Raw genomic sequence first — 72,089 nt, 5'->3', positions numbered from 1 at the left:
CAACCATCACTCCTGTGTTCCAATGGCACGTTGTGTTAGCTAAGCAAAGTTTATCATTTTAAATGGCTAATTAATCATAAGAAAACCCTTTTGCAATTATGTTAGCACAGCTGAAAACTGTTGTCCTGATTAAAGGAGCAATAAAACAGGCCTTCTTTAGACTAGTTGTGTATCTGGAGCATCAGCATTTGTGGGTTCAATTACAGGCTCAAAATGTCCCGAAACAAAGACTATTCTTGTTCTGAGAAATTAAGGCTATTCCATGCAAGACATTACCAAGTAACGGAAGATCTCTTACAACGTGGTGTACTACTCCCGTCACAGAACAGCGCAAACTGGTTCTAACATGAATAGAAAGAGTGGGAGGCCCTGGTGCACAACTGAACAAGAGGACAAGTACATTAGTGTGTCTAGTTTGAGAAACAGATGCCACACTAGTCCTCAACTGGCTGCTTCATTAAATCGTACCCGTAAAACACTGTTCGCAATGTCAACAGTGAAGACTCCGGGCTGCTGGCCTTCTAGGCATAACTTCTCTGTCCAGTGTCTGTTCTTTTGACCATCTTAATATTTTTATTGGCCAGTCTGAGCTAAGGCTTTTTCTTTGCAACTCTGCCTAGAAGGCCAGCATCCCGGAGTCTTCACTGTTGAGACTGGTGTTTTACGGGTACCATCTACTTTTGCTGATTTTCTATTAATTTATTGGAGTGAGATCATTTATTTATTTCGGGATATGTATACTGAGTATATCTCCATAACCATAAGAACATTGGTAAACTACATGGTAATGCAAAAGTAAACTTTTGTGATCCAATACGTAATATCACTTTTCATAATTTGTATAACCTCTGGATTACAACCAAATTATCTAGATCCTCTATGAGGGTCTGTAGGGATCCAAGTTGTGGATTTTAAAGAACATTAATCAGCGTACAATGACACCTTTGTTTTTAAGCCCTGCATTTCTAATCCCTTGATATTGTTGGAGCTGATTTTAATAGCCATAATAAATATGCCAATCGCAACCTTGTTTTACTCCTCTTGACAGTTTAAAACTTTGAGAAGTAGCCATTATTTACTATTTTACACATAGGGTTACTATACATAACTGTAACCCATTTGATAAGAGATTCTCCAAAATTGAAGTGATCCATGCATTTCTATATAAACTCCAGTCGTACTTATCAAAAGCCTTTTCAAAGTCAGCTATGAAAAGCATGCCTGGTGTCCCAGATTTTACATTAGTGTTCTATTGTTTCCAGTACATGCCTTATATTATCTCCAATGTATCGTCCATGTAAAAAACCTGTCTGATTATAATTAATAATTCACGACAATACCTTTTAATTCTATGCGCTATACATTTTGCATCACAACACTGTAAGAGGCCTCCAATTTTTTTAAACGGACTGGATCGTAATATTTCCCACTGGTATCCCGTTTCATTAATAATGAAATCAGACTTACTTGTTGAGTGTCTGATAATCTACCATTTAGATAGGAGTGGTTAAAACATGCTAATAACGGTCCTCTGAGTATATCTAAAAAGGTTTGGTATGCCATCCAGCCCTGGAGTTGTCCCAGACTTACAGGCTTCAATTGCATCAAGAAGTTCCTCCTCTGTAATTACTTTTTCCTCTGTAATTACTTTCACTTTCACTTTCACGAGTCTTTGTATTGCTGTTAATTGTACATTATTAATAGAAAAGAAATGCATACAATTAGCTTCAGTTAGAGGATATGGAGGAGACAAATGAAAACATATGCTTAAATTATTTTTGGTACCATTTCAATGTTGAAGATTAAAACAGATTTTGGTGGATTTTTCCCCATATTTCATCCAGTTTGCTTTAGTCATCCAGGTTTAGCTTTCGTGCTATGGTTAGGCTAAGCAGTAGGCTTGTATTTGGGGTGAAGAGCTGTGAGCTGATAACATTTTATTTGCTTCGTGATTTGTCAAAAATGGTAAACGACTCGTCAAGTCATGTGCCCCGGTTCTTGTATACACTGTAATAAGTACATACAAGATTTGTACTGTGCTGAAGTGTCCAAACTAAGTTAATATTTCAGGCAATGGGCGCAGCCATCTGACTTTGTTTATGTGCGTCTTATATTGAATGGCATTCTGGGATTAGGGAGTTCACGCTTGTCAAACAAACATGGCTGAATTTAGAGTAATGAATTTAGGTACTGTTAGCTTAGCTGACACACATCTCTTTTCTAAACAATATTACATATACTCCCTTGTGCTCACCAGAGATGTGGTACATTGTAAACAAGTCTAGCTGTTTGGCCACTAACTTGTATTTTGTTTTTTTGACAGTGCAACCTGTTATTTAGACTGGTTTATGGAATGAGTTTGGCTGTGGATGTGTTCAGTGATGATGAAATTGAGGAATAAATAAAAGTGAAGACCTTTATTTCCCAGCAGTACAAAATATTGTTTAGATGCTTTTCAGACAATGCTGTTTAGATGCGTTTGTTGCATCATATGTTCTGTTGCTACGGTTCCAATCACATACAGTATGTGAATTGATTGCCCCCCAGCTATCGTCAGAGCTCATACTGTTAGGGGACCTAAAGTGGGACATTGCCCTCAATCTCACACAAGTGATCAATGAACCTACCAGGTACAACCCCAAATCTGTAAACACGGGCACCCTCATTGATACTATCCTAACCAACCTGTCCTCCAAATACACCTCTGCTGTCTTCAACCAGGATCTCAGTGATCACTGCCTCATTGCCTGCATCCGTAATGGGTCTGCGGCCAAACGATCACTGTCACACGCTCCCGAAAACACTTCAGCGAGCAGGCCTTTCTAATCGACTTGGCCCGGGTATCCTGGAAGGATATTGACCTCATTCCGTCAGTAGATGATGCCTGGTTATTCTTTAAAAGTGCTTTCCTCACCATCTTAAATAAGCATGTCCCATTCAAAAAAATTTAGAACCAGGAACAGATATAGCCCTTGGTTCACTCCAGACCTGACTACCCTTGATCAGCACAAATATCCTGTGGCGTACTGCATTAGCATCGAATAGCTCCCGTGATATGCAACTTTTCAGGGAAGTTAGGAACCAATATACACAGACAGTTAGGAAAGAAAAGGCTAGCTTTTTCAAACAGAAATTTGCACCCTGTAGCAAACTCCAACAAGTTCTGGGACATTGTAAAGTCCATGGAGAATAAGAGCACCTCCTCCCAGCTGCCCACTGCACTGAGGCTAGGAAACTGTCACCACCGATAAATCCATGATAATTGAGAATTTCAACAAGCATTTTTCTACAGCTGGCCATTCTTTACACCTGTCTACCCCGGTCAATAGCCCTGTAGCCCCCACAGCAACTTGCCCAAGCCTCCCCCCATTTCTCCTTCACCCAAATCCAGATAGCCAATGTTCTGAAAGAGCTGCAAAATCTGGACCCCTGCAAATCAGCCAGGCAAGGCAATCTGGACCCTTTCAAATGATCCGCCACAATTGTTGCAACACCTATTACTAGCCTGTTCAACCTCTTTCATATCGTCTGAGATCCCCAAAGATTGGAAAGCTGCCGCGGTCATCCCCCTCTTCAAAGGGAGAGACACTCTAGACCCAAACTGTTACAGACCTATAGCTACCCTACCCTGCCTTTCTAAGGTCTTCGAAAACCAAGTTAACAGATCACCGACCATATCGAATCCCATCGTACCTTCTCCGATATGCAATCTGGTTTCTGAGCTGGTCATTGGTGCACCTCAGTCATGCTCAAGGTCCTAAACGATATCCTAACCGCCATCGATAAGAGACAATACTGTATTCAACCTGGCCAAGGTTTTCAACTCGGTCAATCGCCACATTCTTATCGGCAGACTCAACAGCCTTGGTTTCTCAAATGACTGCCTCACCTGGTTCACAAACTACTTCAGACAGAGTTCAGTGTGTAAAATCAGAGGGCCTGTTGTCCGGACCTCTGGCAGTCTATGGGGGTGCCACAGGGTTCAATTCTCGGGCCGACTCTTCTCTGTATACATCAATGTTGTCGCTCTTGCTGCTGGTGATTCTCTGATCCACCTCTACGCAGACGACACGATTCTGTATACTTCTGTCCCTTCTTTGGACACTGTTAGCTAACCTCCAGACGAGCTTCAATGCCATACAACTCTCCTTCCGTGGCCTCCATTTAACTGCTCTTAAATGCATGCTCAACTGATTGCTGCCCGCACCTGTCCGCCCGTCCAGCATCACCACTCTGGACGGTTCTGACTACAAATACCTGGGTGTCTGGTTAGACTGAAATCTCCTTCCAGACTCACATTAAGCATCTCCAATCCAAAATGAAATCTAGAATTGGCTTCCTATTTCGCAACAAAGCATCCTTCACTCATGCTGCCAAACGTACCCTCATAAAACTGACTATCCTACCGATCCTTGACTTCGGCAATGTCATTTACAAAATAGCCTCCAACACTCTACTCAGCAAATTGTCACCAAAGCCCCATATACTACCCACCACTGCGACCTGTATGCTCTCGTTGGCTGGCCCTCGCTTCATATTCGTCGCCAAACTCACTGGCACCAGGTCATCTATAAGTCTTCGCTAGGTAAAGCCCCACCTTAGCTCACTGGTCACAAGAGCAGCACCCACCCGTAGCAAGCGCTCCAGCAGGTATATTTCACTGGTCACCCCCAAAACCAATTCCTGCTTTGGCCACCTTTCCTTCCAGTTCTCTGCTGCTAATGATTGTAACGAATTGGGGGGGGGGGAGAAAAGAAGAAGCTGAAGTCTCATGTCTCCCTCTCTAACGTTAAGCACCAGCTGTCAGAGCAGCTCACGGATCACTGCACCTGTACATAGCCCATCTGTAAATAGCCCATCCAACTACTTCACTATTATACTTTTTTTTACTCCTTTACACCCCAGTTTCTCTACTTGCACATTCATCTTCTGTACATCACTCCAGTGTTGAATTGCTAAATTGTAATTATTTTGCCACTCTGGCCTATTTATTGCCTTACCTCCCTTACCTCATTTGCACACACTATATAGAATTTTATATTGTGATTGTTACGCACGCCTCTATGAAGAGGGAACGCAACACCCTGCTACAACTAAACTCTCTGTGAAGCGAAAAAGGTATGGACTGTAGGTGCGAGTAAAAATGACAAGCAGAATGTGGTACCGTTTACAAGGACTTTATTCCTTTACTCTGTAATATGGGGAAAAGGGGCTGGACGGAACCAAAGCAAAGAAAGTAAATCTCAAAGCCCCCCCCCCCTCTCCTATCTTACCTGCCTACCCACTACTTACCTAATTTAGCACCACCTGGTGCCCTAACCAAAATACAAGGGGTGGTCCGCCCAGGTCTTACCTAGTGTGCCTAGACAGCGAATATGCTACGGGTATATGTATGCCCGCGGGCCTCTTGCCTAAGCACTCCCTAGGTGCCTTCCCCTTCCCCCCTGGGAACAAATGAAACAGAATATTAAACAATTTCACAAACAAACTAAGAAACAAAGGACATCAAATAAGTTCTATCTGAGCAACAAACTCACAAAACATACCAACTCTCAGCAATGAACTCCCAGCAAAATCAACCTCTAGCAAAATCTCTCTAGCAAAATCTCTACAATGACCTCCCAGCAAATCTCTCTAGCAAATCTACCTCCAGCAAAATCCTCTACAAAAAAGATCTTCTGAACAGAACACTGGCTTCTATATAGCTTCTGAAGGAATGGGTAATTGGAGACAGCTGTGTCTTGACGAGGGGGCGGGGTCAGCTCTCCAATTAGCCCTGGAGTCGACCAATCAGCTGCTTGAGGGATTTCAGGAAGCCATTTCCTGAAATAAACACATGCAAATACACAAACTACACATAATAAACACATAATCTGGGGAACGTAACACGCCCACCACAAAAATTGCAAACCTAGTTTTGCAATAATAAATGCCAACGTATCCCCAGTTAGTAAACCCGTGATAGAGCGTCAGCAACCACATTCGCCGAGCCCTTCACATAAGCTATCAGAGCCCACCGCATAAGGCGGCGGTTCTGGTTGTACATTTGTTTCAAGAACACCAACGGATTATGGTCTGTGAAGACCACTACAGGCAAGGCACTGGAGCCCACATATACCTCAAAGAACTGTAAGGCAAGCAATAAAGCCAGCGTCTCTTGTTCGATTGTAGAGTACCTTGACTGACACGAGTTGAACTTACGGGAGAAGAAACTGACGGGCCGATCCACTCCGTCTTCATCTTCCTGTAAGAGAACCGCACCCACCCCCATAATACTAGCATCTACCTCCAACTTAAAAGGTTTGTCAAAGTTGGGGGCGGCAAGCACTGGGGCACTACAAAGTAGCGCTTTAGGGGACTCAAAAGCGTAGTTACAGTCCTTGGACCACTTGAATGGTACCTTGGGACTAAGCAGAGATGAAAGGGGAGCAACTACCGTCGAGAAATTCTTACAGAATGTACGATAGTACCCTACCATCCCTAGGAATCTGCGCAACTGGCGGCGAGTAGTGGGAGCAGGAAAGTCAACAATTGCTTCCACTTTGCCAGTTACTGGGCGCACTTGACCTCGTCCCACTTGTTTCCCTAAGTAAGTCACTATAGCCAAACTCACACTTGTCCAAATTGAGGGTTAAAGAAGCCTTCTCCAACCGCTGAAACACACTTTTCAAAGTGGAGAGATGATCAGACCAAGTAGACGAATGAATCACCACATCGTCAAGGTACGCAGTACAATTTGGCACATCTTCAAACACAATGTTAACTAGCCGCTGAAAAGTAGCAGGTGCATTACACATGCCAAAGGGCATCACAGTGTATTGTACAAAGTTATCTGGCGTAACAAAAGCCGATATGTCAGAAGCTCGAGAGGTCAGAGGCACCTGCCAATAACCTTTTAACAAATCTAACTTACTAACGTAAGCAGCAGAGCCTATTCTATCAATACAGTCATCTAAGCGTGGTAGAGGAAAAGAATCAGACTTTGTAACTGCATTTACGCGACGATAGTCCGTACATAAGCGGGACGTACCGTCAGGCTTAGGAACAAGAATACATGGAGAACTCCAGGAGCTGTTACTGGGTTTTGCCATGTCATTCTGTAATAAATAAGCTACCTCACTTTTCATTACCTCTCTTTTCTTAGCATTAACCCAGTACGGATGCTGACGTATAGGAACAGCGTTCCCCACATCCACGTCATGTGCCAAGATGGATGTGCGACTTGGAATGTCCTGAAACACACTGAGAAAACTGTTTATCAATAGGATAAGATCCTTAGTTTGATCATTATCCAAATGTTCCATTTGAGAGGGTAACTTCTTCAGCATCTCTGAATCACATAGGCGTTCACCTTGCTGTAATGTATGGCGTAACTCCAACCCGTCCTCCTTATCCTCATCTAGGTCCCAGCCAGGCTTCAGCACCACCGCAGCCCCACTGGAGACGGCGGGCTGGACCGGCTTACCTGAGGAGCTGTCGGGAGAATCACGCACATAATATGTTTTCAGCATGTTAACATGACACACACGGGAAGAACGCCTTCGATCTGGTGTCTTTATCACATAATTGGTGTCATTGAGTTTCTTTTCCACCAGATATGGTCCAGAAAAACGTGCTGACAGATGAGCCAGGGATTGGCAACAAAACTAAAACTTGATCCCCTGGTGCAAATGAACGGCCAACAGCCTTTTTGTCATAATGCAACTTCATGCGTTTTTGAGACGAGGAGAGAGACTTTTGGGCTAACGCACATGCGGCGTGCAGTCTCTCCCGCATCTTACTGACATAATCCAACACATTTTTAGGGGCGCTACTGGGTGTAGGAGATAAGATATGCTCCTTCAAAACTTTCAGCGGACCCCGTGGGGTGTGTCCAAACACAAGGTCAGCAGGGCTGAACCCTAAGGACTCTTGTATCGTTTCCCTTATAGCAAATAGGACAAAGGGCACCCCCTCATCCCAATCAGTACTGGTATCCATACAACACTTGCGTAGCATTGCCTTCAGTGTCTGGTGCCAGCGTTCTAGAGCCCCTTGACTCTCTGGATGATACGGACTGGAGACCTGATGGGAAATACACAATGTCTTTAACACATTTGAAAACAGTTTAGACATGAAGTTGGATCCCTGATCAGTTTGGATTACTTTAGGGAGTCCAAACGTAGAGAAGAACTTCACCAGTGCCTTCACCACAGTCTTAGCCGTTATAGTACGGAGAGGAATAGCCTCTGGGTATCGAGTAGCACTGCACATTATTGTTAGTAGGAACTGGTTACCTGACCTGGTTTTCGGCAATGGACCTACACAATCAATTATCACTCTTTCAAACGGTTCCCCCACCACAGGAATCGGGCAGAGCGGCGCTCGAGGAACTGTTTGATTCACTTTCCCAGTGAGTTGACATATGTGACATGTTTTACAAAATTGGACCACGTCAGACTTCAAACCTGGCCAGAAGAAATGACGAAGGACCCGGTTATAAGTCTTTGTGATCCCCAAGTGTCCAGACCACGCCTGGTCATGGGCGAGTGACAGCACCTGCTGTCGGAACGGTGTAGGAACAACCACTTGACACACTTCACTCCAGTCATTAATGGTGTCATGAGATGCCCATTTACGCATCAAAACTCCTGCTTCCATAAAGTAGGCAGTCTCTCTAGTTTTAGCTTCCTCAATGGAAATTACCGAAGCAAAACACTTGCGAAGACTGGTGTCTTCTTTTGACATTCAATCACCTTCTCAGGGGTGACAGACAAAAGAATGTCATGTAATTGGGGCGCGATTTCGTTTTCCCCTGCCTTAGTTTTTACGGGGTAAAAACTGTCGGCAATGCAGAAGGAATACTCAGTGCATTGTCTTCTACCTCAACATTCTCAAAAATAGAACTAGCCAAATCCACCACATCTCCTAGCTTGCGAGATTGTGCCCTCGTTAACACACAAGCAGGAAAAACATGTGGAAATGCTTGAACCAATTTCTCATCTGTAGGTCTGATTTCTGGGTTGTCTACTACCTCTAACACAGGAGTGACATTACCACCAGCAATATCATTCCCTAGTAGCAATTTTACTCCTGATACTGGCAGTGTAGACACTACACCAACACGGAAACATCCTGATACCAAGTCTGACACTAAGTGGACCCAGTGTAATGGTACAGGTACGGTTTTTGTCTCTATCCCCTGTAATATGACATGTGAGCCACAATACGTTTCAGGAGACCAGGGTAAAGCATCAGTAATGATGACTGACTGCGCCGCCCCGGTGTCTCGTAGGATTTGGATAGGCTTTTGATCAGCTTGTTCTCCTGTTAAGGAAACACAACCGGCAGAGATAAACGGAGCATAGACAGGATCCGGTTTCTCAAATGCTGAATCAACAACTCGATCCAATGGAAGAGCCAAAGACTTGACTAAACCCACACCTTTCATTTTTGGGGACGGTGACAGGGACTGTTTCGGTTTATTTTTCAAAACTGGGTAGTCCGCAATCACGTGACCCTTTTGGTGACAGTAATAACATTCACGGATTTCTTGAAAAGGCTTAGGGTTGTTAGAGGAAAAGCGACCTGAACGAGGAACTGATGACGTAATCGTCCGGCCTTCAAAACGTGGTGCACCAAAGACAGTCTTGTGTGTCAAAGCGTACTCATCTGCCAACACTGCTGCTTGGGCCAATGTCACCACTTTCTGTTCATTTAAATGAACTACAAGTCTATCTGGGAGGTTGCTTTTAAAGTCCTCCAACAGCATCAACTCCCGAATATCAGCAAAGGTGTTAGCTTTGCTGGCTGAACACCAACGACTAAAGAGACTCTTTGTCCCTAGCAAATTCAACAAATGTACGGTGAGACGTTTTTTTGTGGTTCCTGAAGCGCTGCCTATAAGCTTCAGGCACCAACTCATAAGCCCGCAACACGGTAGTTTTAACTGTATCGTAATGTAAACTGTCTTCCAGGGAGAGAGCAGCTACTACTTCCTGGGCTTTCCCAGACAATTTACATTGTAACAGAAGCGGCCAAACCTCGAGTGGCCAATGCAGCGCAGCGGCCACACGCTCAAACGCAGAGAAATAATAATCAACTTCCGACTCTCGGAATGGAGGGACTAAAGCTATGTTTTTACTCACATCGAAGTGGGTTGGATGATGAGCAGCTTGTGGAGTCGCACTGGAGCCAGCCTCTAGCTCCAGTTGTCGGATCCTCACCTCCTTGTCAGCTTCTATTTTCCTAATTTCAAGTTCAAAATTCATCTGTCTCTCTTTATCTTTTTGCTCCATTTCTAACCGAGCCAGCCTCACCTTCAGCCTAGCAGTCCCATCTGAACGACCCGAAGCAGAAGATAAAGGATCGAATCGGGGCAATGTAAAAGGGGTACGAGGAACCCCTTCCTCCGCCCTGTCCTCCGACTTGGCATCAGAAGGTCTACCCGTCTCCTCTCCTTGCAATGAGAGAATCTGTTCTCTCACTAAACCCTCCCTGACTAGCACCAACAGCTCAGCCTTTATGGATTTGTATTCCCTGAGAAAGCCCTAATGGTCAGCTATAGCTACAAGGTCTACTTTACGAAACCTCAACAAACAATCAATAGAGGGCGCTTCAAAAAACTTGGAGATGGCTGAGGCAGCCATCTTTTACAATGCAGTCTCCTGAACACACTAACTAAACAAGTCATCCAAACTCACAACCTACCATCACACCTCGATCACTAACCACAGAGAGAGCTCAGAGCAGCAGGGTCTGGTGGGTTTAATGGAAAGATCCCGGATGAGCCCCCATTATGTTACGCATGCCTCTATGAAGAGGGAACGCAACACCCTGCTACAACTAAACTCTCTGTGAAGCGAAAAAGGTATGGACTGTAGGTGCGAGTAAAAATGACAAGCAGAATGTGGTACCGTTTACAAGGACTTTATTCCTTTACTCAGTAATATGGGGAAAAGGGGCTGGACGGAACCAAAGCAAAGAAAGTAAATCTCAAAGCCCCCCCCCTCTCCTATCTTACCTGCCTACCCACTACTTACCTAATTTAGCACCACCTGGTGCCCTAACCAAAATACAAGGGGTGGTCCGCCCAGGTCTTACCTAGTGTGCCTAGACAGCGAATATGCTACGGGTATATGTATGCCCGCGGGCCTCTTGCCTAAGCACTCCCTAGGTGCCTTCCCCTTCCCCCCTGGGAACAAATGAAACAGAATATTAAACAATTTCACAAACAAACTAAGAAACAAAGGACATCAAATAAGTTCTATCTGAGCAACAAACTCACAAAACATACCAACTCTCAGCAATGAACTCCCAGCAAAATCAACCTCTAGCAAGATCTCTAGCAAAATCTCTACAATGACCTCCCAGCAAATCTCTCTAGCAAATCTACCTACAGCAAAATCCTCTACAAAAAAGATCTTCTGAACAGAACATTGGCTTTTATATAGCTTCTGAAGGAATGGGTAATTTATTTTACCTTTATTTTACTAGGCAAGTCAGTTAAGAACAAATTCTTATTTTCAATGACGGCCTAGGAACAGTGGGTTAACTGCCTGTTCAGGGGCAGAACGACAGATTTGTACCTTGTCAGCTCTGGGATTCGAACTTGCAACCTTTCAGTTACTAGTCCAACGCTCTAACCACTAGGCTACCCTGCCACCCCAAATTGGAGACAGCTGTGTCTTGACGAGGGGGCGGGGTCAGCTCTCCAATTAGCCCTGGAGTCGACCAATCAGCTGCTTGAGGGATTTCAGGAAGCCATTTCCTGAAATAAACACATGCAAATACACAAACTACAACACATAATCTGGGGAACGTAACAGTGATATTGACTGTGTTGTTTGTGTCGCACTGCTTTGCTTTATTTTTGCCAGGTCGCCAAGATAAAATGTGAAATAAAAGAAAATGTAAAAAATAAAAAATAAACATAAGCAAGCGTCAGTCAGTGTTCCATGCTTCAAGTCTTCCTCATTAGCTCAAACTCACATTTAGCTAGATTTTCAGAGCTGGTTGGTTTTCTTAATACAGTAAATATACACTGCTATCTTTCTTTTCACTCTGCCATTCTCTCTCTCTCTCCAACTCTCTAATCCACTCTCACTTTATTCCTCTTTCAACTTCTACCTTTCACTTTCTCCCTCTCTCCCTGTCTAGCTAAGACACCTAGCTAAGGGAAGCTGGACATAATTGCTTACACCTATCCATTTGATTATTGAGGGTCAACTTATACACTGAGTATACCAAACATTAGCAACACATTCCTAATATTAAGTTGCCCTCAGAACAGCCTCAATTCGTCAGGGCTTGGACTCTACAAGGTGTCGAAAGCGTTCGACAGGGATGCTAGCACATGTTGACTCCAATGCTTCAAACCGTTGAGTCAAGTTGGCTAGATGTCCTGTGGGTGGTGGACTATTCTTGAGACACACGGCTGTTGAGCATGAAAATCCCAGCAGCGTTGCAGTTCTTGACACCAACAAGTGCGCCTGGCACCTACTACCATACCCTGTTCAAACTGTTCTAATTTTCGTAGTAAATAACTCACGGACACTAGAGAAGCTTAACCAAGTTTAATTCTTCCCAAAGGGTTGATACATCTGTAATTCAGAGGAACGACATGTCACAAACACTGATATTTATCCCTTTCTCCTAGGCTGAGTCTTCTCCTCCACATCTGAACAGCCAATGCATCGCTGTTATTCGACAGAACCTGTGATATCGGTTCTTCCTCACATCATCTAACCTGGACCTCTACCCCAAAGTGCTCACTCCTTCCCAACTCAAGGCTGTCATGGTGATTGGTACCAGACTGTCTCTTCTCTCAGAGGATCCCTGATGGCTAACAATAACATATCCTGACATAATGTAAACGTTATACATTCCCCCCCCTCTCCCTCAGTGACATTGTTAGGGTCTAAGATCTCCACCCGTCTCCCCTTATCAATGTCTGCCACATGTAAATCGCTTTCCTACACTCAACACATTCCAAGCTTAGTTGCACAGACTACATACCGTCCTCCTATAACCCTTAATTAACTTCTGGTGTAGACCCTCTAAACATTAGCACTCCATTGACATGAATAAGTACATTTCACATTGAATGGCACACATACACAATCCATGTCTCAATTGTCTGAAAGCTTACTAATATTTTTTTAACCTGTCTCCTCCCCTTCATCTACTCTGATTGAAGTAGATTTAACGAGTGACCTCAGTAAGGGATCATATACTTCACCTGGATTCACATGGTCAGACTGTCATGTAAAGTGCAGATGTTCTTAATGTTTGTATTCTCAGTGTACAGTAAAAACAGCATTATTTGTATTTATTAGGGATCCCCACTCTTCCTGGGGCACAATATATTGAAGCACTTACATTATGTGTCACGGCTTTCGTCGGAAGAAGAAGAGTTATTGGACCAAAATGCAGCGGGGTACGTGTTCATCTTTATTAGCTTAACTGACTGAACACTGAATACAAAAAAAGAATATCCGAAACAGTTCTGCAAGGTTTAACCAACACTAAACAGAAAATAACCACCCACAACTAACAGTGGGAAAACAGCCTACTTAAGTGTGGTTCTCAATCAGAGACAACGAAAGACAGCTGTCCCTGATTGAGAACCATACCTGGCCAAAACATAGAAATACACAACCTAGACATAAAAACATAGAATGCCCACCCACATCACACCCTGACCAAACAAAAAATAGAAACACACAAAGCAATCGACGGTCAGGGCGTGACAATATGACATTAAATCAAAAGATTAAACAGCACATCATACAACATTATTACACTACTACATACGTATATACAATACAAAATGTTTGATACCACTATTCAACAATATCACAATGCATGCGTATGTCTGTACCTTTGTGTGTGTCTCTTCACAGTCCCCGTTGTTCCATAAGGTGTATTTTTACCTGTTTTTTTTATCTGATTCTACTGCTGCATCAGTTACTTGATGTGGAATAGAGTTCCATGTAGTCATGGCTCTATGTGTCACGACTTCCGCCGAAGTCGGTTCCTCTCCATGTTCGGGCGGCGTTCGGCGGTCAACGTCACCGGTTTTCTAGCCATTGCAGATCAACCTTTAATTTTTCCATTTGTCTTGTCTTGTTTTCCATCACACCTGGTTTCAATTCCCTCAGTATTAGACGTGTATATAACCCTCTGTCCCCCCCCATGTCTGTGTGTGGAATTGTTTGTTGTTTCATGTATGTGCAGGCTAGACTGGTTTGCGCTGGGTTATGTCAACCCATATTGTGTTTAGTGTTCTTAGTGCCTTGCGTTTTGTTAGCCGAAAATAAAAGGCTCCTTTGGCTACCCAACTTCTGCTCTCCTGCGCCTGACTCCCTTGTAGCCAGTTACGCATACCTAACAGAATTCCACACCTAACCATGGAGTCAGCAGGAGCAGGTACCCCGGTTATAGGAGTCGAGGAGTGCGTCAGAGAACACGCGGCGATGCTACAACATCTCGGCGTCGCAATGGACCACGTCGTTCAGACGCCTCCACCAGCACAACAGGGGTTACCACAACTCGTCCCTCCTGGATCCAGTCCCAGTGGGACGCGTCTCGCCCTTCCCAGGGAGTATGATGGGACGGCGGCACGGTGCCAGGGTTTCCTGCTACAGCTGGACTTATACCTGGGCACCGTTTACCCGGCTCCATCGGGAAGTGAGAGGGTGTCCGCCCTCGGCTCGTGCCTCTCGGGGAGAGCTCTGGAGTGGGTTAACGCCATGTGGGGAGAAGAAGATGTGGCGTTGGGCCACTTCGAGGAGTGAACGTCTCTTCCACCTGAGGCAGGGGACGAGGAGCATCCAGGAGTTCGCCCTGGAATGTCTGGTCGCAGGAGCGGGATGGAATGACAGGGCCCAAATCGACCACTACCGCTGCAGCCTGCGCGAGGATGTCCATCGGGAGTTGGCCTGCAGGGATACCACCCTCACCTTCGACCAGCTGGTGGACCTGTCCATTCGGTTGGCTAACCTGCTGGCCACCCGCGGACGTCCAGAGAGGGCTCTGTCGATTCCCCCTCCCAGCACCACTGCCCTGTAGAGCTGGGAGGTGCTGGGCTCAGGGAGGCCGGAGGAGGGGCTTTCACGTGTACCATCTGTGACCGCAGAGGTCACACTGCTGGTCGGTGCCAGGTTGGTTCCTTTAGGAGTCGAGGCAGCAGACAGGGCACTCTGGCGTCGCCCCAGGTGAGCCTGCACCACTCTCATCCAGAGCCCTCTGTTGTACACCTGTTTGTGCATGTTTACTTTCCTGAGTTTTCCCCGCATTCCCAGCATAAGGCGCTTGTCGATTCAGGTGCAGCTGGGAATTTTATCGACAGAGCATTCGCCCATAGGTTAGGGATCCCTATTGTTCCAGTGGTTAGGCCTTTCCCAGTTCACGCTCTGGACAGTCGACCACTAGGGTCCGGGTTGATTAGTGAGGCTACCATTCCCCTGGGCATGGTGACGCAGGGGGGTCATGAGGAGAGAATCAGTCTCTTCCTCATTGTCTCTCCTGCATTTCCCGTGGTACTAGGCCTTCCCTGGTTAGCTCGTCATGACCCCACCATTTCATGGCAACAGAGGGCTCTCAACGGGGTGGTCGCGAGATTGCTCAGGGAGGTGTTTAGGGGTTTCCGTTGGTGCTACTACGGTGGAAAGTCCAGACCAGGTCTCCACAATGCGCATTCCCCCCAAATATGCCGATTTGGCTCTCACCTTCTCCAAGAAGAAGGTGAGAGCCACCCCATCGACGGGGGGATTGTGCGATAAATCTCCTGGTAGACGCCGCACTTCCCAGGAGTCACATGTATCCCCTGTATCCCCTGTCACAGGCGGAGACGGCGGCTATGGAAACATATGTCTCCGAATCCCTGCATCAGGGGTACATTCGGTCCTCCACTCGGTCCTCCACTTAACTCCTCAAGTTTCTTTTTTGTGAAGAAGAAGGAGAGAGGTCTGCGCCCGTGTATTGAATACCGAGGCCTACTAGAAAGTGTGTGCCCTCAGGCCTGGAGGGAAGCTAAAGTCATTCCGCTACCCAAGAAAAGTAAAGCCCCCTTTACTGTCTCAAATAGGCGACCAATCAGCCTGGTACTGACCCTTAATGAACTTCTGAAAAAAAGGATGTTTGATACAATGCTATTTCATAGTTAACAAATTGACAAGACTTTCAGCACGCATAGAAAGGACACTCAACAAGCACAGCACTTACACAAATGACTGATGATCGGCTGAGAGAAATTGATGATAATTGTGGGGGCTGTCTTGTTAGACTTGCTCTGCATTCTTAATAACACTATCAACAAGGCAGTTCCTACAGGCCCTGGTTTTGTCGCACCTGGAATACCTGTCAGTAGTGTGGTCAGGTGCCACAAAGGGGGACTTGGGAAAATTGCAGTTGGCTCAGTACAGGGCAGCACAGCTGGCCCTTGAAAGTACACAGAGAACTAACATTAATGACATGGATGTCAATCTCTCATGGCTCAAAGTGGAAGAGAGATTGACATCATCACTATTTGTTTTCGTAAGAGGTGTTGAAAAGCTGAAGGTACCGAGCTGTCTGTTTAAAATACTTGCACACAGCTCAGACACCCATCCATACCCCACAAGACATGCCACCAGAGGTCTATTTACAGTCCCCAAGTCCAGTACAGACTATGAGAGGTGCACAGTACTACATAGATCCATGACTACATCAGGTAACTGATGCATGCAGTAGAATCAGATTTAAAAAGCAGGTAAAAAATACACCTTATGGAACAGCGGGGAGTGTGAAGTAACACAAACATAGGCACAGACACATGCATACACACACATTATAACATATGCACTATACACACACATACACATGGATTTTGTGTTGTAGATATGTGGTAGTTTAGTGTGGGCCTGAGGGCAATTACTTAGTGTGATGCGAATTATGTAATGAATGTATTGTAATGTTTTAAAAAATGTATAACTGCCTTAATTCTACTTGACCCCAGGAAGAGGTTAATCAGTTGTAAATTCGGCAGAAAAAGAAAAGTCCCTTTTTCATGACCCTGTCTTTCAAAGATAATTCGTAAAATCGAAATAACTTCACAGATCTTCATTGTAAAGGGTTTAACCTATTTAATCCCATCAGTCACAATAGTGACCGTAAAAAGACGTTTCAAGTTATGAGGCTCTAAAATTTTTACTGAATGATGTATCAATGCAAATTCCAGCAAATATTGAAATAATAAAGGCTCTAAATGAAATATGTGCAGTGTCACGTGTTTATTGTAAATTGTCACATGACCAGAGCTGTTTACTTCCTGGTTGCACCATGAGAAGACGCTGGCTGCATCAAAGCTCCCAAACAAAAGGTTAGTAAAGTATGTTAACATTCAGATAGGACAAAGATCTTTGGTACACATCATCTCTAAGGTGTCTAGTATTGATTTATGCATTTGCAATTACTCAACTGTGTTCAGTGTGGTCATAGAATGAGTAAACATGTTGACGGCAACAATAGTGACCGGTGGGATAACACAGTGCATCTAGGTATACACATACTTCTTGTTTTACCAAACTTTCTACTCTGTTCTTTCTTTTAGTTTCACTTTGTGTCAAGTTCTGGATATGTTGGATCTAGGTGACTGCTCAGACAAGGCTAGCAACATTGCAGTTATCCCTCAGAGATTGTGATAGCGATGGGTCAGATATGGACTATGAGGGGGAGACAGGCCATTTGCCAGCAAGGCTGTTGAATGTATATGCTGAACCTATGCAAACTGATCATGACAGGAAAAACGTTATCAGTGATGATGACGAACCCCTCACCACCCCACACTCTCCTCCCTGAGACTGGGTTGGGTCATGGGCCCAGTGTCGTTCTTGGTGTTGCAGAGCAATCTCAGGTGCCTCAAAGTTGCAAGTTCCTTCATGACAACTGTTGGAGGAAATTATAGTTGAAATGATTAATTATGTATACATTTATTTAAGAACCATTTTTCTTAATACTATTATGTTATGGTATGAAATGTATGGGTTCTTGGTTAAGCTGTTACTGAAAATGTAAGTAGAACGAATTAATTGTCTGTACCTTGTGGGTTTAAGGGAGAAAGGAGGGCATATATATTTTCTGACAGATAAGAATGGTCTTTGATGTTCCATTAGTGGAGGAGGAAATGTCTTTTAGACAGATTGGAATGTTTGTTTTATGAGGGGAGTAGAAGAAGATCTCCAGACCTGAAGACACTGCACTATTGTGGGGATCGGAGAGAGTGTGTGAAACTGATGACGTCATTTTATGTTCTCTCTTTAAAATCAAATGCTCTTTGTATTTTGGGTCAGTACTCACTTGAATTAAACGCTATTACCTGACTTTTAAGACTGGTCTCGATCTATTTCATGCATAATTAATAAATGTACAACTTATTAATGAAATAGAGAGAGTGCAAATTTGGTTTTGGCTACAAAACATATAGGAATTTAGAATTCCTCTAACAACAACCTCTTCACTTCGCTTGCACTCCTCAATGAAAAGACAAAAAGAGGATGCGGGAGCTCTGGAACGATGAGGCAAAATCGTCTGTTTGATGTCCCATTCAAGCCACAGAAGGACTTCATGAAGTTAACCCGGGAACCTCTGAGTTTCTGACCCAAGGAGACAAGTTGCTGGTCCGTTAGAAAGACAATAATATTGTCACAGTGGCAACAAACATAGTGAGACCTCTGTCAAGAGATGGAACAAGGAGCGACGTGCCTTTTGACAAAGTCCCACAACCAAAATGCATCAACCGATACAATGAGCACATGGGTGGTGTTGAACTTAACAACCTACAGGTTTCAAGATACCATATCTCCATCAGGTCTAAGAAGTGGTCGTGGCCCATCTTTGCAAGGTCTCTCAACAGTGCACTCGTAAACAGCCATTTATTTTACAGAGATGTTATGGGAGGGACCATCAACCTGCTCACCTTCTCATGGATAGTGCCACAGTCTCTTCTGCAAAAGTTTGGCACGAATCCACTGAGCCACAGAACGAGATCTCTACTGGCTGCTACTGTTGAAGATCAGGCAAGATATGACAAAGCTTCTCACTGGCCAATCAAAACGATGCACCGGTTCCATAGATGTCGTCATTGTGACAAATGCATATGAGAAATGCGAAGCGCCACTGCACATTGAGTGCTTCAAGATATATCACGGACAGTAGAAAAAGAGATAAGAGTGAATGAAAAAGGGCTGAAAAAGCCAATAAAAGAAAAATCGAAAAGTCAATAAAGGGTGAGGAGAAGCAGTACAACGGACTCTAGGAAGAAAATAAAAGTCGACGAAAAAGGGAAAAAGACTATCAAAATGACTGAAATGTTTCTGGAAAAGAGGATCAATTGATTCAAGACATACTGTATCTGACTGATTGTAGTTCAAAATAGTGATTCACAAACTAATCGTGCACTTGGTTCTGAGGCCTACCTCTATAATATGTGTATAATATATATATATATATATATATATATATATATATATATATATATATATATATATATATATATATATATATATATATATATATATATATATATATATATATATATATATATATATAGCCCTCTACTTGAATGCATGTTCTACAGGCTACCTCTATCCTAAATGTTACCTTTATGTTCAATGTGAATGAATGACACGGCTGCTATACAGTTGTTAGTGAATGTTGCACTAAAATGTCACAATGACAATGTTACAATGAATATTGCACTAAAGTACAAGATCAAATGTTACAATAAAGTTACAATATTAGTGTTTCAATACATGTTGCACTAAAGTTACAGTGTTACAATGTATGTTACAATAAAGTAACAACATTGAAATATGTTGATGGTAGTTGTTTTTTTGTTTTTTATCTCGGTATTCATATCGATGTTGTATAAGGGTTTTTGATATGTAAAATAGTCACACTAGAATGTGATGGGGCATTCTAGTAGCAATGCTGCGGACTGCCAGCGACAGAATGTGTTAATAACTGGGCTGGGATATATAAGAATGTTCATGACTGCATAGGAGAAATATGTTAATTCCACAATTGTGACCGACCATAAAAACACACTTTTTCACCTACGTTTTCCATGAAAATGTAAAAAAATAAAATATGATTGGCTATTTCAAAGGCTTAGTAATGACACAAGATTTGGATATTTTCATGTCTGGGAAAAATGTGGGATTAAATGGGTTAAACACTGTTTCCCATGCTTGTTCAATGAACCATAAACAATTAATGAACATGCACCTGTGGAACGGTCATTAAGACACTAACAGCTTACCGACGGTAGGCAATTAAGGTCAGTTATGGACACTTAGGAAACTAAGTCTGAAAAGCACCAAAAGAAAGATGCCCATGGTCCCTGCTCATCTGTGTGAACGTACCTTAGGCATGCTGCAAGGAGGCATGAGGACTGCAGATGTGGCCAGGGCAATAAATTGCAGTGTCCGTACTGTGAGACGCCTAAGATAGCGCTACAGGGAATGAAGAGCAGATCGTCCTCGCAGTGGCAGACCACATGTAACAAAACATCACTGCTCTAGAGGAGATCTGCATGGAGGAATGGGCCAAAATACCAGCAACAGTGTGTGAAAACCTTGTGAAGACTTACAGAAAACGTTTGACCTCTGTCATTGCCAACAAAGGGTATATAACAAAGTATTGAGATAAACTTTTGTTATTGACCAAATACTTATTTTCCACCATAATTTGCAAATAAATTCATAAAAAATCCTACAATGTGATTTTCTGGATTTTTCTTCTTCTCATTTTGTCTGTCATAGTTGAAGTGTACCTATGATGAAAATTACAGGCCTCTCTCATCTTTTTAAGTGGAAGAACTTGCACAATTGGTGGCTGACCAAATACTTTTTTGCCCCACTGTATCTTCGAGTGGTTTTAGATGTATATGTCATTTTGACTGGAATCTATGAGCATTACATCTGTATGTGAATTAATAGCCAAAGCTGTAATAGGATAAATATTTGCAGAAAATCAAATGGGATGAATTTTGAAATATAAATTTGCTTTAATAAAAGAGGTCAGGGAACTCACCACACTTGTCTTTAGATCTCTAGCATATATGGATTGGAAGCCATTCATAATGATAATGATTTATAATCAGATACATTTTAATTGGGAATTCTAATGGGGATATCATGGATTAGGGACATCAGTCACTTTGCTACAAGTTATTTTAGCTCTCTAGGTCATGCAGGTAGGTGTCAGTAGGTTGCGTACTAATGAGAAAGATCATAGACCTATTTATATTTTTTGAGCTCAAATTTTTACATCAAATCCATTCAAAATAAACAATTTTTTTATGTAATTGTTGAAAAAAAATAAAGAGAAATAAAGTTTATCTGTAAACAGCAGGTTTGGCTGATTGCCGCAAGTGTATAATATCACCCCATTGAAACAATGTAAAGTTACTTTTTGAAAACAGAACATAACGGAGGGAGAACAATGAGTAGGGCACTGATAAAAGGTGTCATATCAGGCGTCTCGATGGAGATTGAGGCTTCATGGTTTAAGATGAACATGCCAGGAATAGTTGATTCACGTCACTTAACCCGCACTTGTGAATGGAAAGGAAGAAAGCCTTTCTGTATTATTGATGTGTGATGAACACTTTCTAACGACCCATGTAAAGATGGGATATATGAGATATGCGGTGCAAGCTTATGTACAAAAGCCACTTCAATTTCATCCATGTAAAATGTTTAAAGTGTTTGCAAATGGAATATCATTGTTGAAGAGTCTGAGGATGCACAGTGTTGGAATTGGGATGGGAATCACATTCCACAGTTCCCTGAGTGCCATGTTAGGGTGAAGGAGGTCAAAGTAGAAAGGATCAGGGCTGTTGAGAAGGTCTCCTATGCAGAGGCAGTAAAAATGGTTGAAGCAGCGAGTAGAGATGATGAGGCTGTGGCAGTGGTTACCCAACAGTCTGTGGATGTCAGTCAGTTGAGAGATCCTGAAACACTAATAGTGAAGAAGATTGATGTTGTTGTGTTTATTGTGCAGGTGATGAATTGTACAGGAAAAACAAACCAACAATTTAAGAAACTAGAAATCATTGTGAAAGTGTCTAAATATATTAAATATAATAAATATAAATGTAAATATAAAGATATTGGATCTCCAGGATTTCACAGCTGAAACTGAATACTGTCTGAAGATGCTTCGCCCTCTCAGGCCCCAGAGCCTGTGTAAGGATCTGAGTACATTTGACTAATTGAAGGAGTACATTGACTTTTGTCAATTGTTATTATTTTATTATTATCTCCTTGAAGTAGCTCAGTTTTTACCCCACCCAGTAGGTCGTGGCAATACACCTTATTGGATGTAGTCCGCCAATAAAACCTTGAAGAAGAAGAAGGAGGAGGAGGAACGAAACAGAGGCATTGTCCAATTCTATTCGCTTGAGTAAAGTTGGTGAGAATGAGTGGACGATGGTGAAGTAGAGTGGAGTAAAATGGGCTAAAGTTGTAAATGAACAACAGTTTATGGTTGGAGTGCGATTCACAAACAAGGATGGATTTTTGGGTGACCTGTTTGCAGTCTCGAAGGATGAATTGGGAAAAATGGAATTGATCAGAGTAACCAGGAGCAATATGATGTTGATTTCAATGTGTGTTAAAAGCTCAAAAGGAGAAATCTCTGTGACTCTACAAGCTATCAACGTATGATGTGGAAAGCTATGATTTTCCGAGTAGGGCACTGGTTAAAGGTGTCATCTCTGGCGTCTCGTTGCACATAGAGGCTGTGTGGTTTAGGGATAACATGCCATGAGTGGTAGACGCACGTCGCTTGACCCAAATGATATACTGAAAGGAGGAAAACTTAAAGAAGGAAAACTTAAAGAAGGAAGAAAGCCTATCGGTAGTATTGATGTTTTGAGTGGTGGCTCTCCCGATTTGTGTAAAACTTGGGTATGTGAGGTATGGGGTGAGACCGTATGTACAGAAGCCACAGTGTTACAGTGTTATGTCTAGCCACAGTGTTATGTACAGTGTTACAATTGTAAAAAGTTAGGACACATGGCAAGTGTTTGTCGAAGGAATAACTAGGTCGTAGTTGAAGAGTCACTGTAAGTGTGATGGGAATCATATTTCCAGAGCGCCCTGTAAGGATGGAGGAGGTGTCAGTAAATCAGAGCTATCCAGCAGGTCTCCTATGTGGAGCCAATGAAAATAGGTGAAGGAGTGAGTAGAGATGAGATGGTAGTGGATGTCCCACTGCCTGCAGTGAATGCCATTCAGGAGAAGGCTCCCGAGTGGCACAGCGGTCTAAGGCACTGCATCTCTCATGCTAGAGGCGTCACCACAGACCTGGGTTCGATCCTGGGCTGTTTCACAACTGGCTGTGATCGGTTGTCCCATAGGGTGGCGCACAGTGTCGTCCAGGTTAGGGGAGGGTTTGCCTGGGGAAGGCCGTCACTGTAAATAAGAATTTGTTCTTAACTGACGTTTCTAGTTAAATAAAGGTTAAATAAAAAAGAAGGATCCCAACACACAGTGAAGAAGGTGTTTATAGCATAACTGATCAATTGCACTAGTCAAACTTATAAAAAATCTAAGAAGCTAGGCATCATTGTGAAGGCGGCAAAATTTCCAGGACTTTACAATGGACTTTACATCCAAAAATGTTACAAGGAATACTGAAGGAAGAGATTCCCCTGTCCCAGGTTCCTGAACGTGTGTAGGGATCTGAATAGAGATTTAAATCAGCCTGAATGAGTGCCGTTTTAGTTTTAGTTTACTTTTGAATAGTATAAGTATATTTTTCACTTTCCCCTATTATTTTACTAAAAGGTCTTCACCCCATCCAGTAGGTGGCAGCATGCACCTATAACATTGTTTGCAGACTACCATAATACCATACAAGAACAAGAAGAAGAATAAGGAGGAGGAACGGAACAGAACAGAGAAAAAAAAGCAAGTATGGGTAAGAGCCCTTTACTTGTGCTTGATCCGAAAATGTGGTCGGAGGCGCCGTATGGATGGTGTGACGCAATTGTGAAGCCTCCGGAGGTACGCAGAGGCCAAATTGAGATCAGTACCGCATCGCCATGCGCCTCTCAAATTTTGTAACAATGCGGAGGGTTCAGTATAGCTCCGCATTGACATTATTTGTTGACGGTAGGTGAGGGCAGGTCCTGTATAAACACAAACTCCCTTCACAACAGCTTTGTGCTGCTCGGCGAAGCGCAATAAGTATGAATGCCCTGACTTCTGCAGAGACAATATCAACGTAAATGCTGCACGACCAATGCAGACGGTGGATTGACCATGCAGCACCTTTTACTGCATAAGTGGAGTGTATCTGAAAGTGAGAAGATCAACAGTGATAGGCGTCAAATCAGTGCTCCGTATTTCATTGTGTTTGAAAGTGGGCGTATCAACTGAAGTGGCAGGATCAACAGCGATAGGAGATTCACCTGCGTTCTGTAAGCTCTGTAATTGGTTAGATGGTTTTGATGGAGCATGTTGTTTTTTTCATTTTTATTGGTCAGTTCCCAACCATGTGAAACAAGGCTGGGAGAGCAAAAATGCCCTATTATTGATAGAGAATCATACTGGGCCATTTGAATGTTAACACAACAAACACCTCACTTATAGCCTAAATATCACTTATTGGTCTACCAGTTTTTCATTTATTACCAGTAAATCTTCATTATTGGGCCTCTAACTCATTATGAAGTCTCTTCAGCTATCTGATGACAATAAAATTGTGTTTTGTGAATAAAGCTCATAATTACTCTTGGGCATCAAACAGCCTACTGATTTTTCACTTACCAATAAATCTATGTTTGATTATTTTAACTCATGGCATCTATTTAACTATTATCAGATATCAAGGCAAGACCCAGATGCAGACGGTTGGAGTCTTGCAATGTTCATTAATCCAAAGGGGTAGGCAAGAGAATGGTCGTGGACATGCAAAAAGGTCAAAACCAGATCAGAGTACAGGAGGTACAGAGTGGCAGACAGGCTCATAGGCAGGCGGGTACAAAGTCCAGAAACAGGCAAGGGTCAAAACCAGGAGGACTATAAAAAGGAGAATGCAAAAAGCAGGAGACTAGGGAAAAACCACTGGTTGACTTGGAAACATACAAGACAAACTGGCACAGAAAGACAGGAAACACAGAGATAAATACACTGGGGAAAACAAGACACCTGGAGGGGGTGGAGACAATAATGAGGACAGGTGAAACAGATCAGGGTGTGCCATCAGATGATGACAATAAAATTGTGTTTAGCTCAATTGAATTATTCTTGTAGAATTGGGCAGCAAACCAGCTTAGAATGAAGTGTATTCTAGAAAAAGTGTTAGCAATAAAATACATCATTAATATGACTCCCATCATAAAACCACTGTACACGACAGATGAAAAGAAAATGGCTAATTAACTTAATGACTTCTACATAGTTTGACTGATATTACTTATCTGCCAAAGGTGTTAACATGCTCAATGGCTGTGACCTCAAATTAGAATTTAACGCTAGAGAGGCCACACAAGTCTTTAAGCATACAAGCAACAGGCCTGATGGCGTCTCTGCTTTGTGCAGAGGAACTTACACCAGCCTGGGTCTCTGTCTTTCAGAGGTCTGTACATTCCCACACACATTTCGACCTCTAGAAGAAGTTGATCATCACCACTCTTCCACAAAAACCTTCTCCCAAAGAAAACAAAGACTAGACTTGTTTCTCTGACCTCCATTGTTATGAAGTATCTTAAAAATATCATGGTGTGTAAGCTTCAGTCATACTAAACACACTTGACCGAGCACACCCCCATTCTCATTGGCGTGGCTGTAGTGGAGCAGGTTAAGAGCTTCATGTTCCTTGGCGTACATATCACCAACAAACTAACATGGTCCAAGCGCACCAAGACAGTCGTGAAGAGGGCACGAGAAAACCTTATTCCCCCTCAAGAGACTGAAAAGATTTGGCATGGGTCCTCAGAGCCTCAAAAGGTTTTCAAGCTGCACCATCGAGTGCATCCTGACAGGTTGCATCACTGCCTGGTATGGCAACTGCTTAGCGAACGTTAGCTTGGTAAATTAAAGTCATGTTAATGTTAGATAGCAATAAAGAGCTAGTTTATGTACACCAAAGTCACCGATAAAAGTGAATGGCAAAATGTTTCGCTTAACTGAAATTTACTGTCATCTCTGCTAACCAAGACCATGACAAAGCCTCACTGAAAGTGTGAAACACAGCATACCAAGCAGCCCCGGATTTTGTGTTAAACTTCCTACAACAAAGCTTTCTTAGTATCCAACAAGCTTTCTCTGCACTTAACCTTGTACTGAACACCTCCAAAACAAAGGCCATGTGGTTTGGTAAGAAGAATGTTGTTCTCCCCACCGGTGTGATTACTACCTGTGAGGGTTTAGCGCTTGAGGAAGTCACCTCATACAAGTACTTGGGAGTATGGCTAGACGGTACACTGTCCTTCTCTCAGCACAAATCAATGCTGCAGCCTAAGATTAAATCTAGATGGTTTCCTCTACCGCAATCACTCCTCTTTCACCCCAGCTGCCAAACTAACCCTGATTCAGATGACCATCCTACCCATGCTAGATTACGGAGATGTCATTTAGAGATCGGCAGGTAAGGGTGCTCTCGAGCGTCTAGATGTTCTTTACCATTTGGCTATCAGATTTGCCACCAATGCTCCTTATATGGCACATCACTGCCCTTTATACTTCTCTGTAAACTGGTCATCTCTGTATACCTGTCACAATGGTTGATGCTTATTTATAAAACTCTTAGGCCTCACTCCCCCCTATCTGAGATACCTACAGCAGCCCTCATCCTCCACATATAACACCCTTTCTGCCAGTCACATTCTGTTGAACATCCCCAAACAATGGCAGAGCCCCACATTTGAAGCTAAAAATAAATACACATTTTTAAAAAATTGTGGGGGGTTGCCTGTTTTGCATGTTATTTTGGCATTAATATGTGTCACATATCAGTTTGCAAACAATGTAAAAGATAAATAAATAATAATTGAGTTAATAAAGCCACACACAAACATGGTCTCTTTTTTGCTTTCTTGAGTAAGGCAGCTCCAAAATGCAGGTGCTACAGCCTAGCTTGGTTCATTCTTTGGAAAATACGGAGCATAAGGGTTGGTAATGTTCTCTTGTTGTGCCGTGATTGGCTCAGTGTTCTGTCACTCATGGAGACACTACGTCACCGCCAAATCTAGGGGTAGAGCTCGAGTATTCAAGCCCCTTGGGTGCTGCCATAGAGTTACATTAGAAGTGCCCATCCTAGAAGGTTCAAAGTCATTAGCCATAGATAAAATAACATCAAATCATGTTATATCTACAGTAGCTTTGATTAGACTAATCATGTCAACATTATACTTTCAAAATCTTAGCTGGCAGTCATCATCATGAAGTCGACAATCTACTGGCAAATCCTTTTTAATCCTTGTCATATGAAGAGAAATAATGACGAGAAATTATAGATAAAACTTATCGGTGCTCATTGGTCATTGGACATAAACATTACACAACACGTTGGATATCGCAAATTCAACAATGAAGTAAGCAGTGGCTAACTGCAAGCACTGCAAAGCAATCACTAGCCTGCTATTCAGTGGAGTGGCTGTGTGGTCCCAAGTCTCAGTTTAAGGGTCTCTTTTTCAATCTTAAAATTATACAAATGATTCCAGGCTGTATCACAACCGGCCGTGATTGGGAGTCCCATAGGGCAGCGCACAATTGGCCCTGCGTCGTCCGGGGTTAGCCGTCATTGTAAATAAGACTTTGTTCTTAACTGACTTGCCTAGTTAAATAAAGGTTAAATAAAAATTTAAAAAATTAATTCAACATTGGCCAATCTAGCATTATTTCTCCCATGCTCAAAACAACTGTTAACTCGGAACTGGGAAATCTGACTTCAGTGAGTTCAAAACAACTGGGAACTCAGGAAAAAACTAGCTCCGACAGGGAAAATAAGTTTTGAATGGTCATCCGACTTGGAATTGTTGTTTTTCCGAGTTCCCAGTTATCTTGAAAGCACCATAAATCCTGGGAATGCCAGACTGGAACGAGCTGCAAAAAAACACTCAAATTGGACAGTTTTATCCTCATCTCTTCATTCAAAGACTCAATTATGGACACTCTTACTGACAGTTGTGGCTGCTTTGTGTGATGTATTATTGTCTCTACCTCCTTTGTGCTGTTGTCTGTGCCCAATAATGTTTGTACCATGTTCTGTGCTACTACCATCTTTTCATGTGGTGCTGCCATGCTATGTTGTTGTTTTAGGTCTCTCTTTATGTAATGTTGTTGTGTCTCTCTTGTCATGATGTGTGTTTTGTCCTATATTTACATTTTTAATCCCAGCCCCCATTCCCGCAGGAGGCCTTTTGCCTTTTGGTAGGCCTTCATTGTAAATAAGAATTTGTTCTGAACTGACTTGCCTAGCTAACTAAAGGTTAATTAAAAAAATACATCAAATAAAAGCCACGCAAAACGTCCTTGTGTGACAACAAATGTGCCCAATTAGCTGATTCGCTTGAAATGCGCCCACTTTCAGAGACACTCCATGCACGCATAGCATTTAGCCATGACACAAACTAAAAGGCGGTGCCTGACGCTATCGTCATGTGATACTAGATATATCACGCTAAGCAACGTAAGACCTCCCGTCGAAGAGGTATTGACGCGTAAACTCCGGATATCAAACCCAACAAACTATTTTGTGCGAAACCATACCCAACTGTTGTCAATAATGTGGCTGTTTTTGTTTCTGACTCTGGTTAGCGTGTGTTGCAAGGCAGAAGTTTGTCCATGCGAGATCCAGGAACTCTGTCAACAAATTCGCGATGAGAAGGACTTTGAGGTAACGTTAGCATGACCGGTTTAGCAGAAATGTAGGCCGCCATGCTGCTGTTAAAACAGGGTCGCATAATAAACGATGGAACTACTTGAGAGTTTAGGCTGACAGCCCCATAAAATGTGACACTAAACCCTGACATTTGGGTGAAGTCGTGGGTGAGCGTACACTGACAAACTAGGCTAATGGCAAGGCCCGACATTTTTGAGATAGCTCTTACAAAGCATAAAATGGATGGTTGTGTACACATATTTTACTGTAAGTGGTTAAATTGATAGATATTGTGACATACACCCTAACCGCAAAAAGTGCAGAATAACGGCTGGCTGGAGGGATGGGCCGCATACATTTGTGTAATCCAATATTGCAAGCTCTGCTATTGTTACAATTTGTAATACAAGTAGTCCGTTGTCAGTTTTACCTACCCTAATCCCTAATGCTGTTTGTTTGTATCTTAATGCATCTTGGAAATATAGAATTGTAAACACCGATACAATAGGTGGACACGTCAACTATGAATATTGATGATAAATGTTTTTTTTTTTTTTTTTTTTTTTTTTTTTAGCTGATTAATAGCCATAGTCACAAGCCACACTTGCTCTCATTCAGTGCTGTATCGTCCTGCCTGACAAATGCATAAGGTTTCAAATGTGTTTAATGTTGTGGCTTGTGTAATCTGCTCTAAATGGGTTTAGACATTGGAATTAGATTCTTTTGGGGGTGTCCAAGTTTCCTTGAAGGGTGTTGTATCTTTAGCCCCTACTGTTGTAATAAAGTCAGGTCCACCACAGATTATTTTTGGGACCACCATGGATTTTGCTTCAAATCCAATATTGTGTCTAAAATCCAATATGTCTGCAATAAGTCAAATGTTATTGGTTGCATACACATATTTAGCAGATTTTATTGCGGGTGTAAGAACACAAGCATTTCACTATCTCCAACATTGTAGTAATATTTCACAATTCACAAGAATGGAATTAATGAATATATAATATTAGGATGAGGAATGTCGGAGTCTGGAGTATAAATACAGTATGTAAATGTGATGGGATATATAGACATTATGGACGCTGTGGATAGAATATTGTGTGTATATATACAGCAATAGTTGAATAGGATGTCCTTGACTAGAATACACTACAGTGGGGCAAAACAGTATTTAGTCAGCCACCAATTGTGCAAGTTCTCCCACTTAAAAAGGTGAGAGAGGCCTGTAATTTTCATCATAGGTACACTTCAACTATGACAGACAAAATGAGGAAAAAAAATCCAGAAAATCACATTGTAGGATTTTTAAATGAATTTATTTGCAAATTATGGTGGAAAATAAGTATTTGGTCAATAACAAAAGTTTCTCAATACTTTGTTATATACCCTTTGTTGGGTATATGACAGAGGTCAAATGTTTTCTGAAATCAGAAAAACATTATTATTAAAGTGACCAGTGTTCTGTTTTTAGTGACCAGTATTCCATGTCTATGGATTTTGATATGAATGAAATCGTGAAAATATGTTTGTCTAGTCTAGATTCAGAAAAAAAACAGTAGTTGACACGACAAGAGGCTTTAGAATTCATCACCTGCCACTGGTCTCTCTGCTTTCAGGTGTTTGTGTTTGATGTGGGCAAGAAAGCATGGAAGTCATATGATTGGGGAAAAGTGACAACTGTTGCTGCATTTGGGAAATATGATGCTGAACTCATGTGCCACGCCCATTCGAAAGGAGCACGGCTAGTCCTGAAAGGTAAGGATAGGCAACTCAACTAGAGGTCGACCGATTAATCGGAATGGCCGATTTAATTAGGACCGATTTTCAAGTTTTCAAAGCAATCGGAAATCGGTATTATTGGACACCGATTTGGCCGATTTAATTAAAAAAAAAATAGATTTTGAAATGTTTATTAACACCTTTTATTTCATCTTTATTTAACTAGTCAAGTCACTTGCCTAGGAACGGTGGGTTAACTGCCTCGTTCAGGGGCAGAACGACAGATTTTCACCTTTGTCAGCTCGGGGGATCCAATCTCGCAACCTTACAGTTAACTAGTCCAACGCTATAACCACCTGCCTCTCGTTGCACTCCACAAGGAGACTGCCTGTTACGCGAATGCAGTAAAAAACAATCAATCAATCATAATCACTAGTTAACGACACATGGTTGATGATATTACTAGTTTATCTAGCGTGTCCTGCGTTGAATATAATCTGACTGAGCATAAGTATCTGACCGAGCGGTGGTAGGTAGCAGCAGGCTCGTAAGCATTAATTCAAACAGCACTTTCGTGCATTTTGCCAGCAGCGCTTCGTTGTGCGTCAAGCATTGCGCTGTTTATGACTTCAAGCCTATCATCTCCCGACATGAGCCTGGTGTAACAGATGTGAAATGGCTAGCTAGTTAGCGGAGTGCGCGCTAATAGCGTTTCAAACGTCACTCGCTCTGAGACTTGGAGTGGTTGTTCCTCTTGCTCTGCATGGGTAACGCTGCTTCGAGGGTGGCTGTTGTCGATGTGTTCCTGGTTCGAGCCCAGGTAGGGGTGAGGAGAGGGACGGAAGCTATATTGTTACACTGGCAATACTAAAGTGCCTATAAGAACATCCAATAGTCAAAGGTATATGAAATACAAATGATATAGAAATAGCCCTATAATTCCTATAATTACTACAACCTAAAAGTTCTTACCTGGGATTATTGAAGACTCATGTTAAAAGGAACCACCAGCTTTCATATGTTCTCATGTTCTGAGCAAGGAACTTAAACGTTAGCTTTCTTACATGGCACATATTGATGTATTATATTAAGTTAAAATAAGTGTTCATTCAGTATTGTTGTAATTGTCATTAACACAAATACCTGTAAAAAATCGTCTGATTTTTAAATCGGTATCAGCGTTTTTGGTCCTCCAATAATCGGTATCGGTGTTGAAAAATCATAATCGGCCGACCTCTCATCTCAACCATATGCCAGTGTGCACTTGATCACCTCCATACATGGATTTGAAAGGATATTACTGGTATTTGAAAACAACCTAGCCCAGGCTTCCTCAACTGGCAGCCCAGTGATTTTATTTGGTTCCCCAAGTTTTTTGGGAATAAAAATGTGTAACTATTTTTATTGTTGGACATAATACAGTGAAAACACCAGCAAATCAGCTCCAATTCATATACAGTGCATTCGGAAAGTATTCAGACCCCTTTTCCCACATTTTGTTGCCTTTGTTACCACTCAGGGATTTCACCATGAGGCCAATGGTGACTTTAAAACAGCTAAAGAGTTGAATGGCTGTGATAGGAGAGAAGTGAGGATGGATCACTAACATTGTAATTACTCCACAATACTAACCTAAATGACAAGAGTGAAAAGAAGGAAGCCGGTACAGAATAAAAATATTCAAAAACATGCATCCTGTTTGCAATAAGGCACTAAAGTAGAACTGGCAAATAAATTAATGTCTTGAATACAAAGTGTTGTGTTTGGGGAAAATCCAACACATTACTGAATGTACCACACTTCATATTTTCGAACATAGTGGTGGCTGCATCGTTATGTGTATGCTCGTCATCGGTAAGGACTAGAGTTTTATAGGATAAAAAGAAATGGAATAGACCTAAGTGTAAGGATTTAATTATTGGAATACATCAAAAGGGAACCAGGGTTTTGGAGTTCTCACAGTATCTTGGTTTATTGACTCTTCAGTTTTTATGAACTCTGTTCAGCTTTGTTTTATGAATAGAAAGTTTTGAGTTGGTATGAAGTGTAATCACAATACTGTGGGTCCCTTTTTACACAAAATAAACTTATTTTCACAATTCAAAATTGCAACCAAATGTATGTTTTATTGTATACAAATATGCATACTTTTTGTAGCACAGAAAATAGACACCAAGAAAATATTTAACCAAAATCCTCTACACCGAGTGTGACTTAACCTATAGAACCGGTTCTGTAAACCATACAAAAATAATAATAATTTTGCTTTAGCAAAAATAATTTAATCTCTTTCCTTTACAGGCGAAATATAGAAATAACTTTGACAGTAAAATTCCCTCTTTAAGACCTTAATCCACATAAACAAAGATTTGTTAAAAAATTTTTTTGTTAAATACTACAAATGAACTCCTTTTAGACAGTACAGACTTGTCACAGCAAAACTTGTGAGCACCAAAACTGTCAATGTCACCTCAAGCCCACTTGGTCACTTTATGACTAATAACAATGTCAGTCCTTTAATGAGAAATGTTCTTCTCTTAGTCACTACAAACATTAATTTGGGGGCTCCCGAGTGGCGCAGCGGTCTAAGGCACTGCATCTCAGTGCAAGAGGCGTCACTACAGTCCCTAGTTCGAATCCTGGCTGTATCACATTCGGCTGTGATTTGGAGTCCCATAGGGCGGTGCCCAGCGTCGTCTGGGGTAGGCCGTCATTGTAAATAATAATTTGTTCTTAAACTGACTTGCCTAGTTAAATAAAGGTTGACCCTTGACAACTTTTAGGGTCCCTTCAAAGTGCTGCTAGCATTTAGCTATTGTTTTAGCATTAGCTAGTATCTTCATGTTACTAGAATTTTCTTCTTAGAATGTCAAATCCAATCCTCTCCAAATAGCATTAGTTACAGTACCAGTCAAAAGTTTGGACACCTACTCATTCAAGCGTTTTTCTTAATTTTGTACTTTTTTCTACATTGTAGAATAATAGTGAAGACATCAACTATGAAATAACACATGGAATCATGTAGCAACCAAAAAAGTGTTTAACTTTTCTTATATTTGAGATTCTTCAAAGTAGTCACCCTTTGACTTGACAGCTGTGGTAGCAATTCTATAGGAAGAGAGAATGCAGATTCTTTAAAACAACACTTTATTATAAGATTTGCAAAAATGGAGAATCAACTATCCACTCAACAGTGCATAGTTGAAGAGCTCAACGAACAGTGCTGGTTCAATGCTTTTATAGAGAAGCACATTTTTGTATAGGTGGCAGTCAGCAGATACTGTGTGAAAGGCAATTAGTCTGTGCAGATTTAAGATGGCATGAGGTTGATAGCCCGAGGGCTCAACCGTATAACTGCATTCACAACAACAAATACTATATTGTGCTCCTTTCTGCAAGTTTCTGTAGATGGTAAACCCACGGGATGTCACATCTTGCGATCGCACACAAACGGACCGTGGCTATACACGCAGTCTTATTACTAAGTCCCACAAAGACAAGTTTGTATCAGGTTAGAAAAAACACATATAACAAGACAATTCTTTAAACAGTAAAACATGGGCTAGCATGAATAATTATAATTTTCCACAACACAGCTTTGTACACTTTGTGCATTCTCTCAACCAGCTCCATGAGGTAGTCACCTGGAATGCATTTCAATTAACAGGTGTGCCTTGTGAAGTTAATTTGTGGAATTAATTTTCTTAATGCGTTTGTGTCAATCAGTTGTGTTGTGACTAGGTAGGGGTGGTATACAGAAGATTGCCCTATTTCGTTAAAGACCAAGTCCATATTATGTCAAGAACAGCTCAAATAAGCAAAGGGAAACGGCAGTCCATCATTACTATAAGACATGAAGGTCAGTCAATCCGAAAATTTCAAGAACTTTGAAAGTTTCTTCAAGTGCAGTCGATCAAACCATCAAACGCTGCGATGAAACTGTCTCTCATGAGGACCGCCACAGGAATGGAAGACCAAGAGTTACCTCTGCTGCAGAGGATACTGCATCTCAGATTGCAGCCCGAGTAAATGCTTCAGAGTTCAAGTAATAGACACATCTCAACATCATCTGTTCAGAGGAGACAGTGTGAATCAGGCCTTCATGGTCAAAACCACTACCAAAAGGACACCAATAATAAGAAGAGACTTACTTGGTCCAAGAAACATGAGCAATGGACATTAGACCGGTGAAAATCTGTCCTTTGGTCTGATGAGTCCAAATTTGAGATTTTTGGTTCCAACCGTTGTATCTTTGTGACGGAGAGTAGGTGAACAGATTATCTCCGCATGTGTGGTTCCCACCTTGAAGCATGGAGGTGGGGGTGCTTTGCTGGTGACAATGTCTATTTTGAATTCAAGACACACTTGACCAGCATGGATACTACAGCATTCTGCAGCGATACGCCATTCCATCCGGTTTGCGCTTAGTGGAATTATCAACAGGACAATGACCCCCCCTCCAGGCTGTGTAAGGGCTATTTAACCAAGAAGAGCGATGGAGTGCTGCATCAGATGACCTGGACTCCACAATCACCTGACCTCAACCCAATTGAGATGGTTTGGGATGAGTTGGACCGGGGAGTGAAGGAAAAGCAGCCAACAAGTGCTCAGCATATGTGAACCTTGAGAGAATGCCAAGAGTGTGCAAAGCCATCATCACGGCAAAGGGTGGCCACTTTGAAGAATCTCAAATATAAATAAACACTGCTCAAAAAAATAAAGGGAACACTAAAATAACACACCCTAGATCTGAATGAATGAAATATTCTTATTAAATATTTTTTTCTTTACATAGTTGAACGTGCTGACAACAATCACACAAATTATCAATGGAAATCTAATTTATCAACCCATGGAGGTCTGGATTTGGAGTCACACTCAAAATTAAAGTGGAAAACCACACTACAGGCTGATCCAACTTTGATGTAATGTCCTTAAAACAATTCCAAATGAGGCTCAGTAGTGTGTGTGGCCTCCACGTGCCTGTATGACCTCCCTACAACGCCTGGGCATGCTCCTGATGAGGTGGCAGATGGTCTCCTGAGGGATCTCCTCCCAGACCTGGACTAAAGCATCCACCAACTCCTGGACAGTCTGTGGTGCAACGTGGCATTGGTGGATGGAGCGAGACCTGATGTCCCAGATGTGCTCAATTGGATTCAGGTCTGGGGAACGGGCGGGGCGGGCCAGTCCATAGCATCAATGCCTTCCTCTTGCAGGAACTGCTGACACACTCCAGCCACATGAGGTCTAGCATCGTCTTGCATTAGGAGGAACCCAGGGCCAACCGCACCAGCATATGGTCTCACAAGGGGTCTGAGGATCTCATCTCGGTACCTAATGGCAGTCAGGCTACCTCTGGCGAGCACATGGAGGGCTGTGCGGCCCCCCAAAGAAATGCCACCCCACTCTATGACTGACCCACCGCCAAACCGGTCATGCTGGAGGATGTTGCAGGCAGCAGAACGTTCTCCACGGCGTCTCCAGACTGTCACGGCTGTCACGTGCTCAGTGTGAACCTGCTTTCATCTGTGAAGAGCACAGGGCGCCAGTGGCGAATTTGCCAATCTTGGTGTTCTCTGGCAAATGCCAAACGTCCTGCACGGTGTTGGGCTGTAAGCACAACCCCCACCTGTGGACATCGGGCCCCTCATACCACCCTCATGGAGTCTGGTTCTGACCGTTTGAGCAGATACATGCACATTTGTGGCCTGCTGGAGGTCATTTTGCAGGGCTCTGGCAGTGCTCCTCCTGCTCCTCCTTGCACAAAGGCGGAGGTAGCGGTCCTGCTGCTGGGTTGTTGCCCTCCTACGGACTCCTCCACGTCTCCTGATGTACTGGCCTGTCTCCTGGTAGCGCCTCCATGCTCTGGACACTACGCTGACAGACACAGCAAACTTTCTTGCCACAGCTCGCATTGATGTGCCATCCTGGATGAGCTGCACTACCCGAGCCACTTGTGTGGGTTGTAGACTCCGTGTCATGCTACCACTAGAGTGAAAGCACCGACAGCATTCAAAAGTGACCAAAACATCAGCCAGGAAGCATAGGAACTGAGAAGTGGTGTATGGTCACCACCTGCAAAACCACTCCTTTATTGGGGGTGTCTTGCTAATTACCTATAATTTCCACCTGTTGTCTATTCCATTTGCACAACAGCATGTGACATTTATTGTCAATCAGTGTTGCTTCCTAAGTGGACTGTTTGATTTCACAGAAGTGTGATTGACTTGGAGTTACATTGTGTTTAAGTGTTCCCTTTATTTTTTTTGAGCAGTGTATTTTGATTTGTTTAACACCTTTTTTGGTTACTACATGATTCAGTATGTGTTATTTCATAGAGTTGATCTCTTCACTATTATTCTACAATGTAGAAAATAGTAAAAATAGAGGATCACTTGAATTAGTAGGTGTGTCCAAACTTATGACTGGTTCTGTACATTCTACACGATTCTGTGCTTCCAACTTTGTGTCAACAGTTTGGGGAAGGCTCTTTCCTGTTTTAGCATGACAATGCCCCTGTACACAAAGCGAGGTCCATACAGGAATGGTTTGTTGAGACTGGCCTGCACAGAGCCCTGACCTTAACCCCATCGAACACCTTTGGGATGAATTGGAATGCCTTCTGCGAGCCAGGCCTAATCAGAATTGAGTGATGTCCCTCAAGTACAAAATTAGCCATATTGAGAAAAAAAAATATTACAAACAAAATAGCTTTTGCCTTTTTTTAAAAATTGCTTCTTGCAATAGTCATTTGTGGTAAAATTGACATTTGAATTCATCAAAATAGTTCTATATATCGCCTAGCCCTAGATGAGCCCTCCATGAGCACTAATCCTAAATGCATTTGTCAGTGTTGTATATTTCTTTACTGTAGGTGATGTGTCTATCCCTGAAATGGTGGACCCTGCCAACAGGACAGCATGGATCATAAGCAAAGTGGACTTGGCAAAGAGGCAGTTTATGGATGGCATCAACATAGACATTGAGCAAGAGGTGGCCGACTCCTCCCCAGAGTACTACACCTTGACAGCACTCGTCAAAGAGACCACTGAGGCCTTTCATAGAGAGATCCCAGGTTCCCAGGTGAATACAATAGTGTATCCTAGTCATGCCAGACCAATAACTTGGGGTGTAGGGGATATGTTGGCGTGTAGGCTAATTACGCTCTGATTCACGAATGAAAGCGGGCCACATTCACAATTTTGGTTAAAAGTAAATTGATTAATCCAACCTTACAATCGGCATACCTAAGCTTTTTTGGGTGTCACAACTGAAAACACTCATCAGGCACCAAACAGAAGAAAATGAACTGAAACAGGAAGGGACTACATGAAATTCTCCAATAAGAAACGCTTGTTTTCGTTTTACTACGATGTGCCCTCAATGCAGGGGTTTTCAAACCTCTCCTTGGGGACCCCCAGTCATTCCATGTATTTGAACTATTCCAGAGCTAGCACACCTTATTCAACTTGTCAACTAATTCTCAAAACTTTGATTAGATGATCTAGTTCAGGGCTACAACAATAGTGTGGATTGTCTGGGGGTACCAGATGAGATATTTCAAAACCACTGCCCTAATGAATAGGACCCAGCTTCCTCCAAGCCCTTAACTTACCCTCTTCTCCTGACCCGTTCTCAGGTGTCATTTGATGTTGCCTGGTCACCCAAGTGTATAGACGGGCGCTGCTACGACTACACCGCCATTGCCGAGTCCTGCGACCTGCTATTTGTGATGTCATATGATGAGCAGAGTCAAATATGGGGCGATTGTGTTGCGATGGCAAATGCTCCATTCAATCAGACACAGTCAGGTAAGTAATTTGTGGAGAAGGACCTCTAGAAGCCCAAACCAGAAGCCATTTTATTGCAGTTATTTGACTTAAAGCTAAAAACTACACTACTTGTCATGCTGAACAGACTAATCCTAACCTGCTATGGCCTTCTGTCTTTTATTCCAGCGTATGACCAATATTTGGCGATGAAGATAGATCCAAAGAAGCTTGTGATGGGAGTACCATGGTATGGCTATGATTACCCTTGTCTCGACTTCTCCCAGGTGAATACTCCAAAATTGAACTTCTCAACTTTACTGGAGTGTATGCCCTGTTAGTTTACACTATCAATGTTTCCCTCTACTGTGGGGATTATTCTCAAATGAACATATTAGCCACTTTTCAATGCACAATACCGTAACAAATCTAACTATGCAAGACAGTCTGTGATTTTGGTTTTTGGCAGAGCGCATCGTCTGAGGATGCTATTGCATTCACAGGCACGAGCGATCGCAAGTAGATGCGCTTGTTTTTGAGATCAGGGCCTCATGTAGCCACGGGTGCACATTTATTCATATTCTTTGCTAGTTAGTGAGGTTATTAGCCCAGTTATAGCTTATTTCTGGTAAGCAATGGAGTGATTGCTTCCTACAAGAGCACAAAACATGTACATTTCTAGCCATCTTTGGAAATCGAGTCAGGTAAATAGCTTTTTTATGTCTTAAAGAGGCAGTGTTATATTTTAAGACAAACTTGAATAATCTAAGAAGCCGATAGGTAGAGGGTAGCATACATTTTTGTCAGGATGTTCTCTAAAGTCTCATGGATTGTAGACCTACATTGAACACGTTGGATGCTACTTACTGGAGGCTGTATCATGGAACAGTTTATTTCAATAGCTATTTCCATGTTAAAATGTTACAGGATGCATTTTCTCTGTTTTTGATGTTAGGCTACTCTGGTAGTCCTACATTATGATCAAATAGCCACAGTAGCCTTCTTGGCCACTGTTAAAAGGTTTAACTTAAAGTAGGTACAGCCTCAGTGTACACAGTAAACACGTGCCAGAAGTTGCACAGAATGCACTTTCAAGTTTGTGCTGCTTAGTGCCCTCAAAGTATTCACACCCCTTGGCTTTTTCCACATTTTGTTACAGCCTGAATTTAAAAAGAATTACATTTTGATTTTTTTTGTCACTGGCTACACAATACCCCTTAATGTCAAAGTGGAATTAGTGCATTCGAAAAGTATTCAGACCCCTTCCCTTTTTCCACATTGTTAGGTTACAGCCTTATTCTAAAATGGATTAAATAAACTAAATCCCTCATCAATCTACACACAATACCTCATAATGACAAATCAAAACATGTTTTAGAAGTGTTAGCTAATATACAGTGGGGCAAAAAAGTATTTAGTCAGCCACCAATTGTGCAAGTTCTCCCACTTAAAAAGATGAGAGGCCTGTAATTTTCATCATAGGTACACTTCAACTATGACAGACAAAATTTGCATTTTTTTTCTCCATAAAATCACATTGTAGGATTTGTAATGACCTGCTCCAGACCACTAAGAACCTCAGACTGGGGCAAATGTTCACCTTCCAACGGGACAATGACCTTAAGCACACAACCTGACAGAGCTTGAGAGGATCTGCAGACAAGAATGGGAGAAACTCCCCAAATATAGGTGTGCCAAGCTTGCAGCGCCATACCCAAGGAGACTCGAGGGTGTAATCGCTGCCAATGGGGTTTCAACAAAGTACTGAGTAAAGGATCTGAATATTTATTTGTAATGCATTTTCTAAAAACCTGTTTTTGTTGTCATTATGGGGTATTGTGTGTAGATGGATGGATAAAACTATCGATTTTAGAATAAGGCTGTAATGTAACAAAGTGGAAAAAGTCAAGGGGTCTTAACATTTTCCGAACGCACTGTATGTTCACAAGTAAAAATTGGCTTAACAAGTCACATTGAATTTCAAACACGGATTCAACAACAAATACCAGGGAGGTTTTCCAATTCCTCGCAAAGATGGGTACCTATTGGTAGATAGGTAAAATATAAAATAAAGTCCTTTTAAACGTTGTGAAGGCATTAATAGTGCTTTGGATGGTTTATTAATACGTCCACAGTTGCTGGAGAGGAATGAAACCACACGGGGTTTCCAACAGAGTTTTCAATGGCTGTAATAGGAGAACTTAGGATGGATCAACAGTGTTGTAGTTACTCACTCCACAATTACTAACCTCATTGACAGAGTGGAAAGGAAGCATGTACAGAAGAAAAATATTCAAAAATATGCATCCTGTTTCCAGTAAGGCACTACCATAAAACTGCAAAAATTAACTTTGTACTGGATACAAAGCCTTATGTTTAGGGCAAATCCAACATACTATACACATCATGGAGTACCACTCATCATATTTTCAAGAATGGTGGTGGCTGCATGTTATGGGTATGCTTTCTTGTTTTTTACAGTAGAGCTAAGCACAGGCAAAATCCAGGAAAACCTGGTTCAATCTGCTTTCCTTTCCTAGGAGCTCAGGTGCGAAAATGTAATGTCCAATGTTTCGACAGACAAGCTGTCTTCATCAGGGTATATCAATCTGCTTTCCGACACTGGGAGACAAACTCACCTTTCAGCAGAACAATAACCTTACCAATCTGCTTACCAAGACGACATTGGATGTTCCTGAGTGACCTGGTTGCAGTTTTGACTTAAATCTATGGCAAGACTTAAATGGCTGTTTAGCAATAATCAACAACCAATTTTGGCAGCCTATTTGAAAAAGAATGCAACTATTGTGCAATCCAGGTGTGCAAAACTCTTAGACATACTCACAAAGACTCACAGCTGTAAACGCTGCCAAAGGTGATTCTAACTCAGGGGGTTGAATACTTATCTAAACAAGATATGTATATATTTATTTATTTTCCACTTTGACGGAGTATTTTGTGTAGATCGTTGACATAAAAATGAATATTCTATGAATTTTAATCCTATTTTGTAACAACAAAATGTTGAAAAAGTCTAGGGGTGTGAATACTTTCTGTAGCAGGCACTGTACCAGAAAAAAATTAGAGAACATCGTCCTGCTGTCTCAACTATGTGTCTTTTTCTCTAATTAGGAAGGGGTGTGCTCCTTAGCCAAGGTTCCGTTCCGGGGTGCACCTTGTAGCGATGCAGCTGGCCGTCAGATCCCTTACAGCTTTATGATGAAACAGATCAACGGCTCTATGTCTGGCAGGCTGTGGGACGAGGTCCAGCTGGCTCCCTACTACAACTACAAGGTATGGAGACACATTGTATAGAACGTTTGTTGAACAAGTAGCCTAAGCCCATTTGTCTGGGCTGCTGGTGGCAAATGACAACTCAACACAAGCTGCAGCCATTTTGGGGGAAAGGCTATTTGACTGAAGTGCTGTTAGATTGAACTAACACAGTCACCTCACAACATATCGCTTCCTCCAAATCCAATAAAACACACTGGCTCAAGTTGAACTCTCGCCAAGGCTGCATTATCCTCCTTGTTTGCAAAGAGGGTGCCATTGTCGCTGTTGCCCCATTACAGAGTTTGTGAACTGAACTATCATCCACAGGACCAAAGGGGACAGATCCATCAGGTGTGGTACGACGACCCAGAAAGCATTGCCCTGAAGGTGGCATATGTACGAGAGCTGGGCCTGAAGGGCGCGGGGATGTGGTGCGGCAACCTCCTGGACTACAGCAACGACTCAGTTGCCCAGGAACAGAGTCGAGACATGTGGAACGCTCTCATGGGTTGCCAAGACGCTCAGTGCTGAGAAGACTGCCTTTCCATTGGATCCTCACAGCTATTTGTTGCTAGTCAATAGATGCTTTTGTTCGAGGACAGAAGTGGGACAGAGGAACCGTAACGTGTATTCCTCTTGATGTCAGGGATGCGTACTTGCACTTCTATTTCATAGTAATTTTTTTTATTGCAATTGTAAAAACATGAGCCACTTTAAGAGGGGGGGATATGTTTTGTACAAAGAATCATGCCAACACAGATGATTGTCAAACACAGCATTGTGCCACTGTCTGAATCTTACAAAACAAATTTGGCTTTGCCGTATAAGCACTTAATACTGTGATATGCATATGTCAGTAGATTAAATGAAAAATAAAAAACATAAATAACTCCCACCAACAATGTGTCTTTTACTCTCACTGATTTAAATTTTTTTTACCTTTATTTAACTAGGCAAGTCAGTTAAAAACAAATTCTTATTTTCAATGACGGCCTAGGAACAGTGGGTTTAACTGCCTGTTCAGGGGCAGAACAACAGATTTGTACCTTGTCAGCTCGGGGGTTTGAACTTGCAACCTTCCGGTTACTAGTCCAACGCTCTAACCACTAGGCTACCCTGTCGCCCTACAAATCGTTGTTTTGCTTGCAATGATTGGGATATGTGGTTGTTTTACCTACTTTAGGTGAATGCAGTCACTTTCAATAAGAGCTGCTAAGATTAAAATATGATGTAAATGTTTACGCTTCAGAAAGTCAATCCTAAACCGCTGTGACTTTGAAGAAAATTCCATAATTTGGAATAAGCGAAAAGCAAACATTGTCTTCTGGAATAAGGCCACGGTGGTACTGGTAGAAGTGGCTCAGTTAGGGATGCTTTGAGCCTGTGGTCTGTCCCTTGCTCCTGCTCCAAAGCCCATGGAGCCAGAGAGAAATGTCTGGGTATTCTTCTGGGCCAGCTCAGCCTTCAAGGCTCTCAGCTCTGTGGCAGCCTGCTTCCCGAGCTAGGAGGAAATAAACAAGGAAGTACATCAATGAAAAACATTGAGCACTGTCTGTCCAGCAAATCTCTCCACCTCCTGCCCAAGTCCCATGTAAAAGTTGATAACTGAAATGTCTGCTTCTCATATGAAATATTTTTCAACTGAGCCCTTAACATACTGTAGTTTTTCCCAATGAGATAAACAGGGATGGAAAAATAGAGAATTGTATTTACATTTGTAGAGTTATGAGGGAGTCTAATTGCAATTAAGATTTTAATACCTTGATCTCTGTGACGAGCCTCATCTTGGCATCATCCACCTTCCTCCTTAGGTTGTCAATCTCATGGCTCTCTGTCATTATCTGGATAATGAGCTCATTCTGAACATGGTGGGAAGAGTACCCAATTGTCATACTTGAAGATTCCTTAATAGAAAATGTAAATGTAAAAAAAAAACATTCTGACATAATTTACAAACAAAGCATTTGTGTTTAGTGAGTCCACCAGATCAGAGGCAGTAGAGATGACCAGGGATGTTCATTTGATAAGTGTGTGAATTGGACCATTTTCCTGTCCTGCTAAGCATTCAAAATGTAACGAGTACTTGGGTGTCAAGCAAAATGTATCGAGTAAAAAGCACATTATTTAATTTAGGAATGTAGTAGAGTAAAAGTTGTCCCAAATATAAATAGTAAAGTACAGATCCACACAAACACTACTTAAGTAGTACGTCAAAGTATTTTTACTTAAGTACTTTCCACCACTGTCTATAATAATGGCATGGTCTGTATTGATCACAATATGAACTGATTCCCTCTAGTGGATGTTGTGGCACAGTCAAACTGACATTGTTGCTATGGCCTTACTGAACCATAAAACCTGAATCAACTTTGCATCCCAATAATCTGCATGTTCACTTCCTTCACAGATTTAAAAGCAAAAAAAATCATTAAATAAATGTGGTGGAAACTATCTAGCCAATGTTTGGGGAGGGGAGCACACTTCAGTTGAAGGACTGATTGTTACTTTGGTGCTCGACAATCTTGCCCGCCATCTGGGCTTTCCTCCTCCATCCCTCGCCTTTAGCTGGTGTAGGATGTTATTGTAGAATATCTCCAGCTCTTGACGAAGACTTCTCAGTGTGACCTCCAAAGGGGCTGTGGCCTTCTTGGTATCAAAATAACTCTTCTTCCAACTATCACGAGCTGGAAAACAACAACAAAAGCTCTCAGGGCAAAATTGACTTGCTTTTGCTGCAGTGTCAGTTCTGAACCCATTTATTTCCAGAAAGAGTTTTGAAAAAACAAGATGAAGGTTAAATTGAGGAAGGAAAACATGATTTATTTTTTCTGTAACTCTTAAAAGCTGTAGCTATAATGCTTTATACGTTGTTATAAGCACGTATAGAGACGTTTGTTTTCTACACTAAACAAAAATATAAACGCGACATGCAACAATTTCAAAGATTTTACTGAGTTACAGTTCATATAAGGAAATCAGTCAATTGAAATGTATTAGGCCCTAATCTATGGATTTCACATGACTGGGAATACAGATATGCATCTGTTGGTCACAGATACCTTGGGGGGGGGGGGATCAGAAAACCAGTCAGTATCTGGTGTGACCACCATTTGCCTCATGCAGCACGACATCTTCTTCGCATGGAGTTGATCAGGCTGTTGATTGTGGCCTGTGGAATGTTGTCCCACTCCTGGATATTGGCAGGAACTGGAACATGCTGTCGTACATGTCGATCCAGAGCATCCCGAACATGCTCAATTGGTGACATGTCTGGGGAGTATACAGGCCATGGAAGAACATGGACATTTTCAGCTTCCAGGAATTGTGTACAGATCATTGTGACATGGGGCTGTGCATTATGATGACAGTGGATGAATGGCACGACAATGGGCCTCAGGATCTCGTCACGGTATCTCTCTGCATTCAAATTGCCATTGATAAAATGTAATTGTGTTTGTTGTCCGTAGTTTATGCCTACCCATAACATAACCCCAGTACCACCATGGGCCACTCTGTTCACAACATTGACAACAGCAAACCGCTCACGCACATGACGCCATACACGCTGTCTGCCATCTGCCCACTACAGTTGAAACCGGGGTTCATCTGTAAAGAGCACACTTCTCCAGCGTGCAAGTGGCCAGCTAAGGTGAGCATTTGTCCACAAGTCAGTTACGACGCTGAATTGCAGTCAGTTCAAGACCAGTTGAAGCGCTTCAGGGGAGGACCATCCTCAGGGAATTTCAGAAAAATGTAAAGTGAAACATTAAAGTTTAACGTTTTAGCTAAAACTACACTAAATATATTCACATTAAAAAACACTGTTTTGCAATTAAGTTCTACAGTAGCCTCAGCAGCACTATGTAGTGAGCCGGAGGACAGCTAGCTTCCGTCCTCTTAGTACATTGACTTCAATACAAAACCTAGGAGGCTCATGGTTCTCACCCTCTTCCAAAGACTTACAGAGTAATTATGACCACTTCTGGAGGACATTCTCCAACCTATCAGAGCTCTTGCAGCATGAACTGACACCCATTCAAAGGATCAGAGAATGAATATAGTACTGAAAGCATAAGCTACAGCTTTCTAGCACTGCAGTGCATAACATGTGGTGAGTAGTTGACTCAAAAAGACAATAGTTGAACAGTTTTGAACAAATACATTTCTAGAGAGATTTCGTAGTATATATTTTTTTCACTTTTACTTGCTTAGCTAGCATCGAATGCAGCTGGCTAGATTAGCCTACTCAAACACCCGGCTCAAACAGAGAGGGATGATATGTTAGCTAGCTGGCTGTCCAACACTGGAACTCTTCCAAGTCAAGGTAAGCTTTTGGTTTTATTAATTTATTGCCGCCTGTGGGTGTAACTACTAAACTGCTTGCTGCTGACTACACTGTACTGCATGTTTGTAGCAGGTTTACTAATGTGTTAATTCTTGTAGCTATGTTGACTATGATATGACAACAATGTAGGGACTGTGTGTAGTGGTTAGCGGTCATGACATGAAGGTTTGGCTTGGAAAGGTTTTTTCACCTGGTCACAGACAGCTGATGTGTTGTGTACTGAAGTCCACATGCGAAGGGAAAAGGTGAGAGGAGGAGAGTGCATAGTAGATAGACAACGAGCTGTTTGTATGTGGCTGCTATGAAAGTGAACTGTGTTTGCGTCTAATCAGGGGTGTATTCATTGTGCCGATTCTGTTGAAAAACATTTCTTAAACGGAATGAAACGGCGATAAACATACCTGAATTTGTCCAATAGAAACTATTTTGCAACTGTTGGACTAATGATTACACCCTAGATCAGCTAGATGCAGGCAAAAGTGTGCAAGGCGGCATTGAATATGTCCCTGTCTGTCACCTTGACTACTCAATTCTCACGACCTGCGCACCTACGTTGTAAACTTTCATTCATAGGCTAGATTGTAGCAACCTCACGATGGGTACAGGGAAATTAGAGTATCATGTAGTAGCCTAAACCTATATTTATACATTGAGCTGGGTGAATGGAATATGAATGACAGTCATCCAATATGCTGTAATAGAAATAAAGCCATGTTCATTAAAAAAAAGATAATCCTCCCTCATGTTAAACTGCACTGACCACCACTGGTGAAGACAATTAGTATGCAGATGAGCTTCCCTGAGATGGTTTCTGACAGTTTGTGCAGAAATTCTTCAGTTGTGTGAACCCACAGTTTCATCAGCTGTCTGGGTGGCATGTCTCAGACCATCCCGCCGCTGAAGAAGCCGGATGTGGAGGTCCTGGGCTGGCGTGGTTTGTGGTTGTGAGGCCGGTTGGACGTACTGCCAAATTCTCTAAAACAACGTAGGTAGGTGGCTTATGGTAGAGAAATTAACATGAAATTCTCTGGCAACAGTTTTGGTGGACATTCCTGCACTCAGCATGCCAATTGCACGCTCCCTCAGGCTTGTTTTCGAGTTGCTGTGCGTTTTGTTGCCAACCTGTTTTGCTACCTGACAACTTTACGGTTTTCACTTTTTAATTACCGTTCATATATTTATTTATTTTTTCCTCAACTTTTTCAACTTTTTCACTCCGGACGCTTTATCTGGACACGATTCGTCAGGACCTCCAACAGCCGAAGCTAAGTAGTAACATTAACATGATGCCTTCTAATTGCAGCCGCTGTACTCGCCTTACGGCGAGGATAGCTGTGCTGCAAGCCCAGCTTCAGACGCAATCGTTAGGCAAGGGTAATTTCAGTGTAGGAAAGGATGAAACAGCGTCTGTGCCACCAGTAAGTACAGATAGTAGTATAAATCCCCTGACACAGTCCCCGCAGCCGGACAACTTTCTCACGGTTTCTGGAAGGAAATGCTGTAGGAACGCTCAACCGGTGTCGCTCATTCAGCCGACAGAAACTTTCAACCGGTTTTCCCCATTAAGCAGCGGGTCGGAGTCAGAGGCCGATTCTTCTCTGGTCTCTACTCCTCCCGTTACGGGGTCTGAGACGCCGAAGCTTCCCACCATTAGCTCTGACAAATTGAAAACTCTAGTCATTGGCGACTCCATTACCCGCAGCATTAGACTTAAAGCGAATCATCCAGCGATCATACACTGTTTACCCGGGGCAGGGCTACCGACGTTAAGGCTAATCTGAAGATGGTGCTGGCTAAAGCTAAAACTGGCGAGTGTAGAGAGTATAGAGATATTGTTATCCACGTCGGCACCAACGATGTTAGGATGAAACAGTCAGAGATCACCAAGCGCAACATAGCTTCTGCGTGCATATCAGCTAGAAAGATGTGTCGGCATCGAGTAATTGTCTCTGGCCCCCTCCCAGTTAGGGGGAGTGATGAGCTCTACAGCAGAGTCTCACAACTCAATCGCTGGTTGAAAACTGTTTTCTGCCCCTCCCAAAAGATAGAATTTGTAGATAATTGGCCCTCTTTCTGGGACTCACCCACAAACAGGACCAAGCCTGACCTGCTGAGGAGTGACGGACTCCATCCTAGCTGGAGGGGTGCTCTCATCTTATCTACCAACATAGACAGGGCTCTAACTCCTCTAGCTCCACAATGAAATAGGGTGCAGGCCAGGCAGCAGGCTGTTAGCCAGCCTGCCAGCATAGTGGAGTCTGCCACTAGCACAGTCAGTGTAGTCAGCTCAGCTATCACCATTGAGACCGTGTCTGTGCCTCGACCTAGGTTGGGCAAAACTAAACATGGCGGTGTTCGCCTTAGCAATCTCACTAGGATAAAGACCACCTCCATTCCTGTCATTACTGAAAGAGATCATGATACCTCACATCTCAAAATAGGGCTACTTAATGTTAGATCCCTTACTTCAAAGGCAATTATAGTCAATGAACTAATCACTGATCATAATCTTGATGTGATTGGCCTGACTGAAACATGGCTTAAGCCTGATGAATTTACTGTTTTAAATGAGGCCTCACCTCCTGGCTACACTAGTGACCATATCCCCGTGCATCCCGCAAAGGCGGAGGGGTTGCTAACATTTACGATAGCAAATTTCAATTTACAAAAAAAAAAAAAATGACGTTTTCGTCTTTTGAGCTTCTAGTCATGAAATCTATGCAGCCTACTCAATCACTTTTTATAGCTACTGTTTACAGGCCTCCTGGGCCATATACAGCGTTTCTCACTGAGTTCCCTGAATTCCTATCGGACCTTGTAGTCATAGCAGATAATATTCTAATCTTTGGTGACTTTAATATTCACATGGAAAAGTCCACAGACCCACTCCAAAAGGCTTTCGGAGCCATCATCGACTCAGTGGGTTTTGTCCAACATGTCTCTGGACCCACTCACTGTCACAGTCATACGCTGGACCTAGTTTTGTCCCATGGAATAAATGTGGTGGATCTTAATGTTTTTCCTCATAATCCTGGACTATCGGACCACCATTTTATTACGTTTGCAATTGCAACAAATAATCTGCTCAGACCCCAACCAAGGAACATCAAAAGTCGTGCTATAAATTCACAGACAACACAAAGATTCCTTGATGCCCTTCCAGACTCCCTCTGCCTACCCAAGGACGCCAGAGGACAAAAATCAGTTAACCACCTAACTGAGGATCTCAATTTAACCTTGCGCAATACCCTAGATGCAGTTGCACCCCTAAAAACTAAAAAAAAAAATTCTCATAAGAAACTAGCTCCCTGGTACACAGAAAATACCCGAGCTCTGAAGCAAGCTTCCAGAAAATTGGAACGGAAATGGCGCCACACCAAACTGGAAGTCTTCCGACTAGCTTGGAAAGACAGTACCGTGCAGTACCGAAGAGCCCTTACTGCTGCTCGATCATCCTATTTTTCTAACTTAATTGAGGAAAATAAGAACAATCCGAAATTCCTTTTTGATACTGTCGCAAAGCTAACTAAAAAGCAGCATTCCCCAAGAGAGGATGACTTTCACTTTAGCAGTGATAAATTCATGAACTTCTTTGAGGAAAAGATTATGATTATTAGAAAGCAAATTACGGACTCTTCTTTAAACCTGCGTATTCCTCCAAACCTCAGTTGTCCTGAGTCTGCACAACTCTGCCAGGACCTAGGATCAAGAGAGACGCTCAAGTGTTTTAGTACTATATCTCTTGACACAATGATGAAAATAATCATGGCCTCTAAACCTTCAAGCTGCATACTGGACCCTATTCCAACTAAACTACTGAAAGAGCTGCTTCCTGTGCTTGGCCCTCCTATGTTGAACATAATAAACGGCTCTCTATCCACTGGATGTGTACCAAACTCACTAAAAGTGGCAGTAATAAAGCCTCTCTTGAAAAAGCCAAACCTTGACCCAGAAAATATAAAAAACTATCGGCCTATATCGAATCTTCCATTCCTCTCAAAAATTTTAGAGAAGGCTGTTGCTCAGCAACTCACTGCCTTCCTGAAGACAAACAATGTATACGAAATGCTTCAGTCTGGTTTTAGACCCCATCATAGCACTGAGACGGCACTTGTGAAGGTGGTAAATGACATTTTAATGGCATCGGACCGAGGCTCTGCATCTGTCCTCGTGCTCCTAGACCTTAGTGCCGCTTTTGATACCATCGATCACCACATTCTTTTGGAGAGATTGGAAACCCAAATTGGTCTACACGGACAAGTTCTGGCCTGGTTTAGATCTTATCTGTCGGAAAGATATCAGTTTGTCTCTGTGAATGGTTTGTCCTCTGACAAATCAACTGTAAATTTCGGTGTTCCTCAAGGTTCCGTTTTAGGACCACTATTGTTCTCACTATATATTTTACCTCTTGGGGATGTTATTCGAAAACATAATGTAAACTTTCACTGCTATGCGGATGACACACAGCTGTACATTTCAATGAAACATGGTGAAGCCCCAAAATTGCCCTCGCTAGAAGCATGTGTTTCAGACATAAGGAAGTGGATGGCTGCAAACTTTCTACTATTAAACTCGGACAAAACAGAGATGCTTGTTCTAGGTCCCAAGAAACAAAGAGATATTCTGTTGAATCTGACAATTAATCTTAATGGTTGTACAGTCGTCTCAAATAAAACTGTGAAGGACCTCGGCGTTACTCTGGACCCTGATCTCTCTTTTGAAGAACATATCAAGACCATTTCAAGGACATCTTTTTTCCATCTACGTAACATTGCAAAAATCAGAAACTTTCTGTCCAAAAATGATGCAGAAAAATTAATCCATGCTTTTGTCACTTCTAGGTTAGACTACTGCAATGCTCTATTTTCCGGCTACCCGGATAAAGCACTAAATAAACTTCAGTTAGTGCTAAATACGGCTGCTAGAATCCTGACTAGAACCAAAAAATTTGATCATATTACTCCAGTGCTAGCCTCTCTACACTGGCTTCCTGTCAAAGCAAGGGCTGATTTCAAGGTTTTACTGCTAACCTACAAAGCATTACATGGGCTTGCTCCTACCTATCTCTCTGATTTGGTCCTGCCGTACATACCTACACGTACGCTACGGTCACAAGACGCAGGCCTCCTAATTGTCCCTAGAATTTCTAAGCAAACAGCTGGAGGCAGGGCTTTCTCCTATAGAGCTCCATTTTTATGGAACGGTCTGCCTACCCATGTCAGAGACGCAAACTCGGTCTCAACCTTTAAGTCTTTACTGAAGACTCATCTCTTCAGTGGGTCATATGATTGAGTGTAGTCTGGCCCAGGAGTGGGAAGGTGAACGGAAAGGCTCTGGAGCAACGAACCGCCCTTGCTGTCTCTGCCTGGCCGGTTCCCCTCTTTCCACTGGGATTCTCTGCCTCTAACCCTATTACAGGGGCTGGGTCACTGGCTTACTGGGGCTCTCTCATGCCGTCCCTGGAGGGGGTGCGTCACCTGAGTGGGTTGATTCACTGTTGTGGTCATCCTGTCTGGGTTGGCGCCCCCCTTGGGTTGTGCCGTGGCGGAGATCTTTGTGGGCTATACTCAGCCTTGTCTCAGGATGGTAAGTTGGTGGTTGAAGATATCCCTCTAGTGGTGTGGGGGCTGTGCTTTGGCAAAGTGGGTGGGGTTATATCCTTCCTGTTTGGCCCTGTCCGGGGTGACCTCGGATGGGGCCACAGTGTCTCCTGACCCCTCCTGTCTCAGCCTCCAGTATTTATGCTGCAGTAGTTTATGTGTCGGGGGCTGGGGTCAGTTTGTTATATCTGGAGTACTTCTCCTGTCCTATTCGGTGTCCTGTGTGAATCTAAGTGTGCGTTCTCTAATTCTCTCCTTCTCTCTTTCTTTCTCTCTCTCGGAGGACCCGAGCCCTAGGACCTGAGCTCCAGGACTACCTGACATGATGACTCCTTGCTGTCCCCAGTCCACCTGGCCATGCTGCTGTTCCAGTTTCAACTGACCTGAGCCCTAGGACCATGCCCCAGGACTACCTGACATGATGACTCCATGCTGTCCCCAGGAAGGGCTATATAAATAAATTTGATTTGATTTGATTTGATTTGACTTCTTATTCTTATGCATGCTACGCCTTTTACACCGTTTAAGATAGAAACGCCATTCCAAGTTCAAAACGTGTGTAACGGTCTAACTTTTTTGTCCCCCCCATCCGCTTTCATGGCATTTCCTCAAGATTCTAAAGCTCCCCATTGTGACATAATCACTTCCAACGGCCATTCTCGAAGTGAACTCATGCAGGTTTTGACCCAAATCAGCTAATTATTCCACTTTGCAACAACTTAGACAAAGTTAAAGTGTTCTTCATCTACTTCTCTGCTGCTCAAATATGGCATTAGGACAAAAATACTATTCTGAGAAAGTTACAGCAGGTTAAGTAACTTCAAAAAATATTCAAAGGTATTAAATCTTCCTCAATTTCTCTGCTTGTCAAATCCCATCGCCTGTCTCTTTCTAGCCACAGCTCTCTGTGTTATTGAGATTCCAAAACTGAGCTTTTGCTAGGATACTCAGACACAGAGAGGGCAAAAATGATGAGGAGAGTGAAGTGTGACCACAATTACTGACCACAACCACACAAATATTGGCCACATATTGACCAAAACAACTCACCACAACCACACCAACAACTGACCACAACGACTCAACCACATAACTACTGACCAACACTACTGACCACAACTTTTTCCCAAATCTACTGATTATGGAAATAAAAAAATATTTGAATAATATAATCAATGTACAACTTCTTAAACATTTTTTTCACAACCTCAAACGTTTAGAGCTTTAGCAAGCCCCACAACTTTACTTGTAAAGTTACCATCTAGTTATTATTATTCTTCCGCACGTTACTGCTACACCGTTTAAGCTAGAAATGTAGAAACTTGTTGATATGTTATACTTTTAAAGTTATTAAACTTTTAGTCAGTTTTCTTTGCCCAAATCCACTATCATGTGATTTCTCAAGATTCTACTGCTTCCCAATCTGCCATTCTCTGTAAATGAAATCATGCAACTTTTGACAGAAATCAGCTAATTATTCCACTTTGCCATTTTAGTAACTCCATTTTACCACGTGCTCTTCCAACTTCTCCCAAACTGCCATTTTGACCACTAACGCATGAAGTCAGAGAAACATTTTCAAAGGTAATGAAATCTTCCCCTACTTCTCTGCTTGTCAAACCCGAAAGCGTGTTAGAAATTGGTACATGCGAACTCGTATGTACCAATCTCTAGGTAAAGCCGTTTTAGTAACCCGCTATCGCCCGCTATCTTCTAGCCACAGCTCTGTCATCTTTGAGATTGCAAAACAGAAATGTTGCTAGGATACTCAGACACAGAGGACCAAAATTATGAGGAGACAAGTGACCACAATTATTGACCATAATACAATTGAACCACACAACTACAGACCACAACCACACAACTACTGAACACAATTATTTACCAAAACAAGTGACCACAACCACACAACGATTTACCGCAAAAACACAACTGCTTACCATATCTAGTGACCACAACCACACAACATTTGACTGCAACCACATAACTGCTTACCACATCTAGAGACCACAACCACACAACTGCTTACCACAACCACACAACTTCTGACCACATCTAGTGATCACAACCATACAACTTCTGATCACACATTTAACTACTGACAATATCCACACAACTTTTGAACAACCACACAACTTCTAACCACAACTATTGACCTCAACATCACAAATTCTGAAATCTAGTGAACACAACCACACGGCTCCTGACGTCAACCACATAACTTCTGACTGCAACCACATAACTACTTACCACAGAACTTTAGAACACAACCACACAAGTGCTTACCACAACTTCTGACCACATCTAATGACCACAACCACACAACTTCAGACCACAACCACACAATTACTGACAACCATATAACTTCTGAACACAACCACACTAGTGCTTACCACATCTAGTAACCACACAACTACTGACCCAAACTTCTGACCTCAACCGCACAACTTCTCACCACATCTATTAACCACAACCACACAATTACATACCGCGACCACACAACTTCTGATCACACATTTAACTACTGACCATATCCACGCAACTTTTGACCACAACCACATGCCTACTGACCACAACTTCTGACCACAACCAAACAACTGCTTACCACACCTAGTGACCACAACCACAACTTGACCACAACCACACAACTACTGAAGCACATAACTACTGAACCGAACTTCTGACCACATATATTGACTACAACCACACAACTTTAGACCACATATATTGACCACAATCACACAACTTCCGACCACATCTAGTCACCACAACCACAAATTACTATAGGTCGACCGATTAATCGGAATGGCCGATTAATTAGGGCCGATTTCAAGTTTTCATAACAATTGGAAATCTATATTTTTGGGCACCGATTTGGCCAATTTAAAAAGGATATTTTACACCTTTATTTAACTAGGCAAGTCAGTTAAGAACACATTCTTATTTTCAATGACGGCCTAGGAACGTTGGGTTAATTGCCTTGTTCAGAGGCAGAACGACAGATTTTTACCTTGTCAGCTCGGGGATTCAATCTTGCAACCTTACGGTTAACTAGTCCAACGCTCTAACCACCTGCCTCACAAGGAGCCTGCCTGTTACGCGAATGCCGTAAGAAGCCAAGGTAAGTTGCTAGCTAGCATTAAACTTATCTTATGAAAAACAAACAATCAATCAATCATAATCACTAGTTAACTACACATGGTTGATGATATTACTACTTTATCTAGCGTGTCCTGCGTTGCATATAATCAATGCGGTGCACATTCATGGAAAAAGGACCGTAGTTGCTCCAACGTGTACCTAACCATAAACATCAAAATTCAAATTAATACACAGAAGTATATATTTTTAAACCTGCATATTTAGCTAAAAGAAATCCAGGTTAACAGGCAATATTAACCAGGTGAAATTGTGTCACTTCTCTTGCGTTCATTGCACGCAGTCAGGGTATATGCGATAACAATAAACGTTTTGTTTTCGAAATGATAGTTTCAGGATTCGACCATGTTACTGACCAAAGGCTCATATTTCTGTGTGTTATTATGTTATAATTAAGCCTATGATTTGATATTTGATAAAGCAGTCTGACTGAGCGATGCTAGGCAGCAGCAGGCTCGTAAGCATTCATTCAAACAGCACTTTCGTGCGTTTTGCCAGCAGCTCTTCACTGTGCTTCGAGCATTGCGCTGTTTATGACTTCAAGCCTATCAACTCCCGAGATTAGGCTGGTGTAACTGATGTGAAATGGCTAGCTAGTTAGCGGGGTGCGCGCTAATAGCGTTTCAAACGTCACTCACTCTGAGACTTGGAGTAGTTGTTCCCCTTGCTCTGCATGGCTAACTCTGTTTCGAGGGTGGCTGTTGTCGATGTGTTCCTCGTTCAAGCCCAGGTAGGAGCGAGGAGAGGGACGGAAGCTATACTGTTACACTGGCAATACTAAAGTACCTATAAGAGCATCCAATAGTCAAAGGTATGTGGAATACAAATGGTATAGAGAGAATTAGTCCTATAAATACTATATTAACTACAACCTAAAACCTCTTTCCTTGGAATATTGAAGTCTCATGTTAAAAAGAACCACCAGCTTTCATATGTTCTCATGTTCTGAGCAAGGAACTTAAATGTTAGCTTTTTTTACATGGCACATATTGCACTTTTACTTTCTTCTCCTTCTCTTCTTGTTTTTGCATTATTTAAACCAAATTGAACATGTTTCACTATTTATTTGAGGCTAAATTGATTTTTATTGTTGTATTATATTAAGATAAAATAAGTGTTCATTCAATATTGTTGTAATTGTCATTATTACAAATAAACATATAAAAATCGCCCGATTAATCGGTATCGGCTTTTTTTGGGTCCTCCAATAATCGGTATCGGTATCGGCGTTGAAAAATCATAAATCGGTCGACCTCTAAAAATTACATACCACAACCACACAACTTCTGACCATATCCACACAAATCTTGACTACAACCACTCAACTCCTGACCGCAACCACAACTTCTGACCACAACCACACAACTGCTTACCACATAACTTCTGACTGCAACCACACAACTACTGACCACAACCACACAACTGCTTATCACATCTAGTGAAAACAACCACACAACTTTTGACCACAACCACACAACTTTTGACTACAACCAAACTTCTGAACGTAACCACACAACTACCGACCACAACCATTGAACCACATAAGTACTGACCACAAAGTCTGACCAAATCTACTGACGACCAATGGGAATTAAATATGATTTCACAATTTGAATAATAATGATTTCACAATTTGAATCACCACCACAACTACTGAACCACATAACTACTGACCCCAAATTCTGACCTCAACCGCACTACTTCTGACCACATCTAGTGACCACAACCACACAACTCCTGACCTAAACAGCTAAATTAATGACCTCAACCACCCAACTGCTTACCACATCTAGTGACCACAACCACACAACGTTTGACCACAACCACACAACTATCGAGCACAGCCACACAACTTCTGACCAAACATCTACAGTTTCTACTGACCATATTCTCACAACTTATAACCACAACCACACAACTACAGACCACAACTATTGAACCACTATTGACTACTACTACTACTGACCACAAATTCTGACCAAATCAACTGACTATCGATGGGAATTTAAAATGATTTCACAATTTGAATAATAAATAATAATAATACAAATTTGAGGTATGTCTCGATTGAGTTGTTGTATACAACTTTTTGATATCTGTTATAATTTTTACATTATTCACTTTCTTGTCCTCTTTTTCTCCTCCATCCTCTTTCATTGGATTTCTCAAGATTCTAAGGCTCCCCATTGTGACATCCCTTCCAACTGCCATTCTCTGTAAGTGAAATCAGTTAACTTTTGACCCAAATAATTCCACTTTGCAACAATTTAGGAACACTAACTTTTTGTCTATCTTCGTCTACTAATCTGCTATTCATATCTGTTTGCGGAATCAAAATATTCACTATGGAACTTACAGTATAGCTGTTTTTGTAACTCCATTACCATGTGTTCTTCTAACTTTTCCCAAACAACTGCCATTTGGATCAGTAACGCAACAAGGTACATAAACATGTTATCTAATTCTCTGCTTGTCAAATCTGCATTCGGATTCGAAATCGTGTAACTAGAGCCGTTTTAGTAACACATAGCCGGTCTCTTTTTAGCTGCTGTAAATCATGTCATAAACTAGCAGATTCATTATTTTCCAAACAACCACCGTTTTGACCACTAATCCAAATCTTCCCCTACTTCTCTGCTTGTCCAATCCAAGAACAGTTTATAAATCGTGTGTACCAATCTCTAGATAGAGCAATTTTAGTAACCCATCGCCAATCTCTGTGTCATTATTGAGATTCCAAAACGGAACCATTGCTAGGATACTCACTGACACTGAGGGCCAAAATTATGAGAAGAGTGACCACAACTTTTGACCACAACCCCACACCTTTTGACCACATCCCCATAACTTCTGACCACATCCAGTATCCTCAACCACACAATTATATCCCACAATCTAGTGAACCCAACCACACAACTTCTGACTGCAACCACACAACTGCTTACCACATCTAGTGACCACAACCATACAATTACATACCACAACCACACAACTTCTGACAACACATCTAACCACTGACCATATCCACACAACTACAGAACCACATAACTAGTGACCACTACTACTGACCACAACTTCGAATGCGAATAAAACATGATTTCAATATTTGAATAATATAATCAAAGTACAACTTTTCACTTTGAACACTATCAGAAAAAAACTTTTAGGAAGCCCCACAACTTTACTTGTTAAGTTACCATCTAGTTCTTTGTCTTTAGCACGCTACTCCTACATCGTTTAAGCTAGAAACGCCGTTCAAACTTTAAAATTTATGGAATGGTCTCACTCGAGTTGCTTGGATATAACTTTTTAATACCCTTTCTACTTAAAAAAAAATATTTTACATTTTGTCAGTTTTGTCCTCTGTCCACTTGTATGGGATATCCTCAAGATGTTTAGGCTCCCCATTGTGACATCATCCTTTCCAACTGCCATTCTCTGTAAATTCAGTAACATAAATCAGCTACTTTGCAACAATTTAGACAAAAAGTTAGAGCGTTTACACCTTTGTCTACTTCTCTGCTAAGATTTCTAATGCTTACTAGGTTTGTCCTCCTTTTCCCAGATCATGCTAAGTGCTCTAAATTACTTAACTGGCTAGTTTGCCTGTCTATATAGAGAAGGCTGGGCTGTACCCCTCTAACTAGATAGAGTGGATTAGGAATATCTTCTACACAATAAAAAGTTACAGCTGTTTGTCAGAATTTGAGTGACAAAAAGTTGCCAGTTCACATCTACTAACAGGTCTCTGGGTCATCAATGAGCAGCCTAAACGGAGCCATTGCTATGGGATACTCAGACATAGAGGGCAAAAATTATGACAAGGGTGAAGGAAGTGACCACAATTACTGACCACAACTAGGGCTGTGGCGGTAATTATCTTTATTCAGATGGTGATTGTCAAGCAAATAGCTGCCGGTCTCATGGTAATTGACCATTAACAAACACACTTAGCATCTCCTGGCTTCCTTGCATAGCCTACAAGCCACTTATGCAGACCTTTGGAACATCTACATTTTAATAAGTCTAATAAATCCATGTAATAGAGCCTACACCATCACAATAATTTGGTTATTTATTTTAGACCGGTCTAAAGAATGATATGAAGAAAATGTAGTCTAGAAGAAGAGAATAGAATACTCTGAGTTGGCTATACAACCACACAACTTCTGACTACAACCACACAACTTCTGACTACAACCACACAACTTCTGACTAAAACCACACAACTACTGACTACAACCACACAACTTCTGACTACAACCACACAACTTCTGACTACAACACAACCACACAACTTCTGACTACATCACAACCACACAACTTATGACTACAACACAACCACACAACTTATGACTAAAACCACACAACTTATGACTAAAACCACAGAACTACTGGCAACAACCACACTACTTCTGACTACAACCACACTAGTACTGATTACAACCACATTAGTACTGACCACAACTACACTACTACTGACTAAAACCACACTAGTACTGACCACAGCCAAACTACTGTTGACCACAACCACATGATTTCTGACCATAACCACACAGCTACTGATCTCAACCACTCAACTGCTGACAAACTTCTGACCACAGCCACACAACTTCTGACCACATCTAGTGACCACAACCACACAGTTACTGCCAACAACGACACAACGTCTGACTACAGCCACACAACTTCTGATCACATCTAGTGACCACAACCACACAACGTCTGACCACAATCGCACAACTTCTGACCACATGTAGTGACACCAACCACACAGTGACTGCCAACAACCACGCAACGTCTGACCACAACCACACATCTTCTGACCACATCTAGTGAACAACAACCACACAACGTCTGACCACAGCCACACAACTTCTGACCACATCCACACATCGTCTGACCACAGCCACACAACGCCTGACCACATCTAGTGACAACAACCACACAACATCTGACCACATCTAGTGACAACAACCACAGTTACTGACAACAACCACACAACGTCTGACCACAACCACACAACTGCTTACCACAATTATTGACCATGACCAAACTGCTGATCACAACCACACGATTGCTGACCACAACCACACTACTACTGACCACAACCACACAAATCTTGACCACATCTATTGAACACAACCACACTATTAACAACAACCACACAACCTCTCACAACAACCACACTACTGCTGACCACATCTAGTGAACAAAACCACAACACTACTGACACATCTATTGAACACAACCACACAACTACTGACACACCTTCTGACCACAACCACACAACTACTGACCTCAACCACACACCTTCTGACCACAACCACACAACTACTGACACATCTAGCGAACACAACTACACCACTACTGACACATCTATTGAACACAACCACACAACTGCTGACACATCTAGTGAACACAACCACACCACTACTGACACATCTATTGAACACAACCACACAACTTCTGACCACAGCCACATAACTACTGACCTCAGCCACACACCTTCTGACCACAACCACACCACTACTGACACATCAATTGAACACAACCACACAACTACTGACACATCTAGTGAACACAACCACACCACTACTGACACATCTATTGAACATAACCACACAACTTCTGACCACAACCACACAACTACTGACCTCAACCACACACCTTCTGACCACAACGACCCAACTACTGACACATCTAGTGAACACAACCACACCACTACTGACACTTCTATTGAACACAACCACACAACTTCTGACCACAACCACACGACTACTGACCTCAACCGCACAACTACTGACCACAACCACACAACTACTGACACATCTAGTGAACACAACTATACCACTACTGACACATCTATTGAACATAACCACACAACTTCTGACCACAACCACACAACTACTGACCTCAACCACACACCTTCTGACCACAACCACACAACTGCTTACCACATTTGTATTTATATTTATTTAACATTTATTTAACCAGGTAGGCTAGTTGAGAACAAGTTCTCATTTGCAACTGCGACCTGGCCAAGATAAAGCGTAGCAATTTGACACTTACAACAACACAGAGTTACACATGGAATAAACAAAACATACAGTCAATAATACAGTAGAACAAAAGAAAACAAAAAGTCTATATACAGTGAGTGCAAATTAGGTAAGTTAAGGAAATAAATAGGCCATGGTGGCGAAGTAATTACAATATAGCAATTAAACGCTGGAATGGTAGATCGGCAGAAGATGAATGTGCAGGTAGAGATACTGGGGTGCAAAGGAGCAAAATAAATAAATAAATACCAGTATGGGGATGAGGTAGGTAGATAGATGGGCTGTTTACAGATGGGCTATGTACAGGTGCAGTGATCTGTAAGCTGCTCTGACAGCTGGTGCTTAAAGCTAGTGAGGGAGATGTGAGTCTCAAGCTTCAGATATTTTTGCAATTCGTTCCAGTCATGGGCAGCAAAGGAAAGGAGGAATTGGCTTTGGGGGTGACCAGTGAGATATACCTGCTGGAGCGCGTGCTACGAGTGGGTGCTGCTATGGTGACCAGTGAGCTGAAATAAGGCGGGGCTTTGCCTAGCAGAAACTTGTAGATAACCTGTAGCCAGTGGATTTGGCGACGAGTATGAAGCGAGGGCCAACCAACGAGAGCGTACAGGTCGCAATGGTGGGTAGTCTATGGGGCTTTGGTGACAAAACGGATAGACTGCATCCAGTTTGTTGAGTAGAGTGTTGGAGGCTATTTTATAGATGACATCACCGAAGTCGAGGTTCGGTAGGATGGTCAATTTTACGAGGGTATGTTTGGCAGCATGAGTGAAGGATGCTTTGTTGCGATATAGGAAGCCGATTCTAGATTTAATTTTGGATTGGCGATGCTTAATGTGAGTCTGAAAGGAGGAGTTCACAGTCTAACCAGACACCCAGGTATTTGTAGTTGTCCACGTATTCTAAGTCAGAGCCGTCCAGAGTAGTGATGCTGGACAGGCGAGGAGTTGCGGGCAGTGATCAATTGAATAGCATGCATTTAGTTTTTTTAAGAGCAGTTGGAGGCCACGGAAGGAGAGTTGTATGGCACTGGTGACACACAACCAGACAACTACTGACCACTACTACTGACCAAATCTACTGACCAGTAGTGACTATCTGTGGGAATTTAAAATTATTTCACTATTCAAATAATATAATCAAAGTACAACTTTTTAAACTTTCACTACCACAACAATACTTTCAAAGAGCATTAGCAAGCCTCACAACTTTACATGTAAAGTTTCAATCTAGTTATTATTATTATTATGACCATGACAATTATGCATCACAATAGTATTGTCTATGTTGTAGGGCAGGTCAGTAACTTATTTTGCTGTGCCCTGTCGCACAGATTATTTTATAGTTAAACAAGCTAGTTGGTATTTAATCTGGATCATAATGAGATGCTAATATATTAGAAGGGGGTCATGTGTGCTTTTGTCATATCCTGAAACGAGGGTGCAAAAGAACTAGTCCAGACATACACCACCTTGATTTCGACGGTGTCTGTTCTGGGCCAGCAAGTCTTTTCCTTTTCTCAGTAACTCTTGTCTTGTCTGTTCTAGTTGCTTTCTCTCCTCTTTTGCCATCTTAATTTCCTCTATCAGTTTATCTCCTGAGGGAAGGAAGAAACATACCATGTCATTTGCGCCTTACATTTCAGCAACAACAATATGGATGACTGAGACATAACAGAAATGCCTGCTTACTACTTGATAGGAAGACCGAGGCAGCCGTTTTACGAGTGCCCAGGGTTGGGGCGGGGGGTGGAGAGGCGTACTGTGTAGGCATAGTTACTGGGTGTTCAGGGACCTACATGAAAATAAATTATTGGTAAAACATAATTAAAACATTTTGTTGAAGCAAATTGATTTCGGTGTGCATGCCAAGAAAATAGTTTAAGTACTCCTCGCTGCTTCTCTAGACCTATTTCCCTGACTTAGACCCCCTTTTTAATTCAAACCCACCTGCTGGCTCTGGAATTTTGAAGCAGTAACAAAGCCACACAGTATTTTACAAGGCGCTGGTAATTTACAATAAAACTACTCTTGAGTTGACTCAACAACCTCTCTTGGTGTGCAGGACTTGATGGAACTACACCTTTAAAAAAACTATTGAATGGGCTTGCAGATGTTCAATAGTCTGGCTATGACATAAAAACATGGTAATTGTAACTGATTTTGGCATAATGTCATTTCAGTAAGTATGTAAGCAGCACGAAAGCATATCTTACCTCATTTTGTTTATTCCTGATATACTTCAGTGTCTGCGCATCTTTAGATTTCCTAAACCTCCAAAGAGAGAAAAGAAAATGTGGGTTTACTAATTTTATATGACTCAACTAGAAATTCGGTGCCTGTATCCAGGGTTTAAATAGCTCTGATGGTGGTAGAGCTCTTCCTCTCTGTTATGGCAAAAGTGCTCCACCTGTGTGGGGTGGGAGAAAACACAGAATCCTCCAGTGACTCTGGAACCCCCGAATCGCTGGCTCGGTTTCTCTTGAAACGCTGTTTCTTCTTAGCAGGTGCCACCTTCCCCACAACTGATTCTGTCAAAATGAATTGAAAGTAAATGGTTGTAACAACATCTCTGTCTGTTACAACAAGTACAAGGTTGACTTGCTTTTCAGAAATGTCAGTTTAAAGTACACTCCAAAATCTAAGTTTTTCAGACAATTTCATACCAGACTCAGAGCACTTTTCAGGTACAACCCCCCCCCCAAAAAAGAAAAAAAAAAAGGATTTCTTTAGCTCACCTTTAGCCTCTATGACACACTGGGGTGGCCCCTGGGCTTGGGCCTTCCACAGGAGGAGGTCATCCTCAGCGCACCCAGACTGCTGAGAGGAGAGAAGGTCCTCCTCGTTCTCCTCTGTGGAGCAATAGCTCTCCTCTTCCTTCGCCTCCTCATCGGGGCTGGGGGAGGAAGGGGGCTGTGGCTGGAGACCCTGAGGGATCTGAGGGAATTTAAAAGGCTCTTTTGTCCCTGTTGGCATTCCTTGCACTCTGGCAGTGTAGTAAATCTGGGGGTCTGTGGAGTGGGTGTTGGGGGTGAGGGACTGTGAACAGACACTGTTGTCGCTCTCCACCCTGGGCAACAGGTACAGCTCTGGCTGAGGGGCCTGGAGAGTAGGAGAAGACCATGACATAAGGACAAGGCATGCAACAAACTTATTATAAATAGATTTCTTTTTTTTCACTTAAAAAAATATTATACTATCTACAGAGCCTTCAGAAAGTATTCATACCCCTTGACCTATTCTACATTTTGCCATTATGGGGTATTGTGTGTAAATTCAGGTTGTAACATAACAAATAAGTCAAGGGGTATGAATACTTTCTGAAGGCACAATATAAAACATATTTTAACATTTAAGTGGAATGTGCATACATATGGAGGGGCAAAATACTTCACTTTCAAATCCCTTTCTTGTTTGGCTTTGACCTATTAAAAAAAAATACAAACGCAATGGCACAATGAATCACCTCATGCCAGTTTACCAAATAAAACACAAGCGATAAGCAACTGTGTCCCTGAACCAGGCCCGCTATACTCACCAATGCCAAGCTTCGGCCCACACATTTTAAAAAGGAAAGCTTGTCAATATCTCTCTCAGCTCCGAGGAGAATGCCAAGCTCACTCCTGAGAGTTCTGAGAGATATATCAGGATACACCCTGGCATGAAAACAACAATTTACAGTGAAGAGGCACTATGTTCAAAAACATTTTCACATCAAAGAAATATGGGTGAAGGGGACAACCATCAAAGTATCTTGTTGACTGTTTAATCTGCAGTTTTCTTGACCTCTTCTGTACATATTTTCTATTATGAATATCCCTACAGATTGTCGGCTATACTGGTCTCATTATTTGCAGTAACCATATGCCACTCCTGAATAGAAAACATTTAAAAAATATCTCACCTGATGAATCCAGCAGATATGAAGCTCTTTATGACTTCAACCGGCACTCTATTCAGTTTTAAGTTCCACTGTTCATTTGGTACAAACAGCACATGGAGCTCAACAAACTAACAAGAAAGGAATCTAAATTAATAGCATTGGAGCTTCTTACACTTTGCCCTAACAGGGATTGGTTTTCTAAAAAGCAAAGTTCACCAAGAAAGAGGATATAAAGATTATTGCGGTAGACAGATGGTGATAATCTTTTGTCTTAAGTACATAACATTTAAAAAAAAAAAATCACGACATAATGGTGCAATGTATAGCCTACATACCTTTCTACTTGTTAGTCGTCTCTCATCGGGATATCTAATAGACTTGCACGAGGATTCCATTTTCAACAAGCCTCACCTATTCTAAGAAATTTTTGACGAAGGCATCAAGTTTTTCCATGATAAATGCTGTTATTTTCACAGAATAAGAAGTAGGATACGGGCTGGTTTCTTTCTTCTCATAAAAGCTTGTGGATGTGTTGCGCTTTGCTTGTCCAGGGTGCGGAGTGGAGGAGTGGACTGCTAAGTAACAATCTCTTGTGAAGTCAAACAGAGCCAATCGAAGCAATATCTTTATGGATGGCACAAACGGTTGTTGCTCCGCTGCTGATGCAAGACACCCCAAATAAACGTTAAGGTGGAGATTGTAATAGGGTCATTGTTGAATAGCGGTGGCATTTGAGAATAGCATTTTGGAAAAAATGTAAATAATGAAGTGTATTTGGGTACATCTTTTAAGAGTTTCATTCTAAAACCTAAAACACTACAATGCTTTCATAAAGTATTCACACCCCATGACCTTCCAAAATGTTGTGTTACAGCCTGGATTTAAAAAATATTAAATATACATTATTTGTCACTGACCTACATATAATATGCCATGTTTTTTATACATGTTTATAAATGAATTGAAAATGAAAAGCTGAAATGTCTTGAGTCAATACATATTCAACCCCTTTGTTATGGCACACCTAAATAAGTTCCGGAGTAGGAATTTGTTTAACAAGTAACATAAGTTGCATGGACTCACTCTGTGTGCAATAATAGTGGTTAGCATGATTCTAATAGGGTCATTATATTTGAATGACTACCTCATCTCATACAATTATTTGTAAGGTCCCTGAGTCGGGCAGTGAATTGTAAAACACAGATTCAACCACAATGTGTCTGTAACGGCATTCCTCCTCCTCTTCTGAGGAGGAGAAGCGAGAAGGATCGGAGGACCAATGCACAGCGTGGTAAGTGTCCATAACGTTTATTTAAAGACATAAACTGAACACTACAAAGCACAAAAAAAGCACCCACAACTCAAAAGTAAAACCCAGGCTACCTAAGTAGGATTCTCAATCAGAGGCAACTAAAGACACCTGCCTCTGATTGAGAACCATACTAGGCTGAACTCAAAACCCCAACATAGAAAAGCACACATAGACTGCCCACCCCTACTCATGCCCTGACCATACTAAATAAAGACAAAACAAAGGAAATAAAGGTCAGAACGTGACAGTACGCCCCCCCAAAGGCGCGCCTGTCCGCGGTGGTGGCTCTGGCGCGGGACGTGGACCCCATTTCACCACAGTTTTTCTCCTCCTCATTGTCCGCCTCCGTTGCCACTTAAACACGGCGACCCTCGCCACCAACCTCGGACTGGAGACCCGAGTCTCTGGAACAGGTTGTTCTCGAACTCTCTCCCTTGGTCGTGGTGAAGCTTAGTAGGATAGCGGACACGAGAATGAAGTCCAGCCACTTTAATAATGGGAATTGATGGAAATTGATGTAAAATATATCACTAGCCACTTTAAACAATGCAATTTAATATAATGTTTACATACCCTACATTATTCATCTCATATGTACAGCGGGGCAAAAAAGTATTTAGTCAGCCACCAATTGTGCAAGTTCTCCCACTTACAAAGATGAGAGAGGCCTGTAATTTTAATCATAGGATAACAAGTAGTGGCTAGGGATCTGTAGTTTTTAGCTTTAACTCAAATAACTGCAATAAAATGGCTTCTGGTTTGGGCTTCTAGAGGTCCTTCTCCACAAATTATTTACCTGACTGTGTCTGATTGAATGGAGCATTTGCCATCGCAACACAATCGCCCCATATTTGACTCTGCTCATCATATGACATCACAAATAGCAGGTCGCAGGACTCTGCAATTGCGGTGTAGTCGTAGCAGCGCCCGTCTATACACTTGGGCGACCAGGCAACATCAAATGACACCTGAGAACGAGTCAGGAGAAGAGGGTAAGTTAAGGGCTTGGAGGAAGCTGGGTCCTATTCATTAGGGCAGTGGTTTTGAAATATCTCATCTGGTACCCCCAGACAATCCACACTATTGTTGTAGCCCTGAACTAGATCATCTAATCAAAGTTTTGAGAATTAGTTGACAAGTTGAATAAGGTGTGCTAGCTCTGGAATAGTTCAAATACATGGAATGACTGGGGGTCCCCAAGGAGAGGTTTGAAAACCCCTGCATTAGGGCACATCGTAGTAAAACGAAAACAAGCGTTTCTTATTGGAGAATTTAATGTAGTCCCTTCCTGTTTCAGTTCATTTTCTTCTGTTTGGTGCCTGATGAGTGTTTTCAGTTGTGACACCCAAAAAAGCTTAGGTATGCCGATTGTAAGGTTGGATTAATCAATTTACTTTTAACCAAAATTGTGAATGTGGCCCGCTTTCATTCGTGAATCAGAGCGTAATTAGCCTACACGCCAACATATCCCCTACACCCCAAGTTATTGGTCTGGCATGACTAGGATACACTATTGTATTCACCTGGGAACCTGGGATCTCTCTATGAAAGGCCTCAGTGGTCTCTTTGACGAGTGCTGTCAAGGTGTAGTACTCTGGGGAGGAGTCGGCCACCTCTTGCTCAATGTCTATGTTGATGCCATCCATAAACTGCCTCTTTGCCAAGTCCTTTTTGCTTGTGATCCATGCTGTCCTGTTGGCAGGGTCCACCATTTCAGGGATAGACACATCACCTACAGTAAAGAAATATACAACACTGACAAATGCATTTAGGATTAGTGCACATGGAGGGCTCATCTAGGGCTAGGCGATATATAGAAATATTTTGATGAATTCAAATGTCAATTTTACCACAATGTTCCAAATGACTATTTCAAGAAGCAATTTTTTTTTAAAGGCAAAAGCTATTTTTTTTGTAATCATTTTTTTTTCAATATGGCTAATTTTGTACTTGAGGGACATCACTCAATTCTGATTAGGCCTGGCTCGCAGAAGGCATTCCAATACATCCCAAAGGTGTTCGATGTGGTTAAGGTCAGGGCTCTGTGCAGGCCAATCTCAACAAACCATTCCTGTATGGACCTCGCTTTGTGCACAGGGGCATTGTCATGCTAAACCAGGAAAGAGCCTTCCCCAAACTGTTGCCACAAAGTTGGAAGCACAGAATTGTGTAGAATGTACAGAACCAGTCATAAGTTTGGACACACCTACTAATTCAAGTGTTCCTCTAATTTTACTATTTTCTACATTGTAGAATAATAGTGAAGAGATCAACACCATGAAATAACACATACTGAATCATGTAGTAACCAAAAACGGTGTTAAACAAATCAAAATACACTGCTCAAAAAAATAAAAGGAACACTTAAACAACACAATGTAACTCCAAGTCAATCACACTTCTGTGAAATCAAACTGTCCACTTAGGAAGCAACACTGATTGACGATAAATTTCACATGCTGTTGTGCAAATGGAATAGACAACAGGTGGAAATTATAGGTAATTAGCAAGACACCCCCAATAAAGGAGTGGTTCTGCAGGTGGTGAACACAGACCACTTCTCAGTTCCTATGCTTCCTGGCTGATGTTTTGGTCACTTTTGAATGCTGTCGGTGCTTTCACTCTAGTGGTAGCATGAGACTGAGTCTAAAACCCACACAAGTGACTCGGGTAGTGGGTAGGTGCCATTAATACAGGTAACGGGTGGAGGACAGAGGAGCCTCTTAAAGAAGATGTTACAGGTCTGTGAGAGCCAGAAATCTTGCTTGTTTGTAGGTGACCAAATGCTTATTTTCCACCATAAATTCATAAAAAATCCTACAATGTGATTTTTCTGGATTTTTTTTCTCATTTTGACTGTCATAGTTGAAGTGTACCTGAACAGACTAATCCTAACCTGCTATGGCCTTCTGTCTTTTATTCCAGCGTATGACCAATATTTGGCGATGAAGATAGATCCAAAGAAGCTTGTGATGGGAGTACCATGGTATGGCTATGATTACCCTTGTCTCGACTTCTCCCAGGTGAATACTCCAAAATTGAACTTCTCAACTTTACTGGAGTGTATGCCCTGTTAGTTTACACTATCAATGTTTCCCTCTACTGTGGGGATTATGCTCAAATGAACATATTAGCCACTTTTCAATGCACAATACCGTAACAAATCTAACTATGCAAGACAGTCTGTGATTTTGGTTTTTGGCAGAGCGCATCGTCTGAGGATGCTATTGCATTCACAGGCACGAGCGATCTCAAGTAGATGCGCTTGTTTTTGAGATCAGGGCCTCATGTAGCCACGGGTGCACATTTATTCATATTCTTTGCTAGTTAGTGAGGTTATTAGCCCAGTTATAGCTTATTTCTGGTCAGCAATGGGGAGTGATTGCTTCCTACAAGAGCACAAAACATGTACATTTCTAGCCATCTTTGGAAATCGAGTCAGGTAAATAGCTTTTTTATGTCTTAAAGAGGCAGTGTTATATTTTGAGACAAACTTGAATAATCTAAGAAGCCGATAGGTAGAGGGTAGCATACATTTTTGTCAGGATGTTCTCTAAAGTCTCATGGATTGTAGACCTATATTGAACACGTTGGATGCTACTTACTGGAGGCTGTATCATGGAACAGTTTATTTCAATAGCTATTTCCATGTTAAAATGTTACAGGATGCATTTTCTCTGTTTTTGATGTTAGGCTACTCTGGTAGTCCTACATTATGATCAAATAGCCACAGTAGTGTTCTTGGCCACTGTTAAAACGTTTAATTTAAAGCAGGTACAGCCTCAGTGTACACAGTAAACACGTGCCAGAAGTTGCACAGAATGCACTTTCAAGTTTGTGCTGCTTAGTGCCCTCAAAGTATTCACACCCCTTGGCTTTTTCCACATATTGTTACAGCCTGAATTTAAAAATAATTAAATTTAGATTTTTTTTTGTCACTGGCTACACAATACCCCTTAATCAAAGTCAAAGTGGAATTAGTGCATTCGAAAAGTATTCAGACCCCTTCCCTTTTTCCACATTGTTAGGTTACAGCCTTATTCTAAAATGGATTAAATAAACTAAATCCCTCATCAATCTACACACAATACCTCATAATGACAAATCAAAACATGTTTTAGAAGTGTTAGCTAATATACAGTGGGACAAAAAAGTATTTAGTCAGCCACCAATTGTGCAAGTTCTCCCACTTAAAAAGATGAGAGAGGCCTGTAATTTTCATCATAGGTACACTTCAACTATGACTTACAAAATGAGGGGAAAAAATCCCGAAAATCACATTGTAGAATTTTTAATGAATTCATTTGCAAATTATGGTTGAAAATAAGTATTTGGTCACCTACAAACAAGCAAGATTTCTGGCTCTCACAGACCTGTAACATCTTCTTTAAGAGGCTCCTCTGTCCTCCACTCGTTATCTGTATTAATGGCACCTGTTTGAACTTGTTATCAGTATAAAAGACACCTGTCCACAACCTCAAACAGTCCAAACTCCACTGTGGCCAAGACCAAAGAGATGTCAAAGGACACCAGAAACAAAATTGTAGACCTGCTCCAGGCTGGCAAGACTGAATCTGCAATAGTTAAGCAGCTTGGTTTGAAGAAATCAACTGTGGGAGCAATTATTAGGAAATGGAAGACATACAAGACCACTGATAATCTCCCTCGGTCTGGGGCTCCACGCAAGATCTCACCCCGTGGGGTCAAACTGATCACAAGTGAGCAAAACGGTGAGCAAAAATCCCAGAACCACACGGGGGTCCTAGTGAATGACCTGCAGAGAGCTGGGACCAAAGTAACAAAGCCTACCATCAGTAACACACTACGCTGCCAGGGACTCAAATCCTGCAGTGCCAGACGTGTCCCCCTGCTTAAGCCAGTACATGTCCAGGCCCGTCTGAAGTTTGCTAGAGAGCATTTGGATGATCCAGAAGAAGATTGGGAGAATGTCATATGGTCAGATGAAACCAAATTATAACTTTTTGGTAAAAACTCAACTCATCGTGTTTGGAGGACAAAGAATGCTGAGTTGCATCCAAAGAACACCATACCTACTGTGAAGCATGGGGGTGGAAACATAATGCTTTGGGGCTGTTTTTCTGCAAAGGGACCAGGACGACTGATCCGTGTAAAGGAAAGAATGAATGGGGCCATGTATCGTGAGATTTTGAGTGAAAACCTCCCATCAGCAAAGGCATTGAAGATGAAACGTGGCTGGGTCTTTCAGCATGATAATGATCCCAAACACACTGCCCGGGCAACGAAGGAGTGGCTTCGTAAGAAGCATTTTAAGGTCCTGGAGTGGCCTAGCCAGATCTCAACCCCATAGAAAATCGTTGGAGGGAGTTGAAAGTCCATGTTGCCCAGCAACAGCCCCAAACATCACTGCTCTAGAGGAGATCTGCATGGAGGAATGGGCCAAAATACCAGCAACAGTGTGTGAAAGCCTTGTGAAGACTTACAGAAAACGCTTGACCTCTGTCATTGCCAACAAAGGTTATATAACAAAGTATTGAGAAACTTTTGTAATTGACCAAATACTTATTTTCCACCATAATTTGCAAATAAATTCATTAAACATCCTACAATGGGATTTTCTGGATTTTTTTTCTAATATTGTCTGTCATAGTTGAAGTGTACCTATGAAAATTACAGGCCTCTCATCTTTTTAAGTGGGAGAACTTGCACAATTGGTGGCTCTTATATTTTTTCTATTCTATCAGAAAAAGGACATGTTTGACTTTCAGAAAAACACATTAGTCAAGCTCATGCACTTAAAACCCTGTTAGGTGCATAATCCCATACAGTCATTGCATAATCCTAACAGGGTTGAACCTAATAGGGTGAAAATTAGCCATAGCTCTGTGGGTGATTGAGATTAAACTAATGGTAATGATAAACGCTTGAAGGGGATTATTTTCTATATGAAATACATTTTAACATTTTGAAATGTGATAAATTATCTCTATAATTTAGTCTAACAGGGTGGAAATGTATGAGTGAGACAAACCGACAAGCATCATGAAACATGGAAAAATGGATAAAACCGAGTATGTTATTTAGCTTTGCACAACTGTTCCCACCAAAAAACTGGACACTTCCTGA

General features: G+C 42.0%; 3 protein-coding genes and 1 long non-coding RNA gene across 7 annotated transcripts; 2 read left to right on the top strand and 2 right to left on the bottom strand.

The window, feature by feature from the left end:
* The first annotated feature begins 17,281 nt into the window (after window positions 1–17,281).
* On the top strand, window positions 17,282–18,348 carry LOC121839929. Its single transcript, XR_006079240.1, has 2 exons — window positions 17,282–17,341; window positions 17,573–18,348. It is a non-coding gene; the product is annotated as an uncharacterized LOC121839929 (long non-coding RNA).
* A 10,307-nt stretch (window positions 18,349–28,655) lies between these two features.
* Window positions 28,656–42,523, top strand: ctbs (chitobiase, di-N-acetyl-). The gene is made up of 7 exons (XM_024401074.2): window positions 28,656–28,872; window positions 30,474–30,612; window positions 37,454–37,662; window positions 38,219–38,390; window positions 38,538–38,635; window positions 41,481–41,642; window positions 41,952–42,523. The coding sequence occupies exons 1-7, from the start codon at window positions 28,762–28,764 to the stop codon at window positions 42,153–42,155; spliced, it is 1,095 nt and encodes a 364-aa protein (XP_024256842.1). The 5' UTR covers window positions 28,656–28,761; the 3' UTR covers window positions 42,156–42,523.
* On the bottom strand, window positions 42,361–65,298 carry spata1 (spermatogenesis associated 1). 4 transcript variants are annotated; one of them, XM_024377682.2, is made up of 12 exons: window positions 65,008–65,298; window positions 64,694–64,800; window positions 64,328–64,445; window positions 64,161–64,214; window positions 63,528–63,891; window positions 63,200–63,320; window positions 63,006–63,063; window positions 62,482–62,584; window positions 62,262–62,387; window positions 44,130–44,308; window positions 43,385–43,483; window positions 42,361–43,125 (listed from the first exon to the last, which is right to left on the bottom strand). In XM_024377682.2, exons 1-12 carry the CDS (start codon window positions 65,065–65,067, stop codon window positions 42,985–42,987), a joined length of 1,530 nt encoding a protein of 509 aa, XP_024233450.1. In that variant the 5' UTR covers window positions 65,068–65,298; the 3' UTR covers window positions 42,361–42,984. The 4 variants fall into 4 exon arrangements, with proteins under 4 accessions (XP_024233450.1, XP_024233447.1, XP_024233448.1 ...); XM_024377679.2 differs by having other exon boundaries at window positions 43,385–43,528; window positions 65,008–65,296; XM_024377680.2 differs by having other exon boundaries at window positions 43,385–43,528; window positions 64,185–64,214; window positions 65,008–65,296.
* A 1,454-nt stretch (window positions 65,299–66,752) lies between these two features.
* On the bottom strand, window positions 66,753–67,711 carry LOC112218048 (di-N-acetylchitobiase-like). Its single transcript, XM_024378648.2, has 2 exons — window positions 67,508–67,711; window positions 66,753–66,952 (listed from the first exon to the last, which is right to left on the bottom strand). The coding sequence occupies exons 1-2, from the start codon at window positions 67,694–67,696 to the stop codon at window positions 66,773–66,775; spliced, it is 369 nt and encodes a 122-aa protein (XP_024234416.1). The 5' UTR covers window positions 67,697–67,711; the 3' UTR covers window positions 66,753–66,772.
* Between the last annotated feature and the right edge of the window lie 4,378 nt (window positions 67,712–72,089).

Source organism: Oncorhynchus tshawytscha, linkage group LG18 (genome assembly GCF_018296145.1).
Source record: "Oncorhynchus tshawytscha isolate Ot180627B linkage group LG18, Otsh_v2.0, whole genome shotgun sequence".
Classification (NCBI taxonomy): domain Eukaryota; kingdom Metazoa; phylum Chordata; class Actinopteri; order Salmoniformes; family Salmonidae; genus Oncorhynchus; species Oncorhynchus tshawytscha.
This window is presented reverse-complemented; position numbering and strand designations above follow the sequence as displayed.

What these genes read in the sequence shown, in the direction of transcription:
- ctbs (XM_024401074.2), top strand. Translation starts at nt 28,762, where the DNA reads ATGTGGCTGTTTTTGTTTCTGACTCTGGTTAGCGTGTGTTGCAAGGCA. An exon ending in AGCACGGCTAGTCCTGAAAG is followed by an intron (nt 30,613 to 37,453) that starts GTAAGGATAGGC and finishes TCTTTACTGTAG; the next exon opens with GTGATGTGTCTATCCCTGAA. An exon ending in ATTCAATCAGACACAGTCAG is followed by an intron (nt 38,391 to 38,537) that starts GTAAGTAATTTG and finishes CTTTTATTCCAG; the next exon opens with CGTATGACCAATATTTGGCG.
- spata1 (XM_024377679.2), bottom strand. Translation starts at nt 65,067, where the DNA reads ATGGAATCCTCGTGCAAGTCTATTAGATATCCCGATGAGAGACGACTA. An exon ending in GTGTGTCATAGAGGCTAAAG is followed by an intron (nt 63,321 to 63,527) that starts GTGAGCTAAAGA and finishes TCATTTTGACAG; the next exon opens with AATCAGTTGTGGGGAAGGTG. An exon ending in GGCTCGTCACAGAGATCAAG is followed by an intron (nt 43,126 to 43,384) that starts GTATTAAAATCT and finishes ATTTCCTCCTAG; the next exon opens with CTCGGGAAGCAGGCTGCCAC.
- LOC112218048 (XM_024378648.2), bottom strand. Translation starts at nt 67,696, where the DNA reads ATGGTGGACCCTGCCAACAGGACAGCATGGATCACAAGCAAAAAGGAC. An exon ending in GAGAGATCCCAGGTTCCCAG is followed by an intron (nt 66,953 to 67,507) that starts GTGAATACAATA and finishes ACTCGTTCTCAG; the next exon opens with GTGTCATTTGATGTTGCCTG.